We start from the raw sequence: 69,299 nt of genomic DNA on the forward strand, positions 1-69,299 counted from the left end.
CTAGTGTGGCGGGAACAAGGTTCCTGAAGCAGAATTTGCACGAAGGTGGGGGAGAGTTTCCGACGGGAACCAGGGGAAGAGGGCCAGGCCTGGGGAAGGCGTGCCTCCTCCATCATTCTCGGGGACAGGCAGAGCCAGGCTCTCGGGTGGCCTCCGGGAGGTCACTGCGTCCCAGTCTGAGGAGTGGAAGCTGTGTCAGAGGGGGGTGCTTCCCGCCACAGACCTCCCGGTTGTGGCTAAGTTCTTCCGCACAGCACATCTCTGAGGTGTGAGTTAAAGGTTGACCCGCCTTTCTAGTTAAGTACCTTGCTTATTTTCAAGGATCTCTGAGCCATAGTCAGTTTGACACTCCAGTGCCAGAGGCTGCTTTTACTGTCCGATCCAATTTTTGTCCACTCTACGTGAGCCTGTTTTTCCTTTTTTTTTTTTAGGCCATACCTGGTGGTCCTCAGGTCTTACTCCTAACTCTCTATTCGGGATCACTCCTGGTGGTGCTCAGGGTCGACCATGTGTGGTGTCGGGGACTGAATCCTGGTCAGCCGCGTGCAAGACAAGTGCCCTCCCCGCTGTTACTATGGGCCCGATCAGGCTGGTTTTATCAGTGTTTTATATTTCACTTGCAATACTGCAAACCAAGTATTTCAGTGTAAAAAAAGTTCTGGTTTATCAACCACAGCAACGTCCACTGCAGGTATCGTGCGAGTGGGCAGGGCGGGGTCATCTGCCCGTGGGAGTCGAACATGGCCAAGTAGGTGCTCAAGAACACACCTGAGCGATAGCCAGAGCAACAGTACAGCGAGGAGGGCATTTGCTTCGCACGCAGCCAACCCAGGTTCGATTCCCAGCATCCCATATGGTCCCCAGAGCACCACCAGGAGTCATTCCTGAGTGCAGAGCCAGGAGCAACCCCTGAGCATTGCTGGGTGTGGCCCAAAAAAAAGAAAACCATGAGAAAGCGGTCAAGAACTAAGCATTTCTGGTATTGGTATTCAGTACCAGTTTCTACTGAACCAAGGAAAAAAAAAAACTGTCCAAGCCAGGACACACAACTTTTCTCGCCTCCCGCCTAGCCACTGTGCTGTTCCTGCAGAACTGGAGTGGACTTACTGTCCTAGTGACTTGTCAAACCGGTAAAGCGTTCTGCATCGCACAACCACAGGGGTTGAGAGCAGAAGTGTCTTTTGTAAGCCCACGTGGGAAGGGCGTTGCCAATGTGACTGCTGCTAGTCAGAGTGGCCCAGTGGCTGGGTCCTGATCCCGGCCACGTGGCCCGGGTCAAACACAGTCCTGCACTTATGTTAGTGTCTGACGGAGTGTACAGAGAGTCGTCTCAGAACTGAGAATTCAGATTCGGATGGGAAGTCCGGAGGTGGCTGTGCTGATACACTTCATCACACAGCAAGCACACTCAGGTTTCTGAAAGCTTAAAACAAGCAAGAGGGGCTGGAGCGAGAGCACAGCGGGGAGGGCGTTTGCCTGGCACGCGGCCGACCTGGGTTCGATTCCCAGCATCCCAGCATCCCATATGGTCCCCTGAGCACCGCCAGGAGTAACTCCTGAGTGCAGAGCCAGGAGGAACCCCTGTGCATCGCCAGGTGTGACCCAAAAAGCAAAAAACAAAAACAAAAAACAAGCAAGAGAGGGGCCAGAGAGAGTACAAGGGATAAGGCACTGGCCTTGCCTGCCTCGCGTGTGGCCAACCCCTGTTCCATCTCCTGCACCGTATCTGGCCCCCAAGGGCAGCCAGCACAGCAGGTGTGGTCCCAAAACAGGAGAGGGAAGTGTAAGCGAGGAGATGAAGTGGCCCGAACCTTTATCAAAAACTTCGTCCTTGCTGCTGCCATAAGGTGTTTCTTCAGTCTCGTCAGCGCTCCACGAGGCTGACAGAGCTGGTTTTGTACTGTGGCCATTTGCACTTTAGCTGTACGTGAAGGATATTATCTTAACAGATGACTAATAAAGTATTTTATTACATAAACGCCTGAGGCTGCCTTACTGCAGTGTCCCCGTTTCTTCGAAGGGGGAGGGGGTGAGGCCCTCAGCCTTGTCTCGCTCTGGCAGACCACTCCCCAGAGCTCAGTTCCTGAGGCTGCCAGCTAGCCGGAGAAGCCTAACTACCGGCCTCAGTGATTCCAGTCAGCGCAATGGACTTTACATTCCCGCTGACAGCAATTCCGGTGTCTCTGGTGAGACTGTATTCCTACCCCCCGCACCCCCCTGCCTGCCAAGTTCCTGAAGACCCCCTTCAACAGCAGCTGACATCCCAACACAACACCAGAGCCTAGGTTCGTTTCTCAGGAACCCGTGTGAACGCTCCAGAGGAACTGAATTCAGAGTTGGCCGACGGCAGCCAGAAGACTGCAAAGAGCAGAGGAAAGGCAGGCTGGGGGCCTGGAAGGACGTGGCTCTGCAGCGCTGGTCCCCCGAGCCTCAACCCACCTGCACAGAGCAGCGAGCAGCCAGCCAGCGACAGAACCCGCTTCCGCACGGGCCCTACTGACTGCTTCCCAGAGCAGGGACTGTCTGACTTGAGAGGAGACGGGACCCTCCACAAAAACTTCCGTGCAAAAAGGAGAAAGAGGAGGCAGAGGACGCCATGCAGGTCAGGACTGAGGCTTATCAACGGACTGAAATAACTGAGAGGAGAAATGTCACAGGCAACACGAGGAACGGGCAACGGGAACAGCCACTCAGGACCCGCGGGAGTACTGTGGGTGTCTGGGGTAACGAGAACACGCCTTGATCCTAATTTCCTGAGGGCGTGTGTGTGCCTGGGGCAGCCCTGGGACAAGGAAGGGGGGGACAAAGGCCAGGCGAGGGATAAGCACGCGGGCTAACATGGGCTTTGAGTCTTCGGTCTAGCCTGTTACGAACTGGCCAGGACAAGTTTTGCAACTACAGAAGTCTGAAGCACAAGAATATAAACAGCAACATGAACGAACTTCCCTCCCACGAGAAAGAACTCCCCGACACACCCACCCCACGTCATTCTCCCCAGCAGAACCTGCCTTAAGGGATGCACTACAGACACGGGCTGGAAAGCTGGCCCAGGGCTGAAGGCCCGCGGGAGAACGCCTGCCAGGCCCGGGCGAGGCCCCAGGCTCCACCCCGGACCAGCTGAACAGCGAGCGTCAGCCTGCTGTAAAATAAAGCTGAAAACTGAGGCTGCATCACAGCCGGAGTGATCCACAGTGACGACGAGATCTGACTTACAAAAAGTTCTATTTACACATCCGTGAGATACAGCAAGGTACAGCCATTTCCCAAGACATCCGTATCTGTACAGCTGAGCACCTCGGCGAGAGGCGTTAACAAGAACTTCAGTTTAATGAACAAAGCTAAGTGGGGAGAATTTAAGTTTGCACTCGACATGGTGTTCAAACAAAACCAAAGGGCCGAGACAAGGATTCTGACAAAGGACACGGCTCACTAGCCACAAGGCAAAGAAAACGGTCAAAGAATTCCTATACAAACGTCACAAGTATTCTGCTTTTAGGAAACATGAAACGGTGGCTGGGTGTCTCATTTACAAACACAGCATATAAAAATGCACAACCCCCCTGAACAAAAATCCATCCGGTGGTGTTGCGGGACCTCCCCGAGCCCCGTCCCTCTACCCAAACAGGCCTGGTGAATTCCTGGCATCTGCCCTTTTCTCTTTTCAGAACTGAAAGGGTGAGGGGTACCGCTGCTGTGCACTGGTGTCTTAGAAAAAGGGGCCACAGCTGGCCAGAAACATTTGGACGGTGGGTCTCAAAAGTCTCACTTCTGTTTCTCTTTCGCTCTTTAAGACGCAGAAGTAGCTCGGGAAAGCAGCCCCGTGCCCAGCCGCAGCGATGGTGCTCCGGTCGCCCTCAATATGAGGGAGCCTGAGTCGCTGGCATCCTGGCCGCCCCTTCCCCTCGGCACAAGCCAGCGGGGCCCGTGGGGGAGGGCCCAGCGGGTGCTGGCGGGGCTTCCTGGCCAGCACTGAGTAAGGCATCTCCCTCTCCTCAAGGTCCCATTCACTTCCTCAGAAGCAACTTGGCGAAGTCGGCGTTGGACATCTTGGGGGCTTCCGGAGGTCCCGAGGCAGGGCCCGGGGGCTGAGGCGCGGGGCCGTTCTCGGCCTGAGGGCCTGTGGCGTTGGGCCGTTGCAGAGCGCGAGGCAGCAGAGCGAGCTGGGTCCGGCCCTTCCCCCGCCTGGAAGGGGAAACCAGAGTGAACCCCGCGGAGTGGCAGCTTGCGGACCCCGATTCGGCTACGCAGAGAAGCTTGAGCCCCCCAGTCAAAAGATGCGGGCTGGAAAGCAAGACCGCGAAGACGACTCCTATCGCCTGGGGTCTTGGTGAAGAATCTCGTCCCTCAGTTCAGGCCAGGACCAAGCTGGGGGCCAGTCCAGGGAGGGACGGCCGGAATCCCTCGGACCTGGCCCGCACTGGGCAGCTGTGCGCCCACCTCCCTGCGCTCAAGCCTCACTTTCCCCTGGCAACAGTGGCAGGGGCTGACCTGGCAAGATTTTAAATCTACGCCCACGGCTTCAAGCAGCCGAGGGAACTCGGACATGATTGCTGCCAGAAGACAAAGACCAACGTACTACATCAAACACTTGTGTCGGCCGCAGGCCTGGCTCGGGCCCTCCCTGCGTGGACGTGAGCCCAGACGCCTGCCCGGCGTCCCCTGAGCAGGGCCACGCAGGAGAGCACAGCGACACTTACGCTCCGTAGACCTGCCGTGGCACCATGGGGCCAGCAGGGGCTTTCCTGGCCTCCGGCTTCTCCGGAACCTTCCTCTGCGGGGGGTTGCTGATGGCCACCTTGATGACACTCCCTTTGACCGTCATGCCGTCCATCTTCAAGACCGCCTGCGACGCCTGGGATTCGCTTTCATACTCCACGTAGGCCAGGCCCTGGGGGAGGCAAAGCCAGAGCTGGGTCAGGGGCCACGGGATCCGGACACGTTCCTCCCTCGGGGCCGGAAGTGAGACCCGGCTGGGGGGTCCCCGCACCAGCTCCCTTCCCGGGGCCAAGGTCCTGTCTCAAGTGCTTCCCGCCCCTCAGGTTCCCCGACAATTTCTCGACATCAGATGGCAACTTCAGATGACCTGCCTCAGTGCAGTCCATCTTAATTACTCTTGCTCCAGCCGGGGAAAAAAAGGGACAAGACACTCCACAGACGCAGCAGGCGTGGCGAGCCGCCCCAGTGGCCCCCGACCCTGACTTCAGACCCAATTAGCCTCAACAAGTGGGTGGCAGGTAACCCCCCTCCAGCTTACGCCGTACGACAAGACGTCCTACTCCCAAAAGACACAGGAGGGGGCTGCCAGGGGGCTGAGGCCGGGCCCGGGAGACGAGGGGACAGACGGAAGTCAGCAGGAGGGAGGTCACGTCACCCACACGAGCCCCGAGCCGAGCATCCACACCGGGGTCCTCCTCTGCTGCACTCTGACAGGGGGGCCACGGCGGGCCCTGGGACCGCACCGCGGGCCTTGCAGGGGCCACGTGTGCTCCAGCCCTTGGAGCCATCCTGACTGCCCAGACCCGGACGTCTTTCCACAAGCCGCAGCAGACAGACTCCTGAGTCCAGGGCCAGAGGACCAAGCCGCTCTCCTCCCGCGAACCCGTCGTCAGGCCGGAGCGGTTCCTACTCCAGAATCCACCGCTCTCCGGACTGGGCCGGGCCGCGGGCGTCCGCACGTGCCCAGACACTGACCTTGGGCTTGCCCGCCCGGTTGGTGACCAGCCGGATGTCCTTCACAGTGCCGTGCTCCTTACAGATCTCCTCGAGCTCCTCTTTCGTGCAGGAGAAAGGCAGGCCCGAGACGAAGAGCTTGTGCTTCTCCAGCGCAGTGCTGTACCTGAACACCTGCAGGCAAGGAGAGGGAGGGAGGGAGGACCGGCCGGGAGCCCGGCACAGCCCCGCCCAAGGGCCCTCGCGCCTCCCTGGTGACGCGATGGCCGTGGAAGCGGCTCCTCTCAGCTCGGGGGCGGACCATCAGGCAACCGGTGTGAATCTCAAGTGCTCACACCCCGGTGAGCTCGGGAGCTGCTCGGGTCTGGGCCACCCACTAGGGCGCTCCTTCTCAGGCTTTCGTTTTGGGTCCGCACCCAGTGGCACTCGGGGGTTCAGTCCTGGCTCCGGGCTCAGGGACTCCCTCCTGGAAGGCGCGGGGGACGTAACCCGGGTCGGCCACAGGCGAGGCAAGCAGTTTACCCGCTGTCCTATTTTTCTGGCCCCTAAGTGGATCGCTTAAGAAGCCCCGAGCCCAGGCAGATCGCTCAGTGGCCACTGCTGGAGGGGGCAGTTAGGACCCCTGCAGCCACGCCGTTTCCCAAGGAGTGGGGAATCCCCGGTGCTGGCTGGATGCTGCATCAGGTAAAACTGGTGTGTGTGTTGAGTGTGTAAATGTGTGTGTGTGTGTGTGTGTGTGTATGGGGGGGCACACGCTTTTGCATTTGTCCCCTTAAAGAAGGGGGATGCCTAAGAGGCACGGAGGAATCCTTTTCTACACAGGGACAGGGAGAGGCAGGCCGAGCATGTCTGGGGGCCTCTGCTCTACGACAGCCCCACGCGAACGGCGTGCTCTCTGCAGCAAGCCTACCTTGAAGTTCGGGTTCTTGCTCTTGTCCACACAGGGGGAGACGAACATCGGCCTCCCTTCGACGTGCTTCCGGTCCAAGCCGAGCGCCTGCAGGGCCGCCCGCTCCTCCCGGAACTCCACGTAGCAGTAGCCCCGGAAGTCGCCCCGGTTGCTGAAGATGGGGCGGATCTCCGCCACCTCCCCGCAGGCCTCGAAGAGCGGCCGGAGCTTGGCCTCCGGCTCCCCCATGCTGTAGGGCAGGTTGCTGACGAAGACGGTGATGCTGTCCTTGCTGCTGTCGTGGGCCACCTTGGGCAAGTCCCTCTTCTGCTTCGGGGGGGTGTCGGCGTCCGCAGGGCCACTCCGCCCGAAGAGCCCCGTCTCCGCCTCGAGGTCCTGGGCCGCCTCGGCAGCGGGGGAGATGCTGTTCTCGACCCTCCTGCGCTTGCTCGGCTGCTCTGCGGGTCATCGGAGAGGGACAGGTGAGGGACGCCTCCGGGAAAGGAGCCTCCCGCCCACCACAGCAACGGCGTCTCCAGCCACAGGCAGCAGCTCCAGGGCTTGTCCCCAAAGCCCAGGCAGGTTGGGGCTGGGCAGCGCAGGATCGAGGACACTCGGGAGAGCACCACGAAGAGCCCGTGATCCCTAAGCAAGTCCCCGACACCCAGCTGTCCCTCGAGAGAGAGCACAGCCCTCTGCTCCGACTGGTCACTGCTGAAAGCCAGCACCTGGCGGGGCCGCCTCTCCCCGCGGCTGTCGGACGAAGCCGAACCATCCCTTCCCGTGTCCCTGAGCTGGCCGTGCTCACACTGTTCCCCCCCACAACCTGCCATCGCCAACGTGCCCTCGCTCTCCTCGACTCGCGGGCGAGACCCACAGCCCTTGCCCGGGAACCAGTCTGGTCTCTGGGATCCATCCACACCCGTCCATCCACCGCTGTCACGTGCCACGTCGACCCTAACGGAGTCCTGAACGGCGGCGGGCCACCTGCCGTCATTTCTGAGGGTCCCGGAAAGGGGTCAAGTTCAGGGAAGTCTCCTGAGCGATGGCCCCGTGACCGCTTCCCTCTAGTGGACAACTGGATGCTAGCAAAGCGAGTTCCAGAAGCCTTGAAACTCTCTGCGACTGACCACTGAAATACACCCGCGCCCCTCGACCAGCCCCGAAGTCCAGGGGGCACAGAAACACTGGGGACAAGATCGCTGGTGCCAGGCGGAGAGGCGGGGAGGCGGCGCTGCCCCTGGGGAGCCTCGGGGACCCCCAGGCGGTCCTCAGTCCGCCAGGCTCTGGGCTGAAGCCAGGCCTGGGGCTGCCCCGCGCTGGCCTCTCTCCCGGGCCGGAGGGAGGGACTCTGGACTTTCCCGCCCGCTGTCTGCGAACACCCTGGACAGCGCTACCTTCTTCATCATCGCCCCACTCTCTCTCGTCGTCCTCCTCCGCTTTCCGTTTGTCTCCACCTCTGGTCTTTTTCTTCTTCTTCAACAATTTCTTCTCGGCCCGAGTCCGCTTCCTCTGCTCCGCCTTTTCTTCTTCTTGCTGGGCCAGGGCCGCTTCCTTCTCGGCAGCCTGGAACATTGCAGGGGGACAGTGACGGTCACCCGGGGCAGGAGTCCAGAAATGGACGCCTCGTGATGGGGCGAGAGCAGCGGAGGAGTCAGGGAGGGAAACACGCGACCCAGCGAGACGCAACGGGTGTGAGCGAGAGGAGACGCCCGTGCCCGGTTCCACCCTGCGGGTTTGCTCAGGCTTCCCGGGGAGCCAAGGACGAACCGAGACCGAGAGCACAGTCTGGGCCCGGCCAGAGCCCAGTGCTGCAGCCACTGCCTAGGTGAGGCTCTGGGTCTGACAACCAGCACAACCACCGAAAAGCAACTACAATGCTACAGGAGCCTTTACAGAAAGGGCTCAAGCCATTTCAGTGCTTTGTTCCTCTTAAAGGAAAAAAAAATTGTTTTAATCTGTAAGTCTACGCCCCGCATGAGTCGGAGGGTGTCCACGTTTCAACCCTCAGGACGAGGCTCCTTTAGATTCTCGTCTACTGGATCGATTCTGGAGTCCCAGTTCCTCCCAAAGCGTATTTATCTTTCGAGCTGAAGTTTTAAGTCAATCTAAAACTTACACGAGGCAGGATTAAATACTGATGTGAATATTTCATCGTTAACTTCGATTAAAGGCACTTAAGATGATCTCAAACGCTTTGACAAGAAATATTCCTAATGCACTGCCAAAATAACCAGCAATTCAAAGGACTTTCTTTGTGTGTGTGTGTGTGTGTGTGTGTGTGTGTGTGTGCGTGTGTGTGTGTGGACCCAGGCCCTCATACTTCGAGGAAGAGCACTCTCCCGGTACATCCTCAGCCAGTTCCAAAATCCTTCAAGAAACGCGTCCTTACCTTCAGTCTCTGCTCGTTCACACGAGCTAACCGAGTTTCTGTTTTCTGGACAGCTACATCCCAATCTTCTAAAGTTCCTTCAAACAAATAGAAACAGAAACAAAACTTTCATTTTCCAGGTTCTTTGAAAGATATAACATAACACACTAATTTTTACCACTGTCAGGAGAGATTCTCCCATCAGTCACTGAGAATTGGGGCATAAACTCCCCTTTTTTGGGATTTATGTGTGTATGCTCGAAATTTCAGAACTCAAAGTTCATTCAGGCGTATTGAAAGCATCCCTTCCTCTTTCAGGAAAAGATCAGAAAGGCAGAATATATACATCATATTCATATGTTTTCTTCGGGGCAAGTATTTTTAAAAGTCTTAATGTAAGACGTTTATTATTCAGACTGAAGGACTTTAAAAGAAGTCCCACAAAATGATCACGGGGTGTTTTTTCAGGCCAGAGAGGTAATACAGTCAGTAGGACAATTGCATGCAGCTGCCCAGGCTCGATCCCCAGCAGCCCAAAAGGGCCCCTGCAGCCTGCCAGGAGTGACCAAGGGGCACCATCAGGTGTGAACCGAAATGTTCCAAAGAGGTGCCCCGAAATGTCCGTACCACCAAACACCCAGGGGTCAATGCCCTGTCGTCCACCAGAGTGCGTCAAGTGACATTCCACAGGGGCCACAGGCGGCAGGAGCACAGCACGCGAGCTGTCTGCCCTCTGTGGCCTGTGCCAGGGCGTGGGGTCCGAGCTGGAGCGAGGCTGACTCCAGAAACGCTAACAACGCGAGGACACTCTCAGTTGCGTCAGGTCACAGGGGAGCCGCGGGCTCCTGACAGGACACTGCTGACGGGCCCCGCCACGAAAAACGCTGAGAGCGCCCCAGAGCCACGTGGCGCGCTTCCCGCAGGGAGTCAGAGCGCCCGTCTCGGAACACGGGCGCCAGGACAGGGCGGGCACTCACCTTCTGTGCGCTCCAGGCTGAGCAGCACCTCGCAGACGTGCTCCGGGTAGTCGCTGGTGCACTGCACGGCCCGGTGCAGGGCCTTCCTGCAGTGCTGCGTGTCGCCGTGGGCCCTGGGGCAGAAGAGGACAGTTGCTGCCTCCAGCACATGAGGGGACGCGAGGGACAGGCACGCACGCAGACCCTCATGAGCAGAGGCCGGGGGGACTGCAGTGCTCTGCGCCTCACACTGACAGTGCAGGAGGGGAGCCAAGCTCTCCGTGTCACCTTCGAAGTCCCCAAAGTCTCCCTACCCAAGGGGAGAGTCACCGAACCAGGGACAGCCAATGGTCAGACCTGGAGACTTTTTTACCGCACTGCCAGAGAAAGACGCACTGCTGACCTCGACAGTTATAAGAATTCACTAATCTGTGAATCACCACCATGAAACAGTACGTTCTCACAGCTGAGAACACTTACGGATACACAAAGACAGCATATATATAAATACACACACACACGCGCGTACACGTGTCTATATGTATGTACATATGTGTGTATGTATATACACGCGTATTAGGATGTCAGGAAGCTCTGTGGCGGCAACTTTTTAAGTTAAGGCTTGGCGGGAGAGGACAGGAGTTGAGGCCCGACAGGCAGCTGGCCCTGGGTCCCACGTGTGGTTCCTCTGAGCACCACAGAGAATGATTCCTCGGCAGGGTCCCGAGTACCACTGGGTGTGACCCAAATCTGGGTCCCTCCCCCACCCCCCGAAACAATCCATGGGCCAGGGAGAACGCACAAGTGCTAAGGCACTTTGCTTGGGTGCCGCCAACCCCCGTTTAGTTCTGGCAACACAGATGGACCTGAGCATCGCCAGGGGCAAACCCAGAGCAGCACCAGGTCACCTACCCCTGCCAAGAAACGGGCTGCGTGCCGCTGAGTCTCCGGGACCCTTTCAGGGGAGCAAAACTCCTTTCCTAATAGCTCAGTTACGATTCCCAACAGCAGGGACGTGCTGGAGTTTCCCCCAGTGCGGCCAGCGAAGACTGGAGCGGGCTCTCACCCAAGGGTGTGGCCTTTCATTTCTCCTGGGTCCACGGGCTCCCACCTCAAGCACCTCTGCACCGTCACGCGCACACACACGCACGAACGCATGGCTGCCACCTGACTGACCCAGCTGCAGGATGAACTAGGGACTCTTCCCCTGAACACCGTTTCTCTGGAACATGACTCACTGTCACTCGCAAGAACAGCTGTGCTTGGAACATGGACACGAGGGGCCGGAGTGATAGCACAGCGGGGAGGGCGTTTGCCTTGCATGCGGCTGATCCGGGTTTGATTCCCAGCATCCCACACGGTCGCCCAGCACCGCCAGGAGTGACTCCTGAGTGCATGAGCCAGGAGGAACCCCTGTGCATCGCCGAGTGTGACCCAAAAAAGCAAATGAAAAAGAAAGAAAGAAAGAAAAACATGGACACTAGGACTGCCTTTCTCTTTTTTAAAAAAACCCAGGGTCAAAGACGCCCCAAAGCCCACGCCCAAGCCATCATGCTCTTTCGTATTCCATACTCTTACATACAAAGGGGTCGGGAAAGAGAGCCCCCAGATGACAGCGCGCAGCCCAAACACGGCCACGAGCCAGAGTACCGGAAGGACAGGCAGCAGGGCAGGAGGGCCCAGGCTCCGACCGGCCCTGGCAGCCCAGCGTGAGGAAGGAACAGGGAGCGGGGGACAAGGGCACTGGCGTGGTGATGCCCCCCCCCCCCCCCCGGGCGTTACCTTTCCAGGTTGTAGTACTCGAGCCACATGTTGGCGAACTTGGCGTTTCCTCTGGTCATGATGCTGTCCCAGAGTTCCCGAGCCTTCTGCATGTTGTTGCACAGCCGAGCCTACGGTCAGGGACGGGCGTGACCTTCCGGCCTCAGCACCCGACCCCGACACACTGCAAACAGACGGGCCTTCAGAGCCCCGGGATGAGCCGCGCCAAGCCCGCCGCGGCCCCCAGCCCTCTGCCCGCCCCCGCAGGGGCATGGATTGCTGGAGAAGACAAAGTGGGGGCCCATGCAGCCCTGCATCTGGGCTAGCCGCTGGCTTCTGAGTTTTATTAAGCCAACCACCGGGACTGAACCAGAGACAGTCCGGGAGCAAACGCCAGCCCCGTCAATGACAACGGGACTCAGGAGGTGGTCTGACCCAAGCCTCGGCCATGTCCTCCTTGAAAGGGTCAAGAGCAAACATCCCATCCGGAAAGTACCAGCGGAATGTCTCTTCAAATGGACCCCCCCCCCCCCCCCCGCCCCGAACAAACACGACAAGAATTCTTCTATGGGTCGACCAGGGAGTTTCCTGCTTTCCTCACCTTGGGACTCCGGGTCCCAACAACAGTCAGCTGCTCACACCCTCTACCTATCCGGATATCCAACTGGCACAGAGACCACATGCCCTCAGCACCGGCCAAAGCACCAGGCTGGCAGCACCGGCCCGGGGAGGAGAAAAGGAGAAGCCCTGGCATTCCGACACCCTGCCCAGGGGCCTGGCACTCCGCTCGGGTGGAAACGGGCATTCGAGGGCTGAAGAGGCGGTTCGGCAGGTAAGGGGCCTGCTCTGGGCACAGCCAACCCGGGTTCGATCCCCGGCACCCCTGTAAGGTGTCCCCAGCCCTGCCAAGAGCGAGCCCGAGAGCAGGGTCAGGAGTTAGCCCTGGGCACGGCTGGGTGTGGCCCCAAAACAAACAGAGAACAAGGACATCCGGCTAGGTTAACTGAGAAGAATCCCGAAGGAGCCCGACTATCACGTGCCTCTCAAAACCATTTACCGGCCGCGGACAGTGGCTAGCGGCGGAGCACGAGCCTCTGCACGTGACTCCGCGTTTCAATCCCCAACGGAAAAACAACCAGGACATTTACCTCAATCCGAGCCCAGTTCTGCATGATCACACAGCTGGGATCCCCACTCTCGTTGAACCCTTGAAGAACGAGAACGACCCAAGTCAGAGGTGCCAGACCCGCCGGGACGGAGCCGCGCGGGGGACGGGGCTGCACTCACGCTCCTCCACCTCCTGCTTCAGGTAGTCCAGGGCGCGGGCGAACGCAGACCTCAACTCTTCCAGCTCTTTGCTCGAGTCTGTCAGAAAGCGCGAGGAGGGGATGGGTCACGACCCCGTTCGATTTGAATCCCGCACCCAGACTCCTGGGAACGCTCTCTGTCTGCAGGCACAGAACTCAAACGGCCTCCCCTGCCCTCAGCACACGGTGAAGGAGCAGCACAGACAGCAGGGGCAGGGTTCGCTCAAAGAGGCGAACCCGGCAGCGAGTGATCGGGAGGGTTCACTGCTGGTATCTGAGTCTGAGGGGTTGGGGGTGGCCCTGCAAAGATTCAAACCGTAAACACAACAGTCACCCAAAGAAAAACACACACACACACACACACACACACACACGCACGAAGGAGACTGGCGCCGAAGAGAACGGGAAGCTCCCACTGGCTTCCTGAAGGGCCTGGCCAACTCGAGACTCAAACAGCTGCACGCTCTGAGGGACAGTTCTAGCCGAAGGGCGGGTCTCCATCGCTGGCCCCACCGGGACGCAGCCGGGCAACCGGGCACCTCACCCAAAGAGCCACTGAGAAACTCCCACTCGGAGGGGCACACCTTGTTTGAAGTCCACCCTTCTCCTCAGATAGTCCAGGTAGGTCTGCCAGATCTCCACGTAGTCTGTGGCCTGGATGAAGCCAGCGCTCAGAGCTTTCTCAAAGGTCCCTGGAGTTGAAGAAAAAGCCGAGATTCGCCGCTGAGGAAGCTAGCGTAGATTACTGGACTGTCACTGAAAAGGCCTCTGGCGACAAGCCGTCTTATGATTTTTAAAAGCCCGACAATAAAAGTCGCAGGTCAATTAAGTTCGGAGAAAAACATTTCTCCTCCTCGGGAAATCGCAATGCACGCAAGGTGCCGAGAGGCGCCCCGAGGGACGGAGGGTTCCGGTGCTCGCCCTGGCATGGCTGGCAGCAGCTAGGCCCCCCGCACTGCTCAGCTTCGCACAACACCAGGAGCAAAGCCCGAGCACGGCCAGGTGCGGCCCCCGAACAATCACAAAAGCTCTAGCAAGCCAAAAGCACCTCCCAGAGGGCCAGAGAGATCGGAGAACAGGCAAGGAGCTCACCCTGCACACGGCTGGTTTTATCCCGGGCACCCCAGAGAGTCCCCTGAGTACCACCAGGAGTGATCCCTGAGCACTGCCAGTGCGGCCCCCCAAAAATCAAACGTCCAAGCCACCCATCTCCCACAGAGAAATTCTTTCTTAGTCATCAGTTCTCAATATTTCAAAGCACCCTGTAACAATTTTGTTACTGTTGCGTTGGGGGGTGAGGGTGGTTGGCGTCCCCTGGCTCTGTGCTCAGGGGTCACTCCTGGAAGCGCTCAGTGACTAGACATGGTGACAGAGAACCCAAGGGAGGATGACGGCTTGCGGGTAGGGCCTCAGCCCCTCACTGTCCCGCCTGCGTCTGTTACAGCTCTAACTTGAACCCAGAGACACAGCACGTCCGCAAAACCATCCGCACCAGAAATCACCCGGTGATCGACTTCGTGCCTCTCCATGGCCAGGAGGTAGCGGCTCCACAGGGCGACCGTCCACGGGCAGTTTCTCACGGCTCGGCTGTGCGCGGACAGAACCAGCTCCTTGACTTTCAGCTGCCGATCCTGGGAGGAGGAGTCGAGGCTCAGGAGGTGGAACTGAGGCCACCCCTCCCCAGGCACCAGCCAGCCCCGGTCCCGCCGGGCGACGCCACTGGGGTATTTCCTGGCAAATCTCAGCCCCTTGGAGCGGCCCTGACGGCCCCTGCACTGCTGGGGAGGCGCCGACACGAAAATCCAGACAGACACAAACCCTGTCTCGTAACTGATTTCCTCCACAGAGAAACCCTGCGTGGGGAGGACTGGGGGGGGGGGGGGGGGGGCCGAGAGAGCCGAACCTCGGGCCAAGGCGCCAGCGAGTCGGACCCCGCCCAGAGCCCCCCTGGGTCTGTTACACGCACACACGGGCTGGAACGGCCACCCGTGAAATGGGAGTGGCTGCTTGGTTTCTTCCAATCAGCACAGAGGCGCACGGGAGGGAGCACCCAGCAGAAGACCCGGAGCTGCGGACACTGTCTACGCCGCCACGCAGGCCGGGAGTGCGCCCCTCACCCCCCTCCATCCGCAGAGCCCCAGTTCCCCGAAATGTAAGGCTCAAGGGAAAACCCCTGCGATGGTCCCAGGAGTCAAACTGGTAACAGATTAACTTCTTAAAACTCAAGGAGACAGGACGTGGCTCCGTGGAGACAAGGTCAGACCTGGGGCCCCCGGGCGCCACCAGCAGTGGCCCTCGCCCCCCTCATCGCCTGATGTGGTCCCCACAGCAACCACAACAACAAACCCAGCAAAATGACTCAAAAGCGCAGGGCACCGTGGGTGACACAACACCCCTGCAGCAGACAAACGCTGGAACCGCTGTGAACCGATGTACGATCGATAACAAAAGATCACAGAGAAAGTCACGCCCCTCCAAAAGTAACAGCAACCCAAGCGTCGGGAGAAGCGGCAGAGGAGCGGGAGATGGAAGGAGGCGAGAGCGGCGAGGGGGAGCCCGACCCGGAGAGCAGGGGCAGAGCGGCGCGGCGTCTTACTAGGTACTGACTGTAGCGGATCCATAGGTCGGGCACCAGGCAGTTCTCCACCAGCGCGCGCTCGAAGATCAGCTGGACGCGAGCAGGGTCGCCGGTTTTCATCTCGAAGTCGATGTACGCTTGGTACTCGGCCAGCCGGGGTGCTTCTGCACTCAACTGGGACGGGGGAGAAGTGCACTGAGGCTGAGACCAGCTACCTGATGCCGTCACGAAGCACAGACATCTCAGGAGGAAAGGAGGTCGGGGCGAGGCCGGCGACCCTCAGAACCCGCCTCGCCCGCAGACCCCGACCCTGGGCCGTCTGCAGGTCTGACCCAAGTGCCTCTGGGTGGGGACAGTCACAAAGGGGCTTTTCTCTACACCCATTCCCGTCCCATTCCACCTCGTCCATCGCTTTTCCCTAAACCCACTCCCAGTGCGAGGGAATTAAAGCTGGGAACCAACCCGAAACTGAGGGACAAGAGACCCATCACAGACCACCCCTCCAAAACAGGATTCACTTTCTCGGCCCGAGTGGAGCAAATGTATCCACACAAGAATAACTCGGTGAGGGGCTGCAGCAATAGCACAGCGGGGAGGGCGTTTGCCTCGCACGCGGCCGACCTGGGTTCGATCCCCAGCAACCCACAAGGTCCCCCAAACACCGCCAGGGGTAATTCCTGAGTGCAGAGCCAGGAGGAACCCCTGTGCATCGCTGGGTGTGACCCAAAAACAAAAACAAAAACAAAAACAAAGAATAACGATTCTATGAGCTATCTCAAATTTTTCTTTACAAGTATCAGGTCCTGACAAAGTGCAGGTGCATGCAGAAGATCGAAAAAGCCATGCTGGGGACCGAGCCAAAAAAGGAAAAAAGAAAAGGAGGGAAAGAAGCTATGCTGAATATAAACCCATCCCAACGCCAAAAGCTCTTCTCTTTCTCTATCTTTGCGCCGTATCCAGCAATGCTCAGGAGTTACTCCAGGCTCTGCATTCAGGACTCTCTCCTGGCGGTGCTCAGTGGGCCTACGGGCGGCTGGAGATCAGACCTGGTCGGCCGTGTGCGGGCCAGTGCAAGTGCTGTGCGGCCTCCCACCGGACGCTCTCTCCAGCCCCACGGAGCTCGTTCTTTTCAACCTTTCTCTGCAGCCACAGCACGCTGAGTTTTTCCACAGGGCATATCTATCTCTGCTTTCAGTGGCGGCGACCACTTGCACGTGACAGGAGGGATGGAGAGGGGACGGCAGGGCGGCAGCACTCTTGCACACAGCGGACCCGGGTTTGATTCCAGGCACCACGCACGGTCCCCCGAGCACTGCCACGAGTGATGGAACCCTAAGCACAGAGCCAGAAGCCAGCCCGGAGCACCGCAGGGTGTGACCCAGTATTAGAAAAGGAGAGGGAAAGGGAGAGGAGAGAGGAGGGGTTTGATCCCAGGTACTGCACACAGTCCCCCAAGCAGGGTCAGGAGTGATCCCTCATGAGGGGCGGGGAGGGAAAGGAGAGAAAGAAAAAAAAAAACACGGAGGCAGCAAGAGCATATATACTGATGAATACACTATAAGATGTATTCAATATTTTAGTAATGGCAAACTAATTACCCACAACAAACTATTCGCCTAGACATACTGCATCAGTCAAAAGCTACAATGCGACATTCGATCTTTTAAGTCTTTAAAAGTCATCAGCAAACACACACTAGGGCAAAAAAATACAAAAAATCTGCTTGAACAAAGGTTAAGCGTTTGCAGGATTAAGATAGGGGGGCCATAGCGACAATACGAGGATTCAATCCCCAGCTTCCCATTTGGTCTCCTGAGCACGTCCAGGAGTGATACCTGAGTACAGAGCCAGGAGTCACACCAGGTGTGCAATACACTGCCTGGGAGGCCAAAACAACAGTACAGCAGGGAGGGTGCTTGTCCTGCACAGGACCACCCAGGTTTGACCACTGGGCACCACATGTGGCACCCCGAGGCCCACCAGGCGTGATCACTGAGCACAGAACCAGGAGGACACATGGAGGACCACCGGATGTGGCCCAAGAACAAGGGGGAGGAAAGAGCTCGGAAGCACCTGAGCTGCACAACGATGCCTGGGGCAGGTCACCAGTGTCCCCCTCTCAGAGTCAGGGCCGCTGAGACACAGGCGCCGAGTACCAGGCGGAAACCAGGCCTCCTCTTAGAAAGCAGCAGCGCGGGGCTCAAACTTCGGGCGGCCGGCCCTCCACGCCTGGGGCGCTGCTTTGCCAAGAGAGAAACGGAAGGAAGCAGAGCCCGGCAAATCGCACAAGACGCAACAGTCACACTGGACACGCGGCAGAGACGCGGGAGAACGTCAAGCCCAAGAGAGGTCTTAAAGTCGGTCACACAAAGTAAGACTTTCCTTCCTAGAGGTGCTGAATGGCTCTTTGAATAGCAATGACAGAAGCCAAAGGACACAGCCAACAGTCCAGAATTCTATCTGGGAGACTTTCAGGGAGACCAAAGTAAAGAGCTTTTCCAAACAAAGATTTAGAAAATCTGTTACCAGCCAGTGTCTCGTGCAGAAGATTCTAATCAGTAGAAGGCAACCAGATTACAGAAAAAGTGATTTCGACTGAAAGAGAGGATGCAAGAAAAGATTCGAGAAACGTGTGCAGTAAACATACACTGAGGCCAAAGTGAAACCAACAGCAGTGCCGGTGGGACAGGCTCTGAGCAAGGCGTAAGGAGCCACCTCAGAGCGGACACGGGATTCACCTCTGTCAGAGCAGACATGAGGACCCCATCTCAGCGCGGACACAAACACAGACCCCTGGGGAAGCCCTGAGTCGCAATACAAATCTCTCAACTGTCAGAAGAAAACAAAGCCAAGCACAGTCATGACTCGAAATAGTAGGAGTTTTCTCTCAATCCCAACCAAAGGACAACTCAGAAATCCAAGCACAATCAAGGCCTGTTGAGCCAAAGATGCCGTAAGGGAAAACAAAACTCACGTGCGGCACGTTGCGATACAAAACGAACAACCGAACAGAAGAGTGATCTGGGACCCACAACTCGGCGAGAAAAGACGGACCTTCAGAAACATGAGTGAAGCACCTCAACGGGTCCTTCGCAAAAGAAGGAGACACCCGAGCGGCCAACAGGCATTTCGACGTCACGACACTTGGCCAAACACAAAAGAAAACTTCCGTTTCAGACTCATCACGCCGGTTAACTGCCAGGCGCAAATCAGTAGGTCAGGCTGGCAAGAGGCGCAGAGACCTCTGCTACGGAGCGGAGGAGAAGCGACGAAGGACCACTGCTCAGCGATGGCCGAGGGCCCCGAAGCCCCACTCCCTCCACGGTGACGAGCGCTTCTCTTGGTGGATGCCAAAACGGACACACCAAACGGTTTGAGCAATACAGCTCAACCTAGCAGAGATCAAGAAACAGCCCAACTCGCTTACGCACAAAATTGTGAGGGAAAAGACAGACACGCTGGAACCACACTTACCAACGGGAGTAAAACCCGAGAGACTCGAATGAAAGAAAATAAACCAAGTTTCCATTACAGAGAGGTTAGAAAGCAAGCAAGAGGAAACAATGGATTCACTAAGAATGCGTTCAGAGGCTGCAAAATTACAAAGAAAAGCAACAGAAAAATAATCCTAAAAACCAGGAAAATGAGGAGCTCTCCCGGGAGGCAGTCTACGGAGGGTCATGCGGGAGACTCCCACGGGCCTGGCAATGCCCTATTTCTTGCACCTGGGTGGGTACGGGGATGTTCACTGCACTGTTAGTATGTTAACTGTATGACTGCACGTGTTCCTCCACACTCTAAATTTTTCATAATAGGGGCCAGAGAGAGCATGGTAGGCATGACGCTTGCCCTGCGCAGAGCAGAACAGGGTTCCGTGGCATCGTACACAGACCCCCCAGTGTACTTCCAGGAGGACTCCTAACAACAGAGCCAGGAGTAGAGCATCACCAGCATCTCACACTCACACACTCACACACACACACACACACTTCTCTTAAAAAAAAAACTTTTCACAATGAAACAAGATCTCCAAGGCAATGCTTTACTTGCTCCAACTGACCGGGGGAAACTAGTGAGAAGTCCGTCACAGAGCAGCCCCTCTTACCAGTGCGTCTTCGTAGGGCTTGTACTTCTCCAGTTGCTGCAGGGCCTTGTTATAGCTCTGAATGACCGAATCTGGGATTGGGTCTTCGGACCATTCTTCGTACTCTGCAAACGTGGCCTCCATATCTGTTGAAAGATGGATTCAGCCCCATGGATCTTGCCATGGAGGCTATCAGCCCAGACAGGCTAACCCACGTGACTACGGCGCCTCCCACATCTGGGGCCACAGACAACAGCCCTTCCTGGCGGTACTCTCGGCTCAACTGCTTCGACTGGGCCTAAGACCATCTCAAAGCACTGCCTCGGGGTCCCGACCAACCAATTAACCAGCTAACGGCACCAACAGCTACCCGAACGGACGAACATCTACCTAGTGCCAACGTGGTCCGAAACGCTTTCAACTCTCAAAACTCCCCGAGGCAGGATGGACTGAAAATCCATCTCCCAGCTGAGGTGGTCACATAAGTCATCGACAGTTCCCAGGAGCCCAAGGCTTTGAGCCAGGCAGTGAGGCCCCGCTCTGAGGCCCACTCACGATGGGACTCGGCTGCTCGCTGGTGTGCGAGACGAAACCAGCAGCCAGCTCAGTTTTCGAAACCTTTCTGTAGGTCACCCAAGGATGTAGTGGGGGAGACACTTTCCTCTAGGCTAAATTAAATCCAGAAAGAGCCAGGAAGTAAAAAGAGACTTAATGCATGACTTCCGAGGAGGCTGTCAGACACTCTGAGGGCCCACAGCACACCACGCTGAGGAATCAAACCAGGCAGCAGCCCCAAACTGTCCTAACTCAGGAACACGTCAACTCGTGCTGCAGACCGTCAAAGGGCGGCCGAGCCACATGCGCCCAACGACAGGGACCCCCTCACGGGAGGGAACCCACCTCCAACCCTGCCCAGCAATGCTCCTGACCCAGAGCACCACCGAATGATGTGACGTAAAGTAAGTCGTGCAAAGCCTCGCTCTGTCGCAGAAGACAGGTCTCCTGGAGTGTTCCATGGCGCTCTCGATAAATCCCCATAAGCGCAAGGGGATCAATATCCCTCTGTCCTCTCAGAAACCTCCTCTCTGGCTCCCCAACAATTCTTAAGCCTGGAGTCAGTCTGCCTCCTGGCTCTCCCCCGAGCCCTTGTGATTCCTCTGGGCCATTCCGGAGAGGCTTGGACCAGGGGGCCTGTCCATGGTGAGCCTGTCCACTGAGAATGTGAACACCAGCCACACCGGCCTCGTGCGTGGCCACACGGCGCCTGATTCCACGACACGCCCCCCAGCACACCTCAAACATCAGCTGCTGCCAAGTGGGTTTCTCTTACCGTAGAGGGGGATGGCCAGCTGCCGCCGGAAGAGACTGTCCACTTTCTCAAGCTGTGAAGCAAAGGTTTGTTCCCGGTCAAAAGGGGAAAGGAAGACAGCTATGGGCTAAAGAAGCAAATTCGCAGTAAATGACAAACTCTGGCTCTTCCTACTTTAAAAAAAAAAACACCTCTCACAATAAAGTCTAACTAAGACTATGACTTCTCTACAAAGTATCCTGCCAACTATGGCAAGAATGCCAGACTCCAAAAAAGCAACATTCCCTCAGCTTCTGCTGAAAACAGAATGGGAGGAAGAAAGGAGGATTGTTTTCTATTTTTTTAAGTCACCAGGGGACTATAAGGAGGCAGAAGATTAAGTATCCTGAGACACAGGTGACCCCAGGACCCAGATGTTGTAGCTTGTCTGTAGTGTTGGGTTCTGAGGCTATGAAGGGTGGAAACACAGAGGTGGTGTCGGGGAGGGAGGGGCATGGCTACCTTGTGTCTCCGAACCATGTGAACCAAAGCAGTGGGTGTTTTTAAACAACAGAAACTGCAGCACCAACGGTATTTCTGGTCAAAACCCGTCTTGCCAATTTACCTGATCGCTCACCCCCAAGGGACTCACACAGGTGATGCTGAAACAGCCCAACTACTCAAAGGCGAACGCGGTGGGCCACTCACCCGGGCGGCTTCCACAATCGCGCTTTCAAACTCCCGGTAGGCCTCCCAGATGGCGAGTCCCTTGGTCATGTGCAGGCCGACGGACGACAGCGCCCTCTCGAACACAGAGCGCACCTTCTCCAGGCCGCCCTTCTGACCAATCCCGCCAACCGAGTACTGGCCATACTCCAGCCAGATGTTCGGACCTACGCGTGAGAGAGGGTTGCTCTATCAGTTCAGGGCAGAAAATCTGCAAACTTTCAAAGAAAACGCAAAACAGGAGGAACGCGGGTGAGTCGCCCTAGGGGTGAGCCTTCACAGAAGAAGGTTCCTACACTTTTACGCCTCTGAGTGTCTTCCCGGGGCCTGCGTTTTCGCTGGCAAACCCGTTTCAAAGAAAGCCATCAGTTCTGCTGTCACTGACCCATGTAAAGCTGCCACACAGACGACAGAGCACAAATGGAGACGAACCCGCCCACGGCGACAAAGCCCTTGGGAGGCCAGGCAAGCCCGCAAGCCCGAGGCCTCCAGCGCTGTCCCTTCGCGAGAGGAGACTTCCGGAAGGTCACATCTGGGGGGCTGGAGCAATAGCACAGCGGGTAGGGCGTTTGCCTTGCACGCGGCTGACCCGGGTTCGATTCCCAGCATCCCATATGGTTCCCTGAGCACTGCCAGGGGTAATTCCTGAGTGCGGAGCCAGGAGGGATCCCTGTGCATTGCCGGGTGTGACCCAAAAACCAAAAAAAAAAAAAAAAAAAAAGTCACATCTGGGCCCTGCCCACCACGCCCACCATCGGGGAGGGCAACAGCCAGAGCCCCCACGGCGGTCAGGAGAAGCCCCGAGGACACTTACAAATGTAGTCCTTCACGGCTTTCTCGAAGAGGTCGTAGACGTGCTCGCGGTCGAGGCCGTCCAGGGCCATGCTGGTCTCGTCGTGCAGCCACTCCAGCCAGAGCTCTGCAAGACAACGGCCCCCGCTGCGCTACCACCGGCCACCCGCAGACAGGTGGTGAGACAGGAGGCGACAGCGCCCACCTGCCCCCCAGAGGCACAGCGGGCCGGCCCGGCGCTCACACTCTGGTTCCGAGCTCCCTGCGAGGAGCGGGGCCCACTCGGGCGCGCGACACGACGGCGCCCCCCTCACCTTCCGTCAGAGGGAAGATCTCGCTCATCTTCTGGCGGGCCACGCGCACTTTGGCGAGCTCCCCCTCCAGCCGCAGCAGCCGGATCAGGTCCACGTGGCAGTTGTAGTCGTAGACGTTGATGGACAGCTGAAGGAGACAGACGGTGGCACGTCAAATGTCCCCATCAAGATAACTCGGCCAGGGCCAGAGGGACAGTGTAGCAGGCCAGGCGTCTGCCTCCCATGCGGCCGACCCCTGGCATCCTCTAGGGCCTGGAGCACCACTAGGGGTGATTCCCGAGTGCAGAACCAGGAGTAAGCCCGGAGCATCGCAGGGTTTACCTGACCAGAAGCTAAAAGCAAACAAACCGCCCCCCCGCCGCTCCCCCCCCCAAGCAAATTCACTCAGCCTCCATCACCCGTGGGGACCAGCCACACTCATCCTCCCGGGCCGCAGAATCCTCAGCGTGCTCCCGGGAGCGACATCCTCTCCAGCCCCAGGAGGAGGGCGGCCAAGAGAGAAGGCGGAGCCCCGGGACAGCCGACCCTCACACGCCCAGGGCTCCGTCCCAACTGCGCGGAGCACTCCTGGGCTCTCTAGAGAAGGACACATCAAGTGAAGAAAACAGAGGAAATGTGATCTTAAAGAGATCATTCATCTCCGTTTCCTCATCTATCATGTGGGGAGACCACTGGCTTCGAATGGACAAGGCCGTGAGGAGTTTAGAAGGGAATTCAGGAACGTGCCAGAGACAAGAGAAAAACAGCGTTGTTGGGTTCTGGGATCTGCTGAGGTGGAGGGCTGGGTGACTAGGGTTCACTACTGGGCCGGAAGCTTCAAACTGAAAGTTTAGAACAATCACGTTTTTCTGGCTGGGCACGGGGCTTAGGGGTCCCAGGGTTCGTTTTTTGTCCAGCCCTGTCCCTTGCTTGGTTTCTCTGTACCCCGCACGCGAGTGCAAACGGTGGGTATGTGTCCTTCTACGTGACTTTTTTTTTCCAAGGAATTTGACACTTTAAAGCTGCACCGAAGTGGTAAGGGCAGGCAGGATTCCATCTTTACTCAGAGCCGAGTAGTATTCCATTGTACAGACAGCTCAACTTATCTGCCCACCAGCAAGCAACTGGGCACTGGGGCCGTGTCCAGGCCTTGGCTGTATATGAACAAGACTGCAGTGGACACAGGGGACCAGAGACCTTCTCATGTTCGTGTTTCAGTTTTCTTGACATGAATGTCATAAAGCGGGCTCTCCAGAGTACATGGAAGTTCCATTTTTAATATTTTCAGGGGCTGACGTACTATTTTCCATAGAGGGCTGGAGAGATAACATGAGCACAACATGAGGCACAACACGAGGCCGACCTGGGCTTGATCCCCGGCATCCCACATGGTCCCCCGAATTCCTGAGTGCAGGAGTAATTCCTGAGCACAGAGCCAGGAGCAGTAAACCCTGGAGCATCCCTGGGCGTTGCCTCTACCCCCACAAACAAAAGTGCTTTCCATAGATGCTGGGCCAGAAGACATCCCCGGGACGAGAGAATGGAGTCCTGTCCTGCCACGCTGTCAGAACTGGTGGCTCCAGGCTTTCTGATCCAGGCCATTCTCCTGGTGTGGGGGGCATCACTGGCACAGAGAGCTGAACTCAGCTGTGCCATGCCTCCCCAGTGCCCAGCCGGGGCCACATACGCTGCCCTGGTCTGCGCTCCCAAGTCTGCCCAAGACATCGTGAGGGGCCCGTTTGAATTTCAGATACACACACACACACACACACACACACCCTCTGATTGACACACCTCCCTGATCACCAGCGGACACTTTCTTCTCTGCTTGCTGGGCATCTGTGCAAGGATCTATTCAGCCCCTCGCCCCATTTTCCGTGGGGCAGTTTGTGTTTCTGTTGCTGAGTTTTGTGAGTGCTCCATCTACCCCGCTAACGTGGCAGTCCTTTGTCTGCTGTTCAGTGTCCACGCACTTTCCGTTCCCCCCACTGTGGGGACCTTCTGACTGCAGTCGGCCTTTCTTTCACCACGTGGCCACTTTTCAGATCCCTCTAATTTGCTGTGGTTTGGTTGTAATCCGTCTGGGACCAAATCCAGGGCCCCACACACGCAAGGCAAGAACTCAACCTGAGCCGAATCCCCGGCATCCAGATACAAGTTTTGGCTGAGATAATGCGGGGGTTAAGACACTTGCCTCGCGTGTGGTCAGCCCTGCCTGGTTAATCACCCAGAAGTGAGCCCTGAGCACAGAGCCAGGTCAAAGCCAGAGGAGAAAGACTCCAAGCGTAGAAAGAGAAAGAAGGACCAGAGAGACGGGGTCAGTGACGGGGCTCGTGCTGGGCATTCCTGAAGCCCAGGGCGGGTTCCCGGAACCACCGGGTCTCCCACTGATCCCTATGGCACGTCCCCCCAAAATCATTTTATTTCCAAAAAAAAGAGATGCAAGCACACGGATTTGAGAAAGTAACTGGCTGAGCGGGGGCCTGTCGTGATGCACTGAGTTCCCCACTGAACTGTCAAGCATGTCACCTGGGGAACACCGAAGTGACATTTGGAGAGGGTGAACTTTGCTGAACACCTGCAAGGCGCTCCCTGCCACCCCATCACTCTCGGCCCACCCGGATCGGATGGGAAGACGGCTTGTGAGCAGGAAGGAGGCTGCGGGGGCAGGAGCGTCACCGCTGGGAGGCAGATGTGGCCAGTGCGGGGCTCGGGAGGGCCGAGGCGGATGGGGGAAGCGAGTCGGTGCGAATGCAGCTCTCCATGAAACCGCCTCGGGAGGGTTCCGTATAAACATCTGGGTGTTTGGGGTTGTATTATCCGCCCCTCCCCCAGTGACACAGATAAAATCTGGGGCCTAAATGTCTGCTTTGTTGTTCTTTAAAGGTCAAAATATAGGCTCTGCTCTATGTGGAGGTGCCGAGAAGTACAGGAGCCCCCTTCAGAGCCCCTTTAGTGCCAGCAATGTGCGCTCTATTCTGGTCCCGGCACGGGGCGTTTGGACCCGCACGTCAGAGCGAGAGGAGGCTTCGCCAGGACCCTGCGAGGTCTGAGGTCGGCTGCTGACGCCCACCTCCCGCTCACAGGGGAGGAGGAATAGCAGCGGCCTCAAGGCCGGACCAGGCTGCCACGTGACAAACCGTGCCGGGAGCTCTGGGCGCGTGGGGCTGTGTCAGCTCGGTGGCAGCCGCGTGGGGGACCCGATTCCAACCTTCAGGTCACCCCCCGGAGGGCCAGAGAAGGTGTTCGCTTCGCACGTGACCAAACCCGGTTCGGTTCGGGGCATCGCAGATATTCCCCCCGAGCCCCACCAGGAGGGATCCCGAGGGCAGAGCCAGTGTCAGTCCCGGGCACAGCAGGGTGTGGCCCCAGAACCAAAAGGAAATAAATGACCCACGGGGATGTCACTGGCACAGGGAGCTGAACTCGGCTGTGCGATGCCTCGCCAGTGCCCAGCCGGGGCCACACACGCTGCCCTGGTCTGCGCTCCCAAGTCTGCCCAAGACACCGTGAGGGGCCCGTTTGAACTTCAGATCCAAACACACACACACACACACAACACCCAGAAAATCTTTTAGCTGTGACTAGAGGCTGAGATTCAGGGGAATTGGACTCACACAGCATGTGCTGAGGGTGGGGGGGTTGGGGGGGAGCTGCCCACTGTTGACGACCCACACAGGCAGGACAGTCCACAGTGAGCACATGGGCAGCAAAAGCCATTCTCCAAAGCAAGCAAGGGGCCCTCGGCCAGGACCTGACCTTGGCACCCAGCACCCACTCCTTTCGGCCAGATAAGCCCTTTTCCCGTCGCTCGCGGAGAGGGAGGGCCGACGGGGCACACAGCTCTCTGAAAGAAAGGCTCAGGGCCGAAATCCTGGATGGGGAAGCTCAGAGGGCTGCCAGCCTGCTTAGCATGCAGGGCCCGGTTGGGTGCCCCGATTCTGCGCACCAAACGGTCCCACTGCCTCACCAGGAGTGACCACGTGTGACCTCAGACTACCCACCCCCCAAAAAAGAAAAGTGTCAAGCCTGCAAGGCAGATCCCTCCAAAGACAGGGGCACTACCCACCTGGCGCTCCCATCTCACGCCCCGTCTATTCGAGAAAAACTAACCGGACGACCCAATCGACTCATAAGAAGCCGAAACGGTGACCCCTCGGACCGGCGTCTTCACCGATCCCTGGCGATGACCGTGGAAGGAACGAAGCGGTCATCACCACTTGGAACACCCAACAAAAACATCCCCACTGATGTCCCTGGGCAAAGCCATACCCAGTTGGGCTAAGGGCGTCACCGCTGCAAAACAACTTCTGGCCCGGAGTTTGCCCAGCTCCGCAGGGGCGACTCGGAGCAAACCTGTCCCCGGGTCCGAAAGGGGGACTCTGAGCACCTCTGTCCCCTGGCCCACCCCGGAGTGTCTGCCTTTCGCCCACCAAGCAGGAGCCAGCTCCGTCGCGTCCAGACGCCCCTCCGAACCCGCCCCACGCGCCCTCCCAGGGCCCCCAGCAGAAAGCCCCTCCTCGCTCTCCAGCTCTCTCTCCAGCAGGGCCCTGGAAGAGAGAGGGGGGCGGTTCCAGCCCAGCCCCTGCATCCCCGCAGGGAAACTCACCGCGCCCTGCACCGAGGGCGGCTCTGCAGCGCGCCTGCAGAAAGCGGGTCCTGCCCCGGCCCCGCAGTTAGTTCCCGGGTGGACCACGGGGCTGGGGACCCCTCGACCTGGGCTCGGCCCGTGCTCGTTGCACCACCGCTGCGAGTCGGGGGGTGCGGGGTGCGGGGTGGACCCCCCGGAGCTAAACTCGGCTGCGCCCCCAAGCAGGGGGGGGGACTCCAGCAGCTCGGGGGGCACCGCCCGGCACTGGGGGGCGTGCGGGACCCGCGGGACCCCCACGCCCACGCCCACCTGCTCCTCCAGGCGCTCGATCTCCAGCTGGTTCTTCTCCTCCTCCTCGTCGTACTCCCACTCGTACTCCCCGGCCGAGCTCTCGGCCGACGAGGCCGCCGCGTCCTCCCCCTCCCCCTCCTCCCCCTCCCCCTCCTCCTCCTCCTCCTCCGGGTCCCCGTCGCTCTCGCTCGCGCCCTCCTCCCGCCGCTCCCACTCCGGCCCCATGGCCTGGCGGGGCGCCGCGGCCCCCGCCCGCGACGGCCCCTTCCTCCGGGCCTTGGCCGGCCTCCCCTCGGCCTCCCCCGCCTCGGACCCGGGCCCGGCCCCGGGCTCAGCCTCCGGCCCCGCAGCCGCGCTCGCAGCCGCCGCCGCCATCTTGCGCGCCCAGCGATCCGGGGTCCTCGGCGGCCGCCGCAAGACCGGCGGGGGCGCAGGCTGCCCGCGGCGCGCGCCTGACCGGAACGCCGCACTCTCGCCGCTCGGGAAGGCGGGCCGGAGCCTCGCGGGACCGAAGACGTCTCTGGCCAGCCGGCGTCGGCGTCTCACGGGCCGGTGAAGGGTCCGCGTCTGAGAAAACGCTCGACCGACGCGCCGCGGGGTCCAGCACATCTTCGGGCAGAGCCTGGGCCTTGGCACCGGAAGTGAAAACCGTGGGACGTTATGGAGGGAGCGTGATGTCGCTAGCGAAGGGCGTGGCGCCATCTTGAGCAGGTCAAGCGCTCTCGGGGCACCCGCCTCGGCGCTTCGGGTTAGTGGTCGTCGCCCCAGCGACTGAACCTCGAACGCAAGGAAAATCCAACTCCTCGGGGAAAGAGCGATTCCACCATTTCGTTGAAGCCCCAGTTCCCAACGAGATCCCGCCTTCTTATTGATAGCTGGCGCCTGTGGGCGTTACGTGACACCTGCTAATCTTATAAACTCGTACTCTGCAAACCCACGGTAGTAAACTATATACTCAGTGTTCGGGAGCTAGGTCGGCATCCAACTTGTGAATTCTTTACATGAACATAAGACGCATTCCGAAAACCAGTGCTTGTTTCCTTTACCAGTGATCTTCCCTTTTTCAAAGGAGCACAGCATTGCCGGGCGCCAGGCTTATTGTCTATCAGCGGGTTGAATCGCATCGAGAATCGCTTGGGATATTTCGTTGATCTCCAAAGCCTTCTCGGCTTTGGATATTGGGTGGTGAGTGGATAGAAATAAAAATAACTGCCCTCACACCGTCGGAAAAGGTTTTATGGGCCTGGAATGACAGCACCGTGGGTGGGGCGTTTGTCTTGCACGGGGTCGCCCGGGGTTCGAGTCCCAGCATCCCACCGGGTGCCCCGAGCACCGCCGGGAGTGATTCCTGAGCGCATGAGCCGGGAGGCACCCCTGAGCACGGCCGGATGTCGGCTGCAAAAAAATGTGAAAAAAGATCATGCCATGAGATGCTTTTTAAAGCTCGAGGCGGAAGGGGATGACGTCATTCGCCCCGACCCACCGGGCCTGGACGGCGCCGGAGGTTTTACAGACCGGGGCGGCCCAGAAGAACCTGGACCACCAGAAGGGAAACTGACGCTCCTGCAACCCGGGACAAGTCCCTCAACCCCTTCGCCCTCGATTTCCCGAATTCCCCCGATTTCCAAGGCTAAAGGCTCAGGCACCAGAACCGGGCAGCCCGCGCCTGGGCTCCGGCCACGGGCTCGGCGAGCGCGAGCTCGAGTCGCCCCTGCCCGGACCCAGGGGGCGGCACGACCCTCGTTCCTGCAACTTGGACCTTCCCGCCCCGCGCGCCCCGCCCGCGCGCCCGCCCCCCGGGAGGGCGGGGCCGAGTCGCGGGCGCGGTGACGTCGGCGCACGCGCCGCGCTCCCGGGGCGGGGCGGGGCGGGGCGGACGGGGCGGGGCCTCCCTCCTTCCGCCCCGCCCCCCGCGGGCGGGCGTCGTGCGCAGGCGCAGCCCGGGAGATGGCGGCGGCCGGAGCGGGCCGTCTGCGGCGGGCGGCGTCCGCCCTGCTGCTGGGCAGCCCGCGCCTGCCCGCCCGGGAGCTGTCGGCCCCGGCGCGGCTCTACCACAAGAAGGTGGGCGGCTCGCGGGGGCGGCTGGCGGGGCCCGCCGGGCACGGCTGCGCCCGCGGGAGGGACGCGCCCCGCGCCCCGGCAGGTGCAACGGCCCGGGCCGAGCGCGCGCGGCGGGGCTGGGCGGGCCGGGGGCGGGCGGGGGGCGACCCGGCCACTCGCCGCGCCCGAGGAGCGACCCCCGCCCCCGCCGGCCCGACTCCGGCCGCCGCCGCCCCCGCCGGGCCGAGTGACCTTGGGCCGGTCGCTGCCCGGCGCCCCGAGGGCCAGCCCCCCCCCCGCCGCAGGGTCGGGGCCACCCCCGGGAGACCCCCGGGGGGCTCGGAGGGGCGGGCCGGGGTCCCGAGCCCCGCGTCTGCTGCTGCTGCTGCTGTTGTTTGGGTCGGCGGGTGGGAGGAGCGTCGCCCGGGCCCGGGGCGCGGAGCCCAACGGCGCGAGGGACTGGCCGTGCCGGACCGGGCTGGGCTGGGCTGCCCAGGACCGCGCGCCTCCCTGCCCGCCCGCCCGCCCGCCCACCCGGGGTTGGGCTTGACCCGTGGGCCCGACGTCGTCGGGATTGACGCCACCGCGACTCGGGCCACCCGACCAGGGCTGCTGCGGTTCTGGGCTGGGGGGTTCGGGCCCGGACCCCCGGGAAAGGGCCGGTTCCGACCCAGACTGGGCCCGGAAGCCCCCTGGGTTGCAGTCGCACTTGCTCTTCGGATTTGTGGATCACGCAGATGGGCCCTTCCTGGCTGTTAGCCAGGGTCTCATCTCTCGAAAAGTTCTTTTCCCCCAGGGGGTGGGGGACCGAGGAAGGAGAAGAAGAAAAGACTCGGGTCTTTTCTCCCCGACCTTGATGGGTTTCCTTAGATGGAATTGGATCTCGGGCTTGCTTTGAAACCCGAACCCTCGACTTGGAGGGATCGACATCAAACCCAAAAGAAGTGATTGGGGAGGGGGAAGTTATGGAAGAAAGGTGAATAGGGTACAGCCAGAGGCGACTCAGGGTTCTGTCTCCCAGGGAGCCTCGGGGAGGGACCTTGTGGTGCTGCGGCTGGAACCTCCCTCTGCCAGCCTGCAGACCTGTGCTCGGGACCACTGAGCCATCCCCACGAAAGCAGCGTCTCTCTTCACCCTCTGTTCCAGGTTGTGGATCATTATGAAAACCCGAGAAACGTTGGCTCCCTAGACAAGACATCGAAAAATGTCGGGACTGGACTGGTGGGGGCCCCGGCGTGTGGCGATGTGATGAAATTGCAGGTATGGCGGGCGCCCTGCCTCTCTCTGATCATCCCTCGGTCGTCCTGGACCTCCTGGTCCCCGGAGCGTGTCATTGAGGCTCCCCGTCTTGACTCCTATGGGATGGGCTGAGTCAGTGCCCCACGTGATTAGAGCAGCACTCAGGTGGCCCTGGCAGGGTGTAAACCGACAACACCCTTCTCCTGGGTGAGCTCAGTGTGGCCAGGTCAGAGGTCTTGTGGACCTGACCAGTCAAACGGAGACCGCAGCTAAAGTCGCCCCGGAGACCCGAAATGCAGGAAATCAGACAGCCCCCATGTCACAGACAACAAGAAGGCAGTGGCTGGCCTCGGGCTGGGTGGGCAGCTTGCCAGAGGCCTGCCTATCTCAGAAAACAGAAACAGGAAGGAACCACTGCATGGAGTCGGGCGCTCCCAGAAGAAGGCATTGACCAGAGAGGGTGATGCTTCGAGAAACATTCAGGGCCGGAATAGAGGCCTTAAAGGATTCGAGCACAGGCCACGCGTTGGGAGGCCCATTTTAACTCTGGGCACCCTCGCTCCACCCCCATATGCACGTACACACACACACCCAGAAATGACCCTTACGGGTAGAGGAGGCTGAAGTATCCCCAGGCACCACCGGGTATGGCCCCAAAAACCAAAAAAAAGAAAAGAATCCTGTCCCCCAAGCTTGCGCAGAGCTGCAGAGAAGGGTGTCCCTCCAGCCGGCCTGTCTTCCGCATGGCACCCGTGTCATCTGAACAGCTAGCGAGCTGTCCTGTGTTCTCCTGACAGAAAAGGACAAGGCCTACCCCGCAGTTCACGCCGGGATTACTGAAGAACCTTCAGTTCTGGCTCCAGCCAGAGCCCTCCGCAGGAGACCGCTTCCGGGGCTGGTGGCAGGAGCCGCCGCTGAGTGCCCTTCTCTTCTCTAGATTCAGGTGGACGACAAGGGGAAGATCGTGGACGCCAGGTTCAAAACCTTTGGCTGTGGCTCAGCGATCGCCTCCAGCTCTCTGGCCACGGAGTGGGTGAAGGGCAAAACGGTAAGGCTGCCCCCAGGCCGACCGGTCAGACCCCGCGTCCCGCTCCCCGCTCCCCGCAGACCTGCCTTAGCTTGGGGACAGGTGGAGGACAGGGACAGGTGTCTTTGTTTCTGAACCTCTGGGACATCCCAGTTCACGGGGGCTAGGGGACCGATAGTTCCCTAAATACCACTCTTGAGATTTTTGGGTTTTTTTACCCTAGTTTTGATTACCTTCTTTTCCGTCTGGGACTTTTGGCTCATTTGGGAATTTGGCGGGGAGGGGGAGGGTTGGTTTGTTCAGCTGGTGCCTTTTTGCTGTTAATCAAGTTTTCAGAAGGGAGCGGGACTGGAGAGGGAGCTTGGGCTCTCCCCAGGGTTGCTGCTCCCGCTTTGCTCTCCCGGGACTGCGGGGGCTGGCCCAGGGGAGGCCCGTGGCCTGTCGTCCTGGCAGGGAGAGGCCTGGCGGACCGTCTGCTTGTTTACGTCCTCCCGTCCTGTTTCAGGCAGGCCGAAAGGTGACTCCCAAGGACCGTGAAATACCACGGGGCCTGGCTTGAAGGAAGGATTAGAGGATCAAAGGGCACAGGCATGGGACGAACACACACACACACACACACACACACACACACACACAAACAAGAGCAGCCTGCAGGTGGCGGGCCGCAGGCCCCTCCCGTGACCGGGACCCATTTTCTCTCCTTCCCTCCACCAAAACCACTTTTCCCAGCAGCGAGCAGCCAAGGGAGATGGTCCCAGGCCTACGCCCCCTGTTAACATGGCTCCGGGCCTCAGGTGGCTCTCCTGGGAGCCCAGGCCACAGGGGGTTCTCTGGCATGAGGCGGGCTCCTGCCTTCCCGGACCTGCCCCAGGGCGCTCTGAGTGATGCCGGAAAGGGAGGCGGGTGAGGCCTTGGCGCTTTGGCAGAGCTGGGGGGGAGGGGTGGGCAGTGCCTCCCCCCCATGTGGGCACAAACCCGCCTGCCGCGTGCTGTGTCCTTGGCACCTTGTCAGCATGGAGGCCTTGGCCTTGAGGCCGCAGAGGAGCCTGGTGATTGCTCCGGTCCCCAGACCCGCCTGCCTCTGCCGCCCTTCTGGGATGCCACTGGCCTCAGCCTCCCTGCCCGCAGGGAGGGGCTGCGGGTTTCTGCTGGACAGCGCAAGGCACAAAGCCCGCCGGGGAGTCGCTGCCTGCGGCCCGCCCCACAGACTTCTCAGACTTCCAGCTCCACCCCTGACCCCCGGGGCACAGCTTGCTGACCTGCTCCTCCTCCCCTGGATCCTCTAGGTGGAGGAAGCCCTGACCATCAAAAACACGGATATCGCCAAGGAACTCTGCCTGCCCCCCGTGAAACTGCACTGCTCCAGTGAGTCTGCGCCCACCCCTGCCAGCCTGCTTCGCAGTTACTCTGCAAAGACCCCAGTGACCCCGTCTAATCAGGGAGTCCGTCCTCGTGACCTTCCACATTAGCGCCCCGTTGGTCTCCATCATCCCCAGGGGACTCTAACGGGGAAGATGCCCAGACTTCGGGCTGAGTGTTCTGTGGCTTTGTTTCTGGACCTTTGGGACATCTCAGTTCACAGGTGCCATCACCTTTCCCCACTACAGATGAGGAGTTGGGGTTGCAGACTAGGAGAGGCGGGAGTGAGGCCAGGTCTGGCCCCATCTTCGTCAAGGCAGGGCCAGAGCTGGGGAACAGCAGCCTTGGCCGTTCCTGTTGATTGTGGATGTCATCACTCTTGCCCAATGGTGGCTGTCAACAGCAGCATGTGCATGTGGGCACACGTGTGAAAGTGAAAGTGTGTGTATGTGTGTGACATGTGATGCACACATGCGCACCTGTGCGCTGAGCCCCATGCTGAAATGTTGCAGTTCTCTCCGTCTTAAGTCTTCTCTCAGCAATCTTAAGGCGGGAATGAGACACGGTAGCTTGAACACATTCGGAGGTTACTCATCAGATGCGTTCAGACTGCAGAAATCAGGCCTCTCGCCGGGGTCAGTTAAGACGGCGAGAGCCATGTGCTGGGCCAGGCACCTGCACACAGTCTCCGGGAATCGAAGACCCGGGACCTTCCCACTGGGGCTGGAATTCCAAGTCCCCTGAGTAAAGGCCACAGCTTGCAAACATCCCCACATAGTTTCAGAAAAGCCTCTGCTGCTGCTCGGCCACCTGTGGTCTCTGGCTTGCCGCTGCCCTTCCTGCTCTCACCTCTTACGGTCCAGCATAGCACCCCAGAGTGTTGGTGCCAGTGCCATGCCACCAGCCAACTGGCCTGGCTGTCCACCGAGTGCTGTTGGTGGGTCCCGACTCTGTCACCCTTGATGGCAGTCGCTGCACTGTCCCGGCAGGAAAGGCCCGGTTGCCCCATTTCACAGGTGAGGCTGGGGAGGCCAGGAGCTCGGGAGCCGACTCAGACTCGGGGGTAGCTGGGCCATGGGTCAGCCCCACAACCTCCCCGGGGGCTGATGTGGCAGGCAGGGCTCACGCGACCCGCACGGCAGCCTCAGCGCCTCCAGAGCCCCAAGTTGACCCCAGTCAGTCCAGAAACTTGGACCCTCTGCGGGCCAGCGCTAAAGCACAGCCGGTAGGGCATTTGCTTTGCACTCGGGCAGCCCTGTGTCCCCAGAGCACCGCCCAGAGTCGGGCCTGAGCACTGCTGGGTGTCGCCCAAAACCCGAAAGGAAAGGAACTTAGGCTGTCTTGCTTTCCGGTTTCTTGCAGTGCTGGCTGAGGACGCCATCAAAGCTGCCCTGGCCGACTACAAGCTGAAACAAGAACCCAAGAAGGGAGAGGCCGAGAAGAAATGAGCGCCAGGGCCAGCCCCAGCCCAGCCCGCCTGCAGCCCCCGTAGTCGCGCAGCAGCCCCCAGCACTGCCCCAGCAGAGCTCCGCCACGCGCACGACACCCGCTGCCCCGTCGTGCCTCGAGTCACCCGACACAGTGTCCGCGTGCTGAGTCCTGCGCTTCCTTCCCGTCCACTCCTCGCCTTAACGCAGCCCACAGCGAGTCCTGTGTGTGTCTGGCCACAGAACTGAAACCAGCATCGCCTCCAGCTTTGACGGCTCACAAAGTGCGCACCCCCCTCCCCCCCGAACCTAGTCGGAGGGAGATGACCAGCCCGCTCCCTTGGTGTGACGATGTGTCAGAACCAGTTCCTGTACATAAAGCAGACCATCATACACATATCAATAAAAGAACGTGAGACAACGTTTTTCTCTAGTAAGTCTCATCTCTCGGATTCTTCCACCCACGAAAGTGCTGCCCAGGGCTCCGTGGCGTCCCCCTAGGTGCTGGCCCACGCTGACATGTTCTTTGCCAGGCCAGCCAGACAGGAGGAATGGTGGACAGAGGTTTCACAAAGTCAGGCATTGGGAGTATGAAGCAAGGGGGATGGTGACCACAGATGGCCACACTTCTCGTGGCTCACTGCACCATAATAGACTGACAACTTGAAGCGTGTCTGGGAGATTTCACCAGTGCCTGAAATTGGGGAAGCGTTAGGATCCCACCGCCGTAGACTCAGAAAGCACACGTGGGACTTGACTTACAGACAGACACAGTACGGCAGGAAGGGCATTTGCCTCGGGTGCAGCAGGCCACATTCAATCCCTGGCACCCCGTGCGGGCTGAGCTTGCCAGGAGTGTTCCGTGTGCAGAGCTAGGAGTAAGCCCTGAGCCCCACAAGAGACAAGGTACGGTACGGGGGGTAAGACGCTGCCTTGTTTGTGACAAACCTGATCGAACCCTCAGCGCCAGATATGGTCCCCTCGGGCCACCTCTGAGTGTGGACCCCAAAGCAAGGCAAAGTTCCCTTCCACACGTCAGGCATGAGCCATGTTCTCTGATCACCTGTGCTAACCATTCTCCGCCCCAAGCCGGCAGGTAGGGTGCCCCCGTCTCCTGAGAGTTTGCACCTCTCTGCACCCCTGCCCCCCTCGATCTTCAGCGCGCTTCTCCTGCTGCCTCCCCGTTCAGGCATAGGCTGACCGCGCCCTCGGCATTACGCATGTTAAAAATGCTTCGTCCTCTGGTGACGGGCAGAGAACTCGAAAGGCCCTTCCCTCGGCCACCAGTGGAGAAGATCACAGAGCAAGGTCCTCCTTGCAGTCTCCAATTAGCACCGGCGTGGAACCTGGCGAGCCGTCCCCTCGGGTGTGTCCTGTCACTCCCTCTGCGCCCGGCCCTCTCCCTTCCTTGCATGTGGTGACCCTGCCCTTGCCACTGTGTTCTCTGTCATTTCTCAAATGACATGTTTCGGTCAGCATCCCGGCTGTCGGAACTGCATCCTGCTTCATCAGAAGCCACTCACAAACAGCCACAGCAACAGAAGAGCCCAAGCCCGGAATAAGCCGGGAGGCCGCTGAAGGGGATGAAAACACTTAGGGCTGGAGCCATAGTGCAGCAGGGAGGGCGTTTGCCTTGCACACAGCCGACCCAGGTTGGATCTCCGGCATCCCATGTGGCCCCCCAGTCACCAGAGCCAGGAGGAACCTCTGAGCATCACTGGGTGTGACCCAAAAAGCTTTTAAAAAAGAAGAAGAAACCATTTAAAGGGCTTTCACGAGCCCCCTTTTCCGAGGCTGGCCTAGTTTTAGCCACAAGAGGGCCTCGTGAACCCGAGCGAGCTCAGGCCTCTCCAGGTCTGGGAGCATTTCTGAGTTGGCGCTGAAGCCCTGCTCGGCACCAGGCTCTGACGTCTGGACCCCACCATTTCTGATAGGGGCTGGAGCGATAGCACAGCGGCAGGGCGTTTGCCTTGCACGCAGCCAACATGGCCGACCCGAGTTCGATTCCTCCACCCCTCTCGGAGAGCCCGGCAAGCTACCGAGAGTATTCGATATGCCAGACACAGTAACAACAAAGTCTCCAATGGAGACGTTACTGGGTCCGCTCGAGCAAATTGATGCACAATGGGAGGACCGTGACTGTGACATGATTTCTGATAGCGCCTGTCAGCGGTGGACATTGTTTCAAACCAGGGAACGACTCAAGAGGTCAGCTCCTGGGCTGAGCCCCCCCAAGCCCACGCTTCTCTCACCTCATTTCCTTCTGGCAGAGTTCCACACAGGTTCAAGCCACAGGGCAGAGGTCACCAGGAGCGTTCTCACGAAGAGCATGAACGAGCACCTGGTTCCGTCATGTGGCCAGCTCACTGCCCAGCCCTGGGTCCTCACCATAACTCGGCATCGGAGTCACAGGGAGTCCCATCTGATCTCAACACCCCATGAAGTCCGATGCTCCGTGGTGAGGGCCTGGTGCCGGGGAGGTGAGGGAGGTCAAGGTGTGTAAGCGCCCCACACGTTGTATTTCACAAAGCAGTTTGCTGAAGCTATTTCAGGGGCTGCTCCGGGTCTCACAACAGAGGACTCAAGGGGCCAGAATGATAGTAAGTACAGGGGGTCGGGTGTTTCCCTTGCATGTGGCCAGCCCAGGTTCGATCCTCGGCACTGCGTATGGTCTCCTGAGCCCCACCAGAGTCATCCCTGAGCACAGGATGAGGTGTAAGCCCTGAGCACCACGGGCTGTGCCCTCAACCCACTCCCCACAGGAAGAAATAGTAGCCCGCCACACACCCTTGTGCGTCTCATTATTTGCCTTGCAGTCCGATTTCTGGAGGTCCATTTAGATGTGTCGCGCTCTACCAAAGAGCTGCTCAAGTATTGTGTATTTTGTATATGCTGTTTCCAGAGCAATGTCTTCATGGGTCATATGTTGACCCTATGCCCTATGTATGGGGCTGGAGCGATAGCACAGCGGTAGGGCGTTTGCCTTGCATGCTGCCGGCCTGGCCGAACCAGGTTCGATTCCTCCGCCCCTCTCGGAGAGCCCGGCAAGCTACCGAGAGGATCCCGCCCGCACGGCAGAGCCTGGCAAGCTCCCCGTGACGTATTCGAGATGCCAGACACAGTCGCAACAAGTCTCACGATGGAGACGTTACTGGGCCCGCTCGAGCAAATCGATGAAGAACGGGAGGACAGTGTCTTCATGGGGTGGGGGGGCGGGGGGCTGTAGCTGATACGATTCATGACTTACTCAAGGCTCTGTGAGTGCTTATGGGGTGCATGGGGTAGATGGGCAGGTGTGGATGGGTGAAGGACGAACGGATAGAGTGGGTGATGGAGGAATGGGTGGATTGAGGGTAGGTGATGGGTAGGTGGGCGGACAGGCTGGTGGGTGGCAGGAAGGTAGGCAGGGGAATGACCGGGTGGGCAGAGACTCAGAAGTGTTCTCACCTACCCTTCCTGGAAGTGTCAGACAGGGCAAGTGTAGGTCTCCCGGGAAGGGATGGCAAAGGGTAGGGTAGCCCAGTGGCTTCCCGCCCCTTTCCACCTGCGGACTGGCGCTGCTCCAAGCACCGCTGGTTGGAAACGGCGCACCGTGTCCCCACGCCAGCTGAGGTCCTCTCTGTTCCATCCTCGCAGGGCACCAGGCACAACTCCGAACTCGCCTCCAATTTGCATGTCTGAGATGTTATTCCTGGACGGGGGCCACTGGGAACCACATGAAAACGCAGTTTTGGAACCTCAGCTGAAGGACTGTCCTGTCAAAAAGTCTCCGTCTCGGTCTCGGAGCCATCCGAAAAAGCCAGGCCCCCTGGCCCTCGAGACCAGCGAGGCCCCTGGAACTGCAGACCAGAGGGGAGCGGCGCAGGTGACTCCCAGGCCGAGTCCCGGGAGAATTAGGGGACCCCTGCGGGCAGAGGAGCTCCAGCCCCAATTGGAACATGGGTCACAGTCATCCCTGGCTCTTCCTGGCTCATCTGCGCCAGCCTCCCAGAGGACATCACTTACCTCCACACCCCAAGTAGCCCGCTCCCCAAACTAACTGCCTCCACTCGGGGAGGTCGTAGCCTGGCCGCGCAGAGGGCAGGGAGCACTGGAGCAGGCAGTCCGGTCCCAGGGTGGCCGCCACGTGGGGACCTTGAACAGGTAGCTCACCACCCCGTGCCTCAGCGTACCTACCTGCAAAACGGGCACAAGGCAAGCCACTGCCGGATGGGGCTGTCAGGACAATGAAATGAGATCCTGCATGTGGCCCAGGAATGGAACCCATGGAACACCGGGGCTCTGTCGGGACCAGTTGTGCATGCTGGACATTCCGTATAGACAAGGTCATTTACTACTCAGAGAAATCTTTTTTTTTTTCCCTGTCTTTTTTGGGTCAGACCTGGTGATGCTCGGCAATTACTCCTGGCTGTGCACAGAGAGACCATCTGTGATGCCAGGGATCGAACCCGGGTGAGCCCCATGCAAGGCAAATGCCCTCTCTGTTGTACCGTCGTCCCTCTGCCCCCTCCCCCCAGGAAATCTTAAAACACTCCAGTGATCCTGTTTCACAGAGACAAACTAAAAGTCCACAGAGGGGTTGGGGGTGAGGAGCAAGCAGTATGTCGGGCATTTGCCTCACACGCAGCCGGCCCGGGTTCGATCCCCGGCATCCCACAGGGTCCCTCGAGCACCGCCAGGAGTGATTCCCGAGTGCGGAGCAAGGAGTAACCCGAGTACTGCCAGGTGGGACCCCAAAACCCAAAATAAATAAGTGAACAAAAGGCAACAGGATCTAGCCTCGATCACAGCGCCAGCCAGCGGCAGGGGCAGGGCCGTATGTGCACCCACACCCTCTTCCTGTCCCTGGTATCATCCAGGGTCGCAACAGCGGGACTGTCACCACCGTTACTCGTGGTTCCTATTCCTTCCACTGTGACTCCTAACGCAGTACGACTGCTGCTAATACGTTACTCGTTCACTGAGTACTGGGGGGCAGACCCAGCGGTTTTAAGAGGCTGCTCCCAGCCCAGTGCTCGGGGGTCATTCCCAGCCCAGCTCAGGGAGCCACACGGTGTCAGGGGTGTCCCTCCCAGGGACAGAGCCTGCGCTAGACCGTGGAGCATGTCTCCGGTCCTGTTTCTCAATCTGCGAAGACCGTGCCTGCCCGAGGTTTCCAGGCTCTGTTGTCTTGGCCATTAAGCCTCACAGGCCTCCGCAGTGACACCCATCTGTGGTCTGACTCCACCCTGGTAGGAGACACACAGACCTGATGACTCCTGTCGCTCGTGGTTGGATGGGGCCGCTCCCTCACCGTGTTGGGCCACCACAGGGCACGGCTATTCCCTGGCCCGGCCTCAGACACCACCATGCCATCCCCACCCTGCTATCTTTGGAAAGGACACATGAGACGTGCCAGCTCCCGCCGGGTCCCAGAATAACGCGGCGACTTCTTGTTCCCCAGTGCTGTGCGTCCAGACCCCCAGGGTCTCAGACCAGGAGGTCGAAGACGGCACCAGGGCTGGAGTGAGAGTGCAGCAGTCGGGCGCGTGCCTTGCACGTGGTTTGACTTGTGGCACAGGCTTGACCCCCCCACCTGGTGCCCTGAGCAACAGTGGGAGTGATCCCTGCGCCCAGAGCCAGGAATCCGCCACGAGCACTGCTGAGGTGGCGAGAACACCTTGGGTACCAGCCTCACCTCTGCCCTCCTCTCTCGGGTTGATCTGAAACACAGCCCGACTCTCTCTGCATAGATTTCCTCCTTCCGAAGAGCTGGCAGAATTCTGGTCTCTGAGTCAGGATTGCTGGGAGGGCGGAGTGACTTATGCCATGTCAAGTTTTGAGCTCAGTGACAGGCCGGGTAATGCTTCAGTGGCAGAGCACATGCCTAGCATGGGAAAGGCCCTGAATTCAGTCCCCAGCATTGCAGGTCCCCCAAGCACCGCCACCTGTGACCCAGGTGGCCCTGAGCACTGAAGGGGCCCCGAGCCTTTCAGTATCTTTTGACGCCTATTTTAAGAGGTCTCTGGAGTGACCCTTGTCTACAGGACTTCCTTGCACAGCGTTCCCCTGGCTCTGTCCTCAGCCTGTTCTCCTGCAGGTGTCCCAGTGCTCTGAGCCCCGTGGCCTGGCCGGCTGCCCCCTAACACTGTCAGATCCGGGCTTGACCGTACAGGGTCTCCTCACTCTGGTCCCCCCTCCCCATCCTTGTAGGTTCTCTCTATCATCAGTAGGGTCTGGGGAGGGGTGAGGGCACAGCCCTCTGTCTCTGAGAAGGCCCTGCCTGGGGGCCTGACCTCTCACCTCCTGTCCCCAGAGGCAGACGGGGAGACAGGAAGGAGCAGGGGGTGCTGGTGGGCTTGGAGTTCTTTTGTTGTTAGATGATTTTTTTTTTTGCTTTTTGGGTCACACCCAGCGATGCTCACACCCAGTTACTCCTAGCTCTAGGCTCAGGAATTACTCCTGGAGGTGCTCAGGGAACCATACGGGATGCTGGGGATCGAACCTGGGTCGTCCTCATGCAAGGCAAGTGCCCTCCCCGCTGTGCTATCGCTCCAGCTCCAGTTAGATGAATTCTTTACAGAGCTTTACACCAACTCCTTATCCCATGACCGACATGCAAGTGTCTTCTCCCATCCCATGGGCTGTCTCTGCATTCTCCTTGTGTTTTCTTTTTTTAAAATTTTATTTATTTATTTATTTATTTTTTGCTTTTTGGGTCACACCCAGCGACGCACAGGGGTTCCTCCTGGCTCTACACTCAGGAGTTACTCCTGGCGGTGCTCAGGGGACCATATGGGATGCTGGGAATCAAACCCGGGTCAGCCGCGTGCAAGGCAAACGCCCTCCCCGCTGTGCTAGCGCTCCAGCCCCTCCTTGTGTTTTCTTTGACTATACAGATGTGCTCTCTGGTTTCATGTCGTCCCAATGATTATTTTGCTTTCATTTCCTTTGAGGTTGGGGTTGAGACCTCCAAGATTTATCTAATGCTGATGCCGTGGGACATTTCAACTCCGCGCTATTGTTTGTACATGCTTCGTGATTTAATTCATCTTGAATTTATCTTCATACATGGACTCAGAGAGTGGTCCAGTTCCATTCTTTGGCATGGAAACCGCCCGGTTTTCCCAATGCCATATTGCTGGAGAGATCTTCCTTTGCATCACTGTCATTTATTTCTGGGCTTTGAATTCCATTTTGTTGACCCTTGGATATCTTAATTCCAATTCTGCAGGTTTGATATTGAGTCAGGTAACATGATACCTCACTTTTTTCTTTCCTCCATCACAGACTTCCCCTTTAGTTATCTAAGGTTTTATGGGCCCATATAAACGGTTTTTTTTCTTTTGGGGGTTCTCTCGCCCTAAAACATTTCAACCGAATTCTAGATAAGATGGCTTTCAGTCTGTGTACTGCTTTTAATTTTGACATGAACATTTTTATTACATTGTCACAACCATTACATGGAATGTACTTCCATCACTAAGGTCTTGTTTCAACATGTCTCGTAGTTTTCAATAATTGTTTCGCCTCTTCTTTAACTTTGACTCTTTTGGATGCAATTAGAGATGAATATTTTTCTTAATTTTGTCTTCTTGATTTTGCTGGAATTTTTACATATTTTTACATATGTAGCACTGTCGTCACGTTGTTCATCAATTTGCTCGAGCAGGAGCCAGTAACATCTCCATCGTGAGACTTGTTGTCACTATTTTTGGCATATCAAATACACCATGTGGAGCTTGCCAAACTCTGATATGCAGGCAAGATACTCTCGGTAGCTTGCCGGGCTCTCCGAGAGGGGCGGAGGACTCAAACCCGGGTCAGCCGCATGCAAGGCAAGTGTATATGCATATATATTTCTCAATATGTGATCATATTACTTGCAAATGCTGATAACGTGACTTCTTTCGCAGTCTGAATTCCTTTTATTTCTCATTTGTTGTCTCGGGCTAAGACTTCTAATACTAAATGAAATAGAAGTGCTGATAGCAGACAATCTTGTTTCGTTTCTGATTTTAAAGAAAAAGCAGAGCCAATATCATAATACAGTGCGTAGGGTGTTTGCCTTGCACGCAGACCACCTGGGTACCATCCCTGACACCCCATATGACCCCTCAGCGACCTCTAGGAATAGTCTCTGAACACAGAGCAAGGAGCAAGTTCAAGGAGCAAGCACACCACCAAGTGTGACCTAAAAAGTTTTTTTTTAAATAAAGTTTTCAGCTTTCTCACTGTATCTCACGGTGATTCAATGAAAAATTTTTAAATAAATAAATAAATGATGAGACCAGCCATAAGGGTGAGTCACCGCAAGAGGTGCCACAGTACCATTGAATTCGTTTTTATCTGCTTAAGAAAAAGTCGATTCCAAAAATGATGCCTGAGCCCCTTTTACGAAGCAGGAGCTAAGCCTCCCTTGTGCCTGGGGGTGGGGAGGCTGCCTTTCTCACACGCCGGCCCCTAAGGTCTGCCACACAGAGGTTTTCAGTGATGTCTGAGCTTCACATTTTTTGTGCCCTCGATTCCTGACAAACGCATCGTCTCTGTGTCTAAAAGGCGTATAAACGTGTTGCTTGCCATCCTCGTGGGGGGAAACCCCAAATTCTAGGGAAACTTTGTACAGGTGAAATTAAATTTGCCTATTTCTCTTCTTAAAATAAAGTTTTCAGTTTTTCAGCAGTATGACATTAGCTGCAGGTTGATATCAGAAGGGTCTTCTGACTTCTTGTAGTCTGTATATCTTTGTTTCATTGAATTTTTCAGGCATAAGTGGGTGCTGAATCTCTTGTCAGGTGCTTTCAGAATCTATTTCTAATTTGGGGGGATCATTTTTAGTCAATTATTCAAAACAAGCAACACAAAATAAAGTTTTTAGCATCTACCTTTGGCGCACACTTGGGTGGTAGTGGGAAAACTCAGAGCAAAGGTGGTGGGAAGGTGAATGGGGGTGGGGGTGGGGCATTGGTGTTGAAATATTGAATGCAATGAATGACTCTGAACAACCCTTTGAAAATAAAAAATGAATAAATGTTTTAAAACAGAATCTTTCTATTGTCGTGGGATTTTTCTGTCTTCCCTTTTATCTATATACATTACGCCTGCATGTTTTATTGTAATAAATTACATGTATTATATTGATTAGTTGGCCAAAACCCAACCTTGCATCTCTAAATTAAATCCCACTTTATCTTGATGTAGGAACCTATTCATATATTTGATATTTAAAACTATGTGTTATGTCACAGATATATGACAAATAATTATACAAATTTGATACAAATATCACTGTCACTGTATTCCCGCTGTTCATTGATTTGCTCAAGCGGGCCCAGTAACGTCTTCGTTTTGAGACTTGTTACTGTGTTTGGCATATTGAATACATGACGACTAGCTTGCCAGGCTTTGCCGTGTGGGTGAGATACTCTTGGTAGCTTGCTGGGCTCTCCGAGAGGAGCAGAGGAATCGAACCCGGCTCGGCCCGGCTGGCTTCGTGCAAGGCAAACGCCCGACTGCTGTGCTATCGCTCCAGCCCAAATGTATTTGATTAAAATAGATTTGGTGTTTCCAGATATGTTTGTAAATATCGACTTTGATATCTACAATTTTTTTTGATATCTACAAATATTGCGCAGGGAAATTTTCCATCTATTTTCATCAGAGTAATCTGGGGATTACCAGACTCGGGGCCGGAAGCGGTGCTGGGGACTGAGCCACTGCGTGCCAGGATTAGCCCTGTGCTGTCTCTCTGTCCCCATTTGTGACTTGCGCTCCAGGGAGGGAGGAGCTCTAGGGTCCAAGTTCAGGAGCACGGGGAGCCGCGTCCCGGAAGCCTTCTGGTCCGTCGTTCCGAATCCAGCCCTACTCGGTAGCAGTCCTTGGCCCCGTGCCCGCTTTCCTCCACCCCTTTCTGGGCAAAGCTAGAGAGCCGTGCTCAGGGGTTCCCGCCCTCGATGAGCCGCAGGACGCGGAAGACCCAGGCAGGGTGAACGAAAGTCTCACCCTGAACGATGACGTCCTCCTGAGGGATGCATGAAAGCACCCTGGGGCGCTGGGCTAGGCGTGTGTGCTTTTTCATGGCTCTGGCTGGCCGAGGAACCTTCGTGCTCTGCCAGAGTTGAAGGAGCCTGGTGGTTTGCAGGTGATTTGCCTAAAGCGTGTGAGAACCAAAACGGACTCGAGCGTGTGGAGGAGACGGCCACGGGAGAGGCCACCCTGCGTGTGTCCATTTCCGCCGCCTCAGGGCCTCTGAGCACGGCTGGGGGTGACTCTGGTGATCCTCCAGCAGTGCTGGGTGTGACCGTCGTTTGAAACAATCTAAAGGCCAGCGCTGCGTTGAGAGGGAAGCAGGTAGGTGGAGAGCGGAGAGGGCCGCCCTCGCTCTCAACTCTGAACGAAGCTGTTTCGCTTCACTGTTCGTTTCCTCCTGGTTTTTCTTTTCTGTGAGGGCAGCGGGCCCAGGGAGCCTGGGTAAGTAAGGTCAGGACTGACTCTCCTTTCCTGCAAAGAGCAGTTCCTCTCTCCAGCCCGGTCCCGGCTCCCTGAGAAGTCAGGTGGCCGGATCACGGCCCTCGCCGCCGCCCTGCAGAGCAAGTGGAGGTTGGGCGCAGCTAAATGACTGTCTGGCGGTGCTGGTGAGACGTCAGGGCTGCACCATGCAGGGGCTTATCCGTCCCCGATGTCACCCAAGCACATCCAGACGTTTCTCTCCTCTCCCCTCCCACCTTTCTCTCTCTCAGCCCTCCGCCCCCTCCCGTTTGAGGCACTGTGGTTTGCAATGCTGTTACTGAGAGGGCATCATGCGTCTCACTTGACCTCCTCTGAGCACTCAGTTCCCGTCCAGAGTGACCCTTTCCAGCTCTCATTGTCAGAGTGGTTCCTTCTTGGTCCTAACTTGTGAAGATTCCCACAACTTGTGGCAGTCTTCCTACCGTGGACCAACCCTCCCGACCCTTGTTTCTACTGTCTTTGGGTATTATTCTCATGTGTGGCATATATATGTGTATGTATATATAGGTATATGTATATATGTATGTATGTATGTGTATATATATATACACACACAGTGCAAATAAGTGTAATGACTCCGACTCATTTCACTCAACCTGATTTTCTCCATGTCCATCCATGAATAAGCTTATTTCATTTCATTTTCCCCCACTGGCTGCATAGTTTTCTGTTATGTAGATCTCTCAGAGTTTCTTTATCTGCGCCTCTGTTCTTGGGCACTCAGGTGGTTTCCTGATTCTGGCTCCTGTGAATAGTGCTACAAGGAACACAGGAGTGCAGATGGCTTTTCTGCTGTGTGTTTTGGGCCTCTAGGGGGACATTCCCAGGAGTGGTATTGCTGGGACCTGTGGAAGTTAAGTTTCTAGTTGTTGGGTTTTTTTTTTGGGGGGGGGGGGGGTTGGTTAGTTTTTGTTTTTGTTTTTGCTTTTGGGTCAAACCCCAGCAGTGCTCAGGGGGGTTCAGTCCTGGCTCTGCACTCAGAAATTACCCCTGATGGTACTCGGGGGACGCTATGGGATGCCAAGGATCGAACCCAGGTCCGCCACGTGCAAAGCAAATGCCCTCCCCCCTGTCCTATCACTCTGGCCCCAAGGAAAGTCCATCTCATTCTCAATAAAAGGCTGGATCACAGGATCCTCTCTGAGAGCTGCCTTCCCTTCCTTCTCCCCCTTCACATAAGTCACCAGCAAGAGCGTCTGGGGGCTCCTGGTGGTGGAATCAGGGGTGACCCCACCCGCTCCAGGGCAGAGGACGCCACGGCCAATCCCACCGGCCGGGATCGCGTCCAGCTTCCCCCCGAGGCCCCTTGTCTCCCAGGCTGCCCCCTGGCGCTTACGCGTTTCATGACCAGGAGTCGCGCCAGCAGCCACGCAGTGGTGTTTCCTCTGCACCCCTTTCTCTGGGCACCCGAAGGAGCAAACAGTCACCTCTGTTTTCCTCCCGGTCCCCCTCCCTCCCACCCCCAGCGCTTGCCCACCCGAACCCCAGAGCACCGCTACAGCAGACAGGCACGAAGGAGCAAGTGTATTCTCTCACTTCCAGTCACCTCCAGCCCACGGCTCCCTGCCCCACACAGGCCCCTTGGGACGGCCTCTCTCTGCGGGGGGGTGGGGGGGTGAGAGGGCAGCCACTCTGACCCTGAAGCTTCCCGGCAGGCCTCAGGGTCTTTCCCGCTCTCGTCCCTGGGGATGCGACCCCAAGGTCAGTCCTCGCAGGGGCAGGGCGCGTCCTTTACTGTCCTGGGCAGCTGTGGGCTGCCTCCTCCCCGCGCCCCTCCTCACGGGGACACCCCCGGGGTTGGATGCCCTGAGACCACAGGGACACAGTATCCCCCCTCCCACACACACACACAAAGGGGCAGTAAAGAGGCATAGCAAGCCAAAGTACAACCGCCCTCACGCCCCCTCATCCCCTCGGCCCTGCCCCCACCCAGAAGCTCTGCTTGGCCCTCCCGTCTGCATCCAGGGGTGCTCCCAACTGCCCCGGCTCACAGCCTTCACCCCAGCTCAGGAACTTTGCTCCTGCCGTCTCCCTGGGCCCAGAGCTCTCCCCCAGCTCCTCACGGCTGCCCGCTCCCCAGGTGGACCCGAGAGGTAGAAACCCCGGCCCCTCCCCCGGTCGTCACCCGCTCCTGTTCCTGGCATCTCATTTTCTGGAGTTCTCTTGCTGCAGGCAGCCCCGAGGGGGGACTAACCAGGAATCTCCAGAACAGTCTAGAATAATCGAGAACCACCTAGAACGGTCACGGCGGACAGCTGGTACCACCAGGTGCCAGGGGCTTAGCAGGTAGCCACACCCGAAGCCTGCACCTGGCCCCCACGAGGCAGCGGCTCAGACCCCCGTGGCCCAGAAAGCCTCCCACCCTCTGTGTCCACAGGAGAGGGCACCCAAGGACCCACAGCCTCCTCCAGCGCAAACGGAAAGATTCCACAGACTCCGGCAGATTCGCCTTCTCTCCACCGAGCAGCCTGGGCCAGAAAGTGATTCACTGTTGCCGACTTTGCTTCCCAGTGAACCCTCCTCCCCACACCCCAGACCAACTCTCCCTAAGAAAAATGCACCCCCACCACAGGCCCCGTACACACACACACAGACACACAGACAGACAGACACACACACACAGACAGACACACACACACAGACACACAGACACACAGACAGACACACACATAGACAGACACAGACAGACACACACACAGACACACACAGACAGACACACACACAGACACACACACACAGACAGACACACACACACAGACACACAGAGACACAGACACACAGACAGACACACACATAGACAGACACAGACAGACACACACACAGACACACACACACAGACACACACACACAGACACACACAGACAGACACACACACACACATACACACAGACACACAGACAGACAGACACACACACACACACAGACACACACACAGAGACACACACACAGACACACAGACACACAGACAGACACACACACAGACACAGACAGACACACACACAGACACACACAGACACACAGACAGACACACACACACAGACACACACACAGACATACACACAGACATACACAGACACACACACAGAGACACACAGACACACAGACACACAGACACACACACAGAGACACACAGACACACAGACAGACACATACACAGACACCAGACACACACACAGACAGACACACAGACACAGACACACACACACACACACACACACACACCTCGGGCATCCTAGAGAGGAATTTCAGGCCCCCACATCCCCCCAGCCTGTCTGCCACCAGCATTTTAGCACAGCCTCAGAATGTCTCGAGCTATGTCTGGAACAAGGGGGGTGGGGGTGGGGGGAGCTGGTCCCCCGGAGCACTTCGGAAACAGCCGCCAAAGTCAGGCGGGCAGAAAGCGCTGAGCCAGCGCGGGACTTTCTGTTCCGATTCCTCGCCCTGCCAGGCCCGGGCCTCAGCCCTGGAGAAGCATTAGGGCTTGGGGACGAGGAAGAGACCAGGAAAGCCCAGAAGACTGGGGGGGGGGGGGGGGCGGGAAACGGGGAGAGGAGGGGGGAGCGGGCCGGGGAGCGTTGCCACGCGGACGCCGAGGCGGCTGGTCCCACTGCCAAGGCTTGGTTCTGCCCAGCAGCCGCGGAGCAGCAGAGTCGCAGGCTCCTGGCGGGAAGCAGTGCGTGCCCGTCTGCACCGCAAGCCCTGGCAGTCGGAAAGAGGGAGAAGAGGGAGGGCTTCTTAAAGGACACGCCCGGGATGGCAGCAGAGACCCCGCCCAGCAGGCAGCGAGAAGTGGTCACTGAGCCAGGCGGGCTGCCCCCACCTCCAGCACCTCCGCCGTTTCTTCCTCTCTCGAGACCCCCGTCCCCTCCCCCTCTCTCACCTCCCCCTCATCTGTCATCTCCACCATGATCACTATCACCTCACCTCCCCCCTCCATCCCCTTCATCCCCGCAGGTGCTTCTCCACTGTCATCTCAGACTTTGCTACCAGGACCACCTCTCTCCCTATCAGCTGGTCACCACCCTGGCCAGCAGTCAGTTACTGAGTTAGAAGTTTCGGCCATTGTAGTAACACACACACACACACACACACGCATACGCACACGCGCGCACAAAGGCAGGCAGGCAAGAAGCAATGAAACCGTTCTCACGAAAGCTGTAAACATCCACCCAGAATTTCTTCCTGGGGCTGGAGCAGTAGTACAGCGGATGGGGCGTTTGCCTTGCATGCGGCCAACCCGGGTTTGATTCCCAGCACCCCATACGGTTCCTCGAGCACCACCAGGAGTGATTCCTGAGTGCATGAGCCAGAAGTAACCCCTGTGCATCCTGGGTGTGACCCAAAAAGCAAAAAAAAAAAAAAAGAATCCCTTCCTGAGCGAGCGAGCACTGGTGGGCAGGGACCCGAAACAGATACACACAGATACACACTGCCTTGGCTCTCCTGGGGAGTCCTTGAAACTCAGTTTCTCTCTGACTAGGGTGGAACTGTACCCATTGTTTGCATACTATGCTCACCAAAGCCCTACAGGACCCTCCCTGAAGGGGTAAAGTGAGGCAAACAGGTTCTCTGGGGGCACCCCAGGCCCCTCCAGTGATGCATGTACTCTGCCTTCCTGTGACCGAAGTGTCAGGTAAGTTTATGTGAACAGAAGTTTCAGGGGAGAGGGGTTCTAAAAAAAAAAAAAACAGTTGAAGTTCCTTAGCTATATAAGCAGCACAAAGGGAAACTGAGGGCAAAGACAGGTGATTGGCAGAGAGGAGGTGCTTTTATTTATTTATTTATTTATTTATTTATTTATTTGCTTTTTGGGTCACACCCAGCGATGCACAGGAGTTACTCCTGGTTCATGCACTCAGAAATCTCTCCTGGCAGTGCTCGGGGGACCGTATGGGATGCTGGGAATCGAACCTGGGTCTGCCGCGTGCAAGGCAAACACCCTCCCCGCTGTGCCCCCGAGGAGGTGCTTTTAAAAAGAAATGAGACATTCCACAACTCCGCCACGTCAGCTCCACAGCTCCACAGCCAGCGTGGGAAGGGACACCAAGCGACATCCATGAAACTCACAGGTACACCCAAGCGACATCCATGAAACTCACAGGTACACCCAAGCGACATCCATGAAACTCACAGGTACACCCGTCTCCAGGCTGAAAAACTGCTGGGGCTCCTCAGGAGGGGCCAGGGAGAAAATCGTCCCAGATCCACAGATCCTGGAGCTCCTGGAGGCAGCCAAGGGACAGCTCCAGACCCCACACCCGGCTGCCCAGTGGGATCACAGCAAACTAGACGGGAGAGCAGCGCAGAAGGGCACCAGGCTCCTGAGCAAAAGCAGTGACACAGGAGGCTCCGCTGGCAAGACAGCTCCAGAAATACCAGTGCCTTTAATAACGGCACGGTGCGATACGACAATTTTCACAAACATTTCCACTGAACGATTTTTTTATGATTCCATTTCCCATTTTGTTGTAATAGGTGTCACTGTCACTGTCCTCCCATTGATCATCGATTTGCTCGAGCAGGCCCAGTAGCGTCTCCATTGGAGACTTTGTTGTTACTGTGTTCGGCATATCGAATACGTCACGGGGAGCTTGCCGGGCTCTGCCGTGCGGGCGAGATACTCTCGGCAGCTTGCCGGGCTCTCCGAGAGGGGCGGAGGAATCGAACTCGGGTCGGCCACGTTGGCTGCGTGCAAGGCAAACGCCCTACCGCTGTGCTATCGCTCCAGCCCATTAATAGGTGATACATAATAAATTATTTTGTGCCTTGCCAAGGAGGCAGGCTGGCAACAGTGTGGGGAACTGAGGACAATGGAGGAGGGAGGGTCACACTGCTGAAAGGACTGATGCTGGAATATTGAATGCTCATAATGCAGTTGTATTATGCACAACTTAGTAAACCGTGGGAAGGCAGGCAGGCAGAAAAGGAGGAAGAGGGGAGGGAGGGAAGGAGGGAGGGAGGGAGGGAGGGAGGGAGGAAAGAAGGAAGGAAGGCCTATTCTTTTTTTTTTACAAGCAGGGGTGAGGGAGGCAGATCAGAGGGTTGGAGGACAGGCACCCCTGGTCTTGCCCGAGGACCACATGGTCTGCCTAGTACAATTAGTGACCCCTAGAACCACCAACATCACAGAACCCAAGCACCAGCCTTGAGATTCTGACCCGGCATTGACAGGAGTGACCCCAGTTCCCTACGTGTACCCCAGCTCTGTTTAGGAGAAACAGGCAGGCCTATTCTTAATCTCCGAGAAATCAGAACTGTGCCAGGAACTACCATGTAGCACTTCTAGCCCCTCAGAAAACCAAGACTGGAACTCAGCGGTGCTGTCCAGGCGAGGGAAGCAGGAGCACGGCTGAACATTGGAGATGCGTCTCACCCCTTCAGCCCGGCCACCCCACCTCCTTCAGCTGGACACAGAAGCAGGGCACTCTGGGAGCCGCCCAGCTGCCATCTGCCTCCTCCCTGCTCTCCAGGGCCTGCTCCTACCCCCACGCCATCCTGAAGGAACCGTGGCCTGGCTCCCCCCCAGAACACTTGGGGTCCAGGTGAGCAGACGTCTGCCTTCACCCCTCGGTACACGTGTGTTCCCCACGCTCAGCCCTCCACCCCCAGAAGTTCTGAGCTCGGGCAGACGGGAGCCTGAGACTCCGCTCACCAGCAGTGGCCTGGCCCACGTCACCTCCATCGTTACAGCTGCTGATGTCAGGACCTCACGGAGGAGAGATAGTACAGCGGGGAGGGCACTTGCCTTGCACACAGCTGACCCAGGTTCGATCCTGAGCACCTCAAGGAGTCATCCCTCGCACAGAGCCAGGAGTAAGCTCTCGGCCAGGAATAAGCCTTGAGCACAGAGCCAGGAACAAGCCAGGAATAAGCCCCGAGCAAGCACAGAGCCAGGAGTAAGCGCCGAGTGTCACTAATGTGGCCCAAAAAGAACCCCCCAAATTGATAAATAGATACAAGATTTATTATTTATTATTAACAGATATTTATTTATTATCTACTTATGAACAGATAAAAAAGGCCACACCTTCTACAAGATCATTGTCGGTGATTTTAATGCCAAGATAGGACCGAGATTAGCCGAAGAATTCCACATCAGGACCCATGGCCTAGAATGGAATGAACAGAGTGAGAGACTGTCTGAGTTCGTCATGTCAACCAAGACCATTCATGGTAACTCACAGTTCCAGAAGGCCGAATCTAAACTCTGGACATGGGAGTCTCCCGGTGGACGATTCCACAACGAAATAAACCACATCATATTCAATCAACGGTTTTGCCTGACCGATGTTGCTGTTGTCCCAAAATTCCAAACGGGATCGGACCACCATCTCCTTCGTGCAAAATTCTACTTCACAGAGCAGGGAGAAAGGGCTGCAAAGTTTAAGAAGAGGACTCCCAGAACGACCACCAACTGGGAGCTCTTTGGCACTAATGCTGCAACATGGGAAGATGCCATTGTTGACAACATTGACAAGGAATACAATCGACTGGTTCAGCACCTCTATGATTGTGCGAGGAACGCCAAGAGATAGCCACAAAAAAACTGTCTTTGAAAACTCTTGAGCTTATTTGCCAATGTGCTTTGGCGCATGCCTCAGGCAACCGCAAGCTAACGTCCGAGCTCGCAAAGCAGTGCAGAGATGCGATCAAGGAAGACCTCAAAGAGAGAAGAGCAGAAGTACTGGTAGATGCGGCATTCAAACTCAATACATCAGGATCCTCCGTGAGCTGTATTTGAAAGGAGCTAGGAAGGCTAGGAAGGAGTTAATTAACTTGCAGAATTGCTTTCTGTAAACAGTTCAGCAGCCTTGAGGTTACGAAATTGGATTGAACCCAGTAGATGTTTAAGGTATGGGCTAGAATAAGACATAACTATTTAAAGATAGATAGAGTGTTTTGACCATCCTGGAAACTGAAACTATGTGACTGGGGCAAGATGTTCGGGTCGAGATACTCCAAGAAAAACCGCAAGGAACCCAGCAAACCACGTATTGGCAAAATATGTGCAAAATAACACGTATTGGCAATATGTGGTCTTTGTTCTCAAACTGTACAAAAGATGACCTGTTTCGAAGTTCGAGGCTCCCAGCCTCTGCCCGTTCTTGGGTACGGTGTGGAGCCCCAGCATGCTGGTCTGAATAAAACCCAGCTTGAATTCCTGCAGGAACGATGTCTGTCTGGTCTCTCCGTGCCTCCCAGGGCTAGGGAACTCCCGACCCCAACATATTACGGATTCACTACCAGGGTCTCACCATTCTACAAAGAAGTAATCATCAATGTCAAGAGAGGGGTTTGGCAGGGTGATACCATTTCACTGAAACTCTTCAGTGCCACCCTCGAGAACATCATGCGACGACTGGACTGGGAAGAAATGGGAGTGAAGATAGACGGTCGGCAACTACACCACCTCCGCTTTGCTGATGACATCGTTCTAATAGCACCAAACATTAGCCAAGCGGCACAAATGCTGACTGACTTCGACCGTGAGTGTGGAAAGGTCGGACTACAGCTGAATCTTACGAAGACAATGTTTATGAGAAACAGCCTCGTTCCTGACGCTCCATTCGCTCTCAACGGGACCACCATCTCCGAATGCAACAGTTATATATACCTAGGTCGAGAAGTCAACATGATGAATGATCTGGCACCTGAGTTGCACAGGAGGAAGAGAGCGGCTTGGAACGCCTTCAAGAACGTCGAAGAAATAGCTAAGAGGACGAAGAACCTCCGGCTCCGGGCACATCTCTTTGATTCCACTGTTCTTCCTGCATTAACATATGCCTCAGAGACCTGGGCCCTACGCAAACAAGATGAGAACGCCATTCAGGTCTCCCAAAGAAGAATAGAAAGAGCTATGCTTGGAATATCACGTTTCACTCAAATGAGAGAACGAATCCGGAGTTCCAACCTCCTTCGAGGATCAAGAATCAGGGACACTGTCTCGTTTGCCAAGGCCTCGAAAATCAGATGGGCTGGACACGTAATGAGATTTGGAGATGACCACTGAACTAGAACCGTTACCGACTGAATTCCACGGGACATCAAAAGACCGCGTGGCCGCCCACCTACCAGATGGTCAAACTTCTTCGTCAAGACCCTGAACGATCAGTTTAAGGCTCTTCGTGTTCCTAGAAAGAACAGACACCACTGGGCTACACTAGCATGCGGCAGGGACAAATGGAGACGTTACTGGTGCCTGCTCGAGCAAATCAATGATTAACGGGAAGTCAAGTCATCAAGTGATAAAAGATTTGCCTGCCAGCTAAACAATATCGATCAAACCATCTTGGTAGGAGCTTTCTACATGAAAGTCTTTTTGTTTGAAAGGCAAGTCAGAGCAGCCTCTCACCCCGAAGTACGCTGTCTCCCCAACAGGCCCACTGTCTCTTTATGACTCTAGCCTTTCCCCAGTATAGTCAAAGCCATCTACCACAAGCCCATGGCAAGCAACATTCTCAATGGGGAGAAACTAAAAGCCTTTCCTCTAAGATCAGGCAAGGTTGCCCTCTCTCGCCACTCCTATTCAATCTACTACTGGAAGTTCTGGCCATCGCAGTTAGGCAAGAAAAAGATATCAAGGGCATACAGCGAGGAAAGGAAGAGGTCAAGCTATCACTCTTTGCAGACGATATGATACTATACTTAGGAAATCCTAAAGACTCTACAGAAAAGCTCCTAAAACAATAGGTTTGTATAGTAAAGTGGCAGTTTTCAAAATTAACACCAAAAGTCCAGGCTTTCCTACGTACAAATAGTGAAAGAGAAGAAAGAGACATTTAAAAAGCAAGCCCTTGGGGGCTGGAGCTATAGCACAGCGGGTAGGGTGTTTGCCTTGCACGCAGCCAACCCGGGTTCAAGTCCCAGTATCCCATATGGTCCCCTGAGCACCACCAGGAGTAATTCCTGAGTGCAAATCCAGGAGTAACCCTGTGCATTGCCGGGTGTGACCCAAAAAGAAGAGAAAAAAAATAACCAAGCCCGTTCACGATAGTACCTCAGAAAACCAAGTACCTAGGAATCAGCTTAATTCAAGAGGTCAAGAACCTGTACAAGGAAAATTACAAAACACTACTTCAAGAAATAAAAGAAGACACTAGGAAATGGAGACACATCCCCTGCTCATGGATAGGGAGGATTAACATTATCAAAATGGCAATACTCCCCAAAGCACTATACAGATTTAATGTGGTGCCTCTCAGGATACCCATGACATTTTTCAAAGAAATAGACAAAACAATCCTAAAATTCATATGGAACAATAAACCCCCACGAATAGCTACAGCAATCTTGGGAAAAAGAAGATGGGTGGCATCACCTTCCCCAACTTCAAACTGTACTACAAAGCAGTAGTAATCGAAACAGCATGGTATTGGGCTAGAAACAGACCTGCAGACCAATGGAACCAAAGCTGAATATTCTGTCACAGAATCTCAAATATATGATCACGAAATCTTTGGCAAAGGAGAGAGAAACGTGAAGTGGAACAAGTCTTTTCAACAAGTGGTGCTGGGAAAACTGGACAACTACTTGCAAAGATATGAACTCTGACCTCTGTCTAATGCCAGGCACAAAATTGAGATCAAAGTAGATTAAAGACCTTAATATAAGACCCGAATCCATAAGGTACACGGAGGAAACTGTAGGCAGAACCCCCCATGACATGGAAGCTAAGAGAATCTTTAAGGATGAAACACCACTGACCAAGCAAGTGGAAGCAAACATAAACAAGTGTGACTATATTAAACTAAGAAGCTTCTGCACCTCAGAAGAAACAGTCACCAAAATACAGAGCCCACGGAATGGGAAAGAATATTTACCCAATACCCATCTGATACAGGATTAATATCCAGGATATACAAGACACTGATAGAATTGTACAAGAGAAAAACCTCCAATGCCATCAAAAAATGGGGAGAAGAAGTGAACAGAACCTTCCTCAAAAAAGAAATACAAATGGCCAAAGGGCACATGAAAAAAAATGTTCCACATTGCTCATCATCAGGGAGATGCAAATCAAAACAGCAATGAGATATCTCACACCACAGAGACTGGCACACGTCCAAAAGGACAAGAGCAACCAGTGTTGGCGCGGGTGTGGGGGAAGGGGACGCTCTTTCACTGTTGCTGGGAATGCCGACCGGTGCAGCCTTTCTGGAAAACAACATGGACAGTCCTTCAAAAACTAGAAATTGAGCTTCCATTTGACCCCGCAATATCACTTCTGGGAATATATCCCGAGGGTGTAAAAAAGCACAGGAGAAATGACATCTGAACCTGTATGTTCATTGTGAAACCTGTATGATATATGTTCATTGCAGCACTGTTCACAACAGCCAGAATCTGGAAACAACCCAAGTGCCCGAGAACAGACAACTGGTTAAACTTTGGTACATCTACACAATGGAATACTATGCAGCGGTTAGGAGAGATGAAGTCATGAAATGTGCTTATAAATGGATGGACATGGAGAATGTCATGCTAAGTGAAATGAGTCAGAAAGAGAGGGACAGACATAGAATTACTGTACTCATTGGTGGAATATAAAAAGTAACATGAGACGGACACCCAAGGACAGTAGACACCAGGGCCAGGAATATTGCCCCATAGTTGGAAGCCTGTCTCAGGAGCTGGGCGAGAAGGCAGCTGGAATGGAGAAGGGATCACTAAGACAATGACGGTTGGAGGGATCGCTCGGGATGGGAGATGTGTGCTGAAAGTAGATGAAGGACCAAATGTGATAACCTCTCAGTATCTGTATTGCAAACCATAATGCCACAAATCATGAGAGAGTATGGGGGAAATTCTCTGCCATGGAGGCAGGGGGAGGGTTGGAAAGGGGGGGGATACTGGGGACATTGGTGGTGGGGAATGTGCACTGGTGGAGGGATGGGTGTTGGGTCATTGTATGACTGGAACTCAAACATGAAAGCTTTGCAACTGTATCTCACCATGATTCAAAATAAGACTCCAGGGGGCTGGGTGATAGCACAGCGGGTAGGGTGTTTGCCTTGCACGAGGCCAACCCGGGTTCGATTCCCAGCATCCCATAGGGTCCCCTGGGCACTGCCAGGAGTGATTCCTGAGTGCAGAGCCAGGAGAAACCCCTGAGCATCGCTGGGTGTGACCCAAAAAGAAAAAAAAAAGACTCCAGCCTTAAAGACAGGCTGGGGGGCTCATCACTTATTCTAAAGAGCATCTTAGGCCCCAGCACCCTCCCCCGCCCCCCGCCGTGGCCTGCACAGGTAGAATATTCGGTAGAATGTCTGGGGTCCAGGGTGTGGATGGTGACACCCTTGGTGGTGACCGTCCTGTGACCCTGCTGAGGACCGTATACCTCTCACTGTGGTCTGCTCAGAGCCAAATAGATGAGTCAGGGCAAGACACATGTTCTTATCTGCTGCGAGGTCATGGGAAAAATGCGATGTTGGGGACTGTCTCGCCAGCCAGAGTCACCCGGGCCAGGCTGGGGGAGGGGTGGGGGGAGGGGACTTCCAGGGCCTGGGCTGCCCAACAAGGTCGCAAGAAGACGGGATTCCCAGAGGCTTCGGAGGATCCCCAGGAGAGACCAGAGTGGCTGGGGATCCTTCCACAGGGTGAGATGGGACCCGAGAGATGCTTCCAGTGGGAGAGCACAGGCCACGCATTTGTGAGGCCCGAGTTCGATCCCTGCCACCGCCTGGACTCCTGGGCTCTGCAGGGCATAACCTGGTGGCCCCTGGGCACCCCCAGGCCGAGTCCCACCAGGAGGGGCTTCGGTGCTATTACTGTGCGCTGACTTTGGTTGGGGGCGCTACCCCCAATGTCCTGCGTGGCCCTCTGCGCCGCCATGGCGGCAGTGGACATCACCATGGGCTGGAGGAGGTAAGGGCAGGAAGGAGGCTTTGCCGCAGCCTCGTGGGTCAGCCCTTTCCGTCCACATGCAGCCCGTGTGCATGTGGGCACCTGGAGGTGGGGGGCCCTAGGCTGAGGGTCATGCTCTGCCCTTCCCCGGCGGTGCCGGCCTACTCTGTGCCTCTGGCGAAGGGGACAGTGAGGCCAGCCAGGGGGGAGAGGGCGGGGGCCCCAGTCGTGATCTTAGTGAGCTCTGACTGTCAGCATCAGCCGCCTCCTCCAAGCAGCCTTCCTGCACTCACACGCTCGTTCCCCTCGCCTTTCTGCATTCTCGCTGATACGTCTGCTCTTTCCTGCCTTCGTGCACTGGCCCCTTTGTTCCTGCCTGCACTCGTTCATTCATTCTTGCCTGCACTCATTCATTCATCCGTCCCAGCCTGCACTCGTTCATTCATTCGTTGCTCGCTCCCTTCAGGAGTAGGGTGGTGGGAGGTGGGTGGCTGTGCTGGGATCTGGGTGAGAGTCACAATCCCGGGGTTCGAGTCTTGGACACTTTGGGTCTGAGTGATCTGGGCAAATGTCCCCGCTTTCCGTGCCCCATGGCCTTACCAGGACCCAGCGTCTGGGCGGGCACACAGTGGGTGCTCGTGGAGTTTGGAAAATCATGGGGGACCCAACTATTTCCTTCCTTCCCCCAAAAACGGACAGAGCAGGAAGACACGGGGGTACCACAGTTCCCCTGGGAAGGCACAGAGCTGTCCAACCCTAAGGCAGCCTTAATTCAGGGGGCCCCGTAAGGCATGCACCAAACACCCCTTCCAGGCCTTGGTCCCCGGGCCCCAGAGTTGGGAGGAGGCACCACTGAATCTCAGAGCCCGAACGGGCCCACAGCCTTGCTCAGTCCGGTGGGGTCACAAAGGGGTCAGAAACAGCTGGAACCTGACTTGGCACATTGCCAGTCAAAGGGGGGGGATGGGCCCCAGAACTCACCTACCTCAAAGGGAAAAAATTCAGTCCAGAGACTTGGGTACTGGGAGCAGAGTGGGGGGGGGGGGGATTGATCACAACCAAAGAACATTGAAGGGCCGGAGCGATAGCACAGAGGGTAGGGCGTTTGCCTTGCATGCGGCCGACCCGGGTTCGATTCCCAGCATCCCATATAGTCCCCTGAGCACTGCCAGGGGTAATTCCTGAGGGCATAAGCCAGGAGTAACCCCTGAGCATCGCCGGGTGTGACCCAAAAAGCAAAAAAAAAAAAAAAAAAAAAAGAACACTGAAGATGCCAGCCCAGGAGAAACGGCTTTTAGTCCCACTTACTGCCACTGGTGCCAGGCTGCAGTGGGCAGTGCTTCTGGGTAAGTGTCCCTCGGTGGCTCCCGCTCGGCCCCTCCTGGTGGTTTGCCGAGAAGTCAGTCGCCGCAAGGCCGTCTCGGCCAGAGCAGGAGGGCCCTTGGCTTGTCTCGAGGCCCTGATGTTCTCCCCAGACACGAGAGGTGGCCTCACGTGCCCTCCGAGTCCCTTCTCAGGCTTTCCTCCGCTCTCTCTTCCTCCTGCTCCAACCACCTCCAGCAGGAAGGGCCGCGTGCAGGCGTGGCACGTGGGAACCCCAGGTCTAATCTCTGCCTCCACATGGATCCCCAAGTCCTGGACGAGGAGTAGCCCTGAGCACTGCCGGGTGTGACCCCCAAACAACACAAAACAAAGCACAAAGAGCAACATCAAATTTCAGGGACTCGAACCCTCTCTCCATCCGGGGCTGTGGGCCACGCTCTGGAACTGCAATCTCCCCTCTGACCCTGACCCAGGCAGGACCTGGGGCCTCGCAGGTGGTTCAGGGGGGCAGAGAGGACCAGTGCCAGGAGTGTGGTGCTGCCAGTGGTGGGGGGGACAGGGGGACCAGACGCTGGGATGCGAGTCTTTCTGATGGAGACCCCACCCCCCCATACACACACCGTGACCAGAGGAGTTTCTTGCCTGGTGCTGTCGTGGGTGGTGGCTGGTCCTGGAGGTCTTCGGCTGCCGGAGCCCCGGTCGGGGCGGGGAGGAAAGCTCGACCCGCTCCCCTCCAAGGGGTCCCGGCGAGGGACACCCAGGCGCGGGGGCAAAAGACTGCACTGTTCTCGTCCAGGATCTGGATTTTATAGTCTCTGAGTCTTGGCCGCTGATGGGATTACACGGCGTCAGGGGGCCAGGTGGTGGGTGTGACCCCCGCCTACTGGAATTTGGAGGATCTGGGTGGAAGATGCTCGACTCCAATTCGAGTAGGCTTGGAGGTCTCGGCCCTGGAACCCGCGTGGCTTTGTCCCTCTGCCAGTACCTTCATGACATCTTATTATCTCATTCCTACTTTGGACAAACTTGCAGGCTATCGAATGTAGCCTGCCCACAGGGCAGAGTCTGGCAAACTCCCCGTGGCGTACCAAATATGCCAAATACCAGTAACAATGATGGGTCTCATTCTCCTAAAGAGCCGTGAATATAATCCGAGGGCTAGGATGAAAGAGACGTTACTGGGGTCTGCTCGAGGCAATCGACGATTAACAGGATGATGAAATGAAATGAAAAATGCTGTCGTGGGCATTTGTTTTATAGACCAGAATAAATGCAACAGAGAAGGGAGGGGAGAAATTCTGGGTCACAGAACCAGAGAGCGACAGTACAGCGGGCTGGCCACTTGCCTTATGCTCAGCTGACCCAGGCTCAATCCCCAGCATCCCACACGGTTCCCCAAGCTCAGGAGCGACCCCTGAGCACCACCAGGCTTTGCATGTGGGAACCCCAGGCCCAGTCCCCGCCACTGCCTGGTTCCCCAAATGCTGAACCAAGAGTAGCCCCGAGCACTGCCGGATGTGGCCCCCAAACAGCACAGAATAAAACACGAAGCACCAGATGGCCCCAAACCCCGAAATATTTAAATTAGAAACAAATTCCAGCTCTCCTGGCAGCTAATCCCACTGAATTCCCACCCATTTCCCAGCCCCTCCGCCCTGTGCTGGCCCCAGACTGGCCCTAATGTCCTCAGCCCCCAGCCCATGCTGTGTGACCCTACCCCCTCAGACGATGGCTAATCCCTGACTGTGTCATCGCGGGGCTAAGCTATAGTGACCCCCCCAAGAGAGAGACAGGGAACAGCTGGCGCGTGATCCTGGAGACCCCAGCAGGCGCCAGAGCCCCACAGGGGAGCTGAGGGGTCCAGATTGTCCTTTCCACCACCCAGCGGACACTGCAGGCCCCTCTCTGCTCAGATCATGCCCTGCACACTCCCTGGGTTCAGGGCACTCCCCAACCACAGCCCTGCTGCCCGGACCCCCAAGAACTCAGGTGAAGACTGGAAAGTCTCATGTGCCGGCAATGGTTTGGCTCAGGTCAGGGAAAGGGTTGGAGCACAGTTCTGGGGTGGGGGTGTCCCAGGGCACACGGGTTTGGGCCCCAAACAAGTACGAACCGAAAGGGAATCCCCAACCTCGACTCTGACGTTTCTGGAACTAGTCGAGGAAAGAAGCAGCTCGTGGAAGACACAGACAGGAAGGACCGACCAGAAGTTTCTGTCTCTTCCCTTCCTGGCGCACTGCACTACTGACGGCTCGGAGACTGCCTTCACCCAGGTGAAGGGCGGCTGTTTCTGACTCGAAACAAATGAGCCCAACGGCCCACCGCCACCAGCCCTGACTCCTAGTTCACCCCTGAGGAAAGTCCAGCCCAGAGAAGTTAAACGACGGCCCCAAGGTCACACGGCTGGGAGGGGACAGAGCGGGAAACCACCCAGGGCTGCCCTAACCACCAGGCCACACCGCCCTGCCTGTGGTAATGCACGGATGCATGTAGGAACCTCGACGCATCTTCAGGGGTGAGGGGACAACAGCGTCAGGACTGAGATCCGGGTCTTAGACAAAAGCCGTAGAGGGCCAAGCCGCTTCCCCTCAAGTCCCGGGAGGGTTTTGATTCCTTATTTCTACCCTGGCATGTTCAAACCTCAGCATCTAGGCCCCTCTTTCACCTCTCCAGACCCTCCCCGAACTCTAAGGGAAAGAGCACAGATGCCCCCCGCCCAGTGCCAGGCCCCCAGCCTCCCCCCCAACCTCAGTGGGCCTCACTCTGGGCAGCTGAGAGGCCCCTGGCACCAGGGCCCCAGCCAGAGCAGATGCACAGGAACAAATATTTTATACTTTGCAGCTGCTGCCATAAACACAGGATCCGCCTGGAGGTGGGGACGGCAGCTGCGGGCACCCCCCGCCCGGCCCTGGGGCCAGCCCCAAATCCGTCCTGTTATTTCTGAGTGGCCACGGAATCTTGAAATGAAAACCTTGAAAAAAAAAAACCTAATTAAAAAAAAATCGCAGCCCCACTCCAGACAAAACTTCCCAGACAAAACTCTCCCCCACCGCACAGCCGAGGAAGAGCGGAAATGGGCAGAGCCACCAATCCGCCACCCGCCAGAGACCCCCGAGCGGGTCCCAGCCCTGGCTGGCTCCCAGATGCCCCAGGATGAATGGAGTAGTTGGTCACAACCAGGGTTTCGAGATCCTCTGGACCACAGAGGTTCCACTGTTTAAAGTTCAATCGTCTGAGAGAACCGCAGGAAATGCACTTGTCTGGCATGACTTGTCAGCTGACCCGGGTTCGAGCCCCCTCAACCCAGATTGTTGGATTATAATTCTAAACATTTTATTTCTTTTTTTTTTTTTACAGGTAAAAGAAAGAAAAAATAAATTTTATTTTATCAAATTGGGCTGGAGTGATAGCACAGCAGTAGGGCGTCTGCCTTGCGCGCAGCTGGCCTGGCCAAGCTGGTTCGATTCCTCCGCCCCTCTCGGAGAGCCCAGCAAGCTACTGAGAGTATCTCGCCCGCACGGCAGAGCCTGGCAAGCTCCCCGTGACGTATTCGATATGCCAGACACAGTAACAACAAGTCTCACAATGAAGACGTTACTGGGCCCTCTCGAACAAATCGATGAACAACGGGAGGACAGTGCTAACAGTGCATCAAATTAAAAATGTGTGCATGTCCGGTACAGTATCACGAGGATAAAAAGCAATCCACCCGATGGGAGAAAGTATGTTTAAATGTTCTATCTGATAAGGGACGAATTATTAGTAAATAGTTAATAAAACTACTACCAGTTTTGATAAAATTTGTAATACCAACTATTACCAATGTTGATAAAAAAAAGAACAACATTACCAATTTAAATCAAGGCAAAGGCATTAAACGGCATTTCTCCAAACAAGATATGTAGATTGTTAGCAAACACATGAAAAGATGCCCAGGAGGAACCAGAAAGAGAGTACAGCGGCTGGAGCACTGTGGCCAACCTCAGTTCAGTACCTGACACCGTATCTGGTTCCCTGCAGTCACCACCAGGTGTGTCCCAGCCACAACAAAAAAGATGCCCAATCGCTTATGTTACTAAGGAAGTCCTAAACATTTCAGGTTTAACATGGGTTTGCCGTTTCTCCTCCAGAGCGAGGAGCTTAGTAACACCCATCACAGTGCCCCCAGGCACTCCCATTGGCCCTCCCATTCCTCTGGGCTTGTCTTTAACTTCTCCTGGGTGCTCCCTTCCCCTCTCTGTGAATCACTCATTTCCCCCAAGCCCTACCTGTGACTTGTAAAGTCAAATGCTTCAGAGATCTCTGGTTCTGTATTTGTAAGCGAAATACTGCTTCTCTATTTCCTTTATGGCCCTTGCAGGAAGGCAGTTAGCGCTGTGCTTTTGTAACTTGGGAATTAACTGACTCCGAATACTATTTACTCCTGGGCATCCTCGACTTAGCCTCCGTTGCCCCTCGTTCCTAGCACCCCAGAGGCAGGGTCCCTCGGAGACTCAAGTAAGGAGTCTGCATGGGACTGAGGAGAAATGGGCCTGAGAGGCAGGAACTGCCTGCAGGGACAGGCGGCCTGGGCCAGGGTGTGCCGGAGGGGCTGGCACCACCTCGGCCAAGCCAGGGGTTCGGGCCAAGGGCCCAGCTCCGAGCAGCCCGGAGACTCCAGTCCTCGCCACCCATTCTAACCCGAGTGCCCAGCAGAAGGGGCGCCCAGGCAGGAACCCTCCATTCCCACCCTGAGCGTGTGTGCATGTGTGTGTGCGTGCGTGTGCGTGTGCATGTGTGTGTGTTCCTCTCCCCTCCCCAGGCAGAGCAGCTGTTCACGTTTACAAGCCCTGGACAGTGGAGGTCTGTTCAGGTCCTGGCAGGCTCCCCCGTCCCTGGGACCCTCACACCCACCCTTAAACCTCCCCCCTCAACTCCCTCACAGACCTGAGGACGTTTCCCAGGGGTGCTAAGCTGCCATGGGACCCTGCACGCACTCACCCATTCACGCACTCACACACTGACTCACACACACACACACTCACACACTCACTCGCTCTTAGGCTCACACATAGCGTCCCTCACAAACACACTCTCACATGCACCCAGGGAGCACCAAGGCAGAACCCAGCAGAGAGCTCTGGGACCATCGGGCCACTGGCTTCGCCTCTCTGGGCCCCCGTTTTCCCATCCAGGACCTGGGAGGCCCCGTTGTGGCCTGCAGGGCTGGGAGTGTGGGGAGGACGTTAGCGCCCAGGCCAGAGAGCAGAGAGCAGCGCCTCATTCACTGCCAGTGTCAGGGGGTCCTGGGGCCCAGGGGTCTGTGCCAGGAGCCACGGGGTGGGGGCAGCAGGCAAGGTGAGGGGGGCGATGGCCACGAGCCACATCAGTTGCCCATCACCCGCACTCGGGGGGGGGGGGCGGGAGACTCTGCTGAACGTGATGGGTGGGAGGGGGGCACCGAGTCGGGTGCTGGGACCCTCATAGTAGACCAATTTCCCCAGGATCCAAGTTCGCTTCCCTTTGACCCGGGCCTGTCAGGGGCACCATTCAGGCTCACCTCAGCTCCAAGGACCCACCCCCCCCAAGCTCTAAGGACGGGAGCACTGGCCCTCAGAGGGCCTGTGGGGGGGCTGCCCCCCCGCACCCCTTCCCCCGCCGCCCCCGCCACTCTCTGGGGGACTCAGATCAACAGCCGGGCTGTTCCAGGCAGCCAAGGCTGGCCCTACCCCACCCCCTCGGGAACCAGGCCTTTGTTAAGGAAGCCCGACCCGGCCCCCTCCATGGCCGGGGTCGCCCCCTCCACTGGCCACGTCCACATCTGGACGGCAGCTGGCGGATGGGCCGCAGCCACAGATCTGATCATCAAAGAGGAGGAGGAGCCTGGGGGCGCAGGGGGCGGGGTGGGGGCAAAGGCCTCGCTGGGGCCTGACCGGACACCCATCGCCCCACACACACACTCTGCAGGGCCTGGGAGCCTCGGAGCACCCTGAGGAACAGTCGGGACAAGGGTCCCGGGACCCGGCTCCTCTAGGCTGGGGAAGAGAGGGGGGACATACAGGCTCTGCCCGCCCCCTGCAGTCCCCATCCCCCACCCACCCACCCATCCACCCCCATCTCTCAGCAAGTCTGCCCACCCAGCAAAGCAGTGAGACTCAGGCCCGCTAGAAAGGTTTATTGTGCCAGCAGTCAGTCTCAGCCCCTGCCTAGACCACAGAGGGGGCGGGGGTGGAGGTGGGGGTGTCTGACCCAGGGACGGGAAGGAAACCCCACCCCCAAATGTCAGGATGGGGCTGAGCGCCTATGGAGAAGGAATCTGAGCGCAGGTTGAAGGGGTCAGGGAGCAGCCGGTGGGGACCAACCCTCCCCCCCCCCTTCAGGTCTTCAGGTCTTCACGGTCCTCCCCTGGCCCCGAGGCGCTCCCCCAGGGGGGACCCCTCATCACAGTCTCCCAGACATTCTAGAGGAGGAACTCATCCGGGGGGGACTTCACCTGGGGAGGGAGGGAGCCCCCAAGCCCCTCAGGACTCGGTCTGGGCCAATCAGAAGGGAGGGGGCTGCAGCTGCCCTGAGTCTGTGGCCAGCATGAAGGCCATGCATGAAGGACTCTTGGGTCAAAGGCAGAGGAGGCAAAGCCAGGGTCCGGGTGGGGAGCCCTGCTGTGGGGGGCTCGCGGGCAGCAAGGCAGAGGCAGCACCCCCAAACTTTCTCCCACGGAGTACCACTGGGGAAAAGGCTCGTTCCAGGCACTGCCCCACGGGTGCTGCTCGTAGAAGCTTCTGGGTGAGTTCTGCCCAGGAACCTCCGTGTCATCAGGGCTGGGGACAGCGACAGCAGGGCCACCCCCTCCTCTTGTCCTCCACCCACCCACCCACCCACCCAGCGCGGCTGATTTCCTGGGTCCCTTGGTCACGGGGACGCATCCCTCCCCCACCTGCCCCAAACAGAGGTGCTGCCTGGGGACCCCGGGGACCCCTGGGTGTTGGGGCTGGGCTGGAGGTTTGTGGGGGGCTGGGGCAGGCATCAGGGGGTTGGGATCCGAGGACGAGCTCCAGCCTGGCCCACAGAGGTGCCTTCTGGCCCGACAGTCAGGGCCACCGCCCCGGGGGGCTGCTTAGGCACTGGGGGGGACGGTGCTGGACACACAGGGGCCTTCGGGGGGCCCCGCCACGCCCCCGGCCTCCTGGGCTAGCAAGGGGACGGCCTCTGGCTCCCCTGGGCCCTCTCCGGCCTCGGGCCCTGCTGAGCCCGGCTCCGCGGAGGCCCCCTCCTGGGCCCTGGCCTCCCCCCGGGCCGCGTCCCCACTGCCCGCGCCCGCCCTGGCCGGGGACTTGAGGTTCTGGGTGGCGGCCAGGATGTCAGCCTGCAACTGCTGGGAGGAGTCCAGGGCCTCCTCGGGCCGGCTGGCGGGGGCCTTGTCGGGGACCTCGCAGAAGGCCTGGGGGCCCCCGGCCCGGTCACTCTGGTCCACGTACTTCCTCTTGGGGAAGGACGAGGGGTAGTAGGCGGACGCCTTGTGCTTCTGGCGGGTGACGAGGGCAGCACAGACGATGAACATCATCAGGAAGACGAGCGAGCCCACCACGGCGATGAGCATCACGTACTGGCGGAAGAAATCCTTGATGCCGTCCAGCAGGTTGGTGGGGGGCCGGGGGCCCGCCAGGACCGTGGGCTGGGGCCCCAGGGGCGTGGGGCTCAGGGCCGGGGTCCGGGCCAGCGGCAGGCTCGGGGAGGAGGCCGACGAGCCCTCGGCTTCCCCGCTGCCCCCTAGGTCCTCCATGAAGGGCAGGGAGTAGGCAGCGCCGGCCAGGGCCCGCAGCAGCAGCAGAGTCAGGAGGAGGCCCGAGACCACCATCGCACCTGGAACCTGCAGGGAAACCGAGCCGGAGAGGTCAGAGGGGGCCCCGGGGGCTGGCGAGGAGGGGCAGGGTGCGTGCCGCGTCCTCAAGAGAATATTCCGGAGAGCTCACAGGGCCCCATGCAGGCTTTGCATGTGGGAGGCCCAGGTTGGGTCCTGGGCACCGCGTGGGTCTGCTGGAGCGACCGTCAGGAGCGACCCCTGAGCAGAGAAGGGGGACACTCGCCAAGCACCGCCCATCACCAAAAGTATTCCAGCAAAGGAGGACTTCCTGCCCCCCGTCTGAGCCCCTCCCCGTTCAAAGGAGCCCGTTGGCTCACACTCAGGCTTTTTTGGGTTTTTTTGGCTTTTTGGGCCACACCCAGCGATGGTCAGGGGTTCCTCCTGGCTCTGCACTCAGGAATCACTCCTGGCAGTGCTCGGGATGCTGGGAACGTGCAAGGCAAACGCCCGCCCCGCTGTGCTATCACTCCAGCCCCAGGCACACTCAGGCTTTACACCCGCACCCCCCACCCCTCCCTCCGCATCCCTCGAACCCCAGGCCTCTTGACAGCCGCAGGAGGAGGCACAGGGAGCTCCATCAGGCATCCTGGCTGCGTTCCCAGGATGCTCCCAGGAAGCACTGACCCCGTCCCAGCTGGAGACACGGTTTGGCCTTTGGGCCCAGCACCCCATAGGGTCCCCTGAGGTCTGCCCAGGGTCGCTCCTGAGCACGGGATAAGGAGTAGCCCCGGAGCACTGTTGGATGTGCCATCTGAACACAGAGCAAGAAATAGGCCCTGAGCACCCACGGGTGTCCCCCAAAACCAAAACCAGAAAAAGCAGGACCAGCCCTTTTATGGCTGGCCAAGTATGGGGGGGAGGGTCACACCCAGAGGTGCTCAGGGCTCTTCCTCGATCTCTGCTTAGGACCCACTCCTGGCACCACGTAGGATGCTGGGGATCGAACCCAGGCTGGGTACACGCGAGGCAAGCGCCCTCCCTGCGGCCCTGTCTCTCCAGGCCTGGCCAAGGACCTTTCTGGCACTACCGGAAGCTTCCTACGTGACAGCCCGCGCCCCCCCAAGTGGAAGTGCTCTCATCAGCCCCTTTCCCAGGGTAGAAACCGAGGCCCTAAGAGGAGAGGATCTGGGGTCTGGGAGCAATGAGGGTGGGGCTGAGTCACAGAGAAGCTGATGGAGGCCCTCTCCTCCGAGAAGCCCTCCAGGGCCCCTTCTCTAGAAGACCTGGCTGTTAGACCCCCACCCCCAGGACCCCCGGGCATGACTCAGAGAGAGGCCGGAAGGGCCTCCTGGCCAAGCCCAGGGACCCGGCCCCGTGAGTCCCTCGAAGTAGCAGCCGGCGAACCCCACAGCACCCTCCCGCTGGGGGAGGCACCTGACGTGAACCCCAGGCCCCGTGGCCCAGAGAGCCCAGCGGTTCTGGTTTATGGTTGAGCGAGTTTCTAAAACGCTCATGATTTAGGGAACCGGGGGACAAAGGCAGAAACCGGCTCCGTGCACCCCCAGCACCTCGGCCATCCCAGCAGAAGGCCAGGGCGGAAGGGACAGCCCCGGCCAACAGCACCTTCCTGGCAGCTAGGATGGGGACAGCGCTGGCCTCAGGTGACCCCACGTGCTGGGCCACGGAACTGGGGCCGTCCACCTCTGCGGCACACGCTGAAGGGCCCCCACGGCCGTCCACGTAGGTCACCCCTGGACCAGAGAGGCTGCAGGTCACTCTGTCCCTCCATGTCCCCCCACCATCCAGACCACAGATGCCCCGGGAGAGGTGCCAGCAAGGGGAGGCTCAGAGACGGACAGCTGCTTGCCTGAAGGCACACAGGCAGGGAGAGTCTGTTGGTGCTGGGCTTTAAGTTCCCTCTGGAATGATTCTCTCTGTCTCTGTCTCTGTCTCTGTCTCTCTCTCTCTCTCACTCTCTGTCTTTCTCTGTCTGTCTCTCTCTCTGGCTCTGTCTCTCTTTCCCTGTCTCTGTCTCTCCCTGTCTGTCTCTCTGTCTCTGTCTCTCTTTCTGTCTCTATCTGTCTCTCTGTCCCTGTCTTTCTGTGTCTCTCTCTATGTCTGTTGGTCTCTCCCTGTCTGTCTCTCTGTCTCTGTCTTTCTCTCTCTCTCTCTGTCT

General features: G+C 57.4%; 3 protein-coding genes across 4 annotated transcripts in view; 1 reads left to right on the top strand and 2 right to left on the bottom strand.

Annotated features, from left to right (window-relative positions):
* Positions 1 to 3,205: 3,205 nt before the first annotated feature.
* On the bottom strand, positions 3,206 to 27,972 carry SART3 (spliceosome associated factor 3, U4/U6 recycling protein). 2 transcript variants are annotated; one of them, XM_056114458.1, is made up of 19 exons: positions 27,616 to 27,972; positions 22,737 to 22,863; positions 22,445 to 22,549; positions 21,613 to 21,797; positions 20,947 to 20,998; positions 19,638 to 19,762; positions 15,551 to 15,706; positions 14,447 to 14,585; positions 13,539 to 13,646; positions 12,935 to 13,012; positions 12,796 to 12,854; positions 11,669 to 11,778; positions 9,908 to 10,020; positions 8,952 to 9,028; positions 7,957 to 8,125; positions 6,581 to 7,017; positions 5,692 to 5,844; positions 4,698 to 4,888; positions 3,206 to 4,182 (listed from the first exon to the last, which is right to left on the bottom strand). In XM_056114458.1, exons 1-19 carry the CDS (start codon positions 27,970 to 27,972, stop codon positions 4,005 to 4,007), a joined length of 2,919 nt encoding a protein of 972 aa, XP_055970433.1. In that variant the 3' UTR covers positions 3,206 to 4,004. The 2 variants fall into 2 exon arrangements, with proteins under 2 accessions (XP_055970433.1, XP_055970432.1); XM_056114457.1 differs by having other exon boundaries at positions 20,947 to 21,052.
* A 1,556-nt stretch (positions 27,973 to 29,528) lies between these two features.
* On the top strand, positions 29,529 to 35,112 carry ISCU (iron-sulfur cluster assembly enzyme). Its single transcript, XM_056114460.1, has 5 exons — positions 29,529 to 29,658; positions 30,784 to 30,897; positions 31,814 to 31,924; positions 33,190 to 33,268; positions 34,625 to 35,112. Exons 1-5 carry the CDS (start codon positions 29,545 to 29,547, stop codon positions 34,708 to 34,710), a joined length of 504 nt encoding a protein of 167 aa, XP_055970435.1. The 5' UTR covers positions 29,529 to 29,544; the 3' UTR covers positions 34,711 to 35,112.
* Positions 35,113 to 66,436: 31,324 nt separating this feature from the next.
* TMEM119 (transmembrane protein 119) overlaps positions 66,437 to 69,299 on the bottom strand; it is a 5,125-nt gene continuing 2,262 nt past the window's right edge. The window contains exon 2 of the mRNA XM_056114464.1: positions 66,437 to 67,189. Coding sequence (XP_055970439.1) covers positions 66,437 to 67,177 — 741 coding nt within the window. The 5' untranslated portion in view covers positions 67,178 to 67,189. The remainder of the gene's footprint in view (positions 67,190 to 69,299) is intronic.

Source organism: Sorex fumeus, unplaced genomic scaffold (assembly GCF_029834395.1).
Source record: "Sorex fumeus unplaced genomic scaffold, SorFum_2.1 ptg000025l, whole genome shotgun sequence".
Classification (NCBI taxonomy): Eukaryota; Metazoa; Chordata; class Mammalia; order Eulipotyphla; family Soricidae; genus Sorex; species Sorex fumeus.

Excerpts from the sequence above, each read along its gene's own strand:
- SART3 (XM_056114457.1), bottom strand. The coding sequence starts at position 27,972 with ATGGCGGCGGCGGCTGCGAGCGCGGCTGCGGGGCCGGAGGCTGAGCCC. Across the intron at positions 13,647-14,446 it reads CGATCACCGGGTGATTTCTG|GGACCTTTGAGAAAGCTCTG; the intron begins GTGCGGATGGTT and ends CTTCAACTCCAG. Across the intron at positions 9,029-9,907 it reads CAGCCTGGAGCGCACAGAAG|GAACTTTAGAAGATTGGGAT; the intron begins GTGAGTGCCCGC and ends ATTTGTTTGAAG.
- ISCU (XM_056114460.1), top strand. The coding sequence starts at position 29,545 with ATGGCGGCGGCCGGAGCGGGCCGTCTGCGGCGGGCGGCGTCCGCCCTG. Across the intron at positions 31,925-33,189 it reads AGTGGGTGAAGGGCAAAACG|GTGGAGGAAGCCCTGACCAT; the intron begins GTAAGGCTGCCC and ends TGGATCCTCTAG. Across the intron at positions 33,269-34,624 it reads CGTGAAACTGCACTGCTCCA|TGCTGGCTGAGGACGCCATC; the intron begins GTGAGTCTGCGC and ends GGTTTCTTGCAG.